At 42.2% G+C, this 70,203-nt stretch overlaps 4 protein-coding genes across 9 annotated transcripts in view; 2 read left to right on the forward strand and 2 right to left on the reverse strand.

Annotated features, from left to right (window-relative positions):
• Nucleotides 1–4,588: 4,588 nt before the first annotated feature.
• Nucleotides 4,589–8,080, reverse strand: FGF6 (fibroblast growth factor 6). The gene is made up of 3 exons (XM_064730676.1): nt 7,741–8,080; nt 6,736–6,839; nt 4,589–4,765 (listed from the first exon to the last, which is right to left on the reverse strand). The coding sequence occupies exons 1-3, from the start codon at nt 8,078–8,080 to the stop codon at nt 4,589–4,591; spliced, it is 621 nt and encodes a 206-aa protein (XP_064586746.1).
• Nucleotides 8,081–22,781: 14,701 nt separating this feature from the next.
• On the reverse strand, nt 22,782–42,639 carry FERRY3 (FERRY endosomal RAB5 effector complex subunit 3). Of its 5 annotated transcripts, none has more exons than XM_064700976.1 (14): nt 42,505–42,639; nt 41,153–41,347; nt 40,753–40,898; nt 39,450–39,631; nt 37,915–38,014; nt 37,714–37,835; nt 36,393–36,499; nt 34,648–34,845; nt 33,031–33,159; nt 31,916–31,984; nt 30,224–30,426; nt 25,310–25,367; nt 23,986–24,053; nt 22,782–23,040 (listed from the first exon to the last, which is right to left on the reverse strand). In XM_064700976.1, the coding sequence occupies exons 2-14, from the start codon at nt 41,328–41,330 to the stop codon at nt 22,948–22,950; spliced, it is 1,653 nt and encodes a 550-aa protein (XP_064557046.1). In that variant the 5' UTR covers nt 41,331–41,347; nt 42,505–42,639; the 3' UTR covers nt 22,782–22,947. The 5 variants fall into 5 exon arrangements, with proteins under 5 accessions (XP_064557046.1, XP_064557053.1, XP_064557067.1 ...); XM_064700983.1 differs by lacking the exon at nt 42,505–42,639 and adding an exon at nt 42,142–42,312; XM_064700997.1 differs by lacking the exons at nt 39,450–39,631; nt 40,753–40,898; nt 41,153–41,347; nt 42,505–42,639 and adding an exon at nt 38,514–38,773.
• Nucleotides 42,509–48,941, forward strand: RAD51AP1 (RAD51 associated protein 1). 2 transcript variants are annotated; one of them, XR_010438494.1, is made up of 9 exons: nt 42,553–42,684; nt 44,619–44,668; nt 44,912–45,038; nt 45,682–45,791; nt 46,116–46,190; nt 46,616–46,768; nt 47,410–47,556; nt 48,091–48,252; nt 48,416–48,940. XR_010438494.1 is itself a non-coding variant. In XM_064701016.1 (8 exons), the coding sequence occupies exons 1-8, from the start codon at nt 42,665–42,667 to the stop codon at nt 48,541–48,543; spliced, it is 810 nt and encodes a 269-aa protein (XP_064557086.1). In that variant the 5' UTR covers nt 42,509–42,664; the 3' UTR covers nt 48,544–48,941. The 2 variants fall into 2 exon arrangements, 1 of the variants encoding a protein (XP_064557086.1); XM_064701016.1 differs by lacking the exon at nt 48,091–48,252 and having other exon boundaries at nt 42,509–42,684; nt 48,416–48,941.
• A 12,603-nt stretch (nt 48,942–61,544) lies between these two features.
• Nucleotides 61,545–70,203, forward strand: part of DYRK4 (dual specificity tyrosine phosphorylation regulated kinase 4) — a 17,639-nt gene continuing 8,980 nt past the window's right edge. Inside the window, exons 1-6 of the mRNA XM_064701027.1 lie at nt 61,545–61,930; nt 65,611–65,694; nt 67,051–67,200; nt 68,301–68,436; nt 69,589–69,752; nt 70,115–70,203. The exon at nt 70,115–70,203 is cut by the window's right edge and continues 48 nt beyond it. Of these exons, the coding sequence (XP_064557097.1) occupies nt 61,907–61,930; nt 65,611–65,694; nt 67,051–67,200; nt 68,301–68,436; nt 69,589–69,752; nt 70,115–70,203 (647 nt within the window). The 5' untranslated portion in view covers nt 61,545–61,906. The remainder of the gene's footprint in view (nt 61,931–65,610; nt 65,695–67,050; nt 67,201–68,300; nt 68,437–69,588; nt 69,753–70,114) is intronic.

Here is a 70,203-nt window from a genome sequence, read left to right on the forward strand (position 1 = left end):
TGGATGCAGCCCTGCAGGGGGGGCTCAGCAGAGAGGGGCAGAGGGGCAGAATCCCCCCTGCCCTGCTGCCCACACTGGGGGCTCAGCCCAGCACAGGGGGGGGGCTCTGGATCCCAGCACTGGCACTGGCACTGCCCCTTGCTCTGAACGTGCTCTCAGCTGAAGCCACACAGTTCATGGACCTGAGCTTTGTGTACCTGCAGCTGAGCTTACCCTGTACATGTGAAATATCAGAAAGCCTTCTTTTTCCTTTCTTTTTCCCTTTCCCTTCATAGTACTGAATCTTTCAGATGATTTCTGCAGCCATTTGTGTTCATAAGACTTAGCTCCAGCAGGAGGGATACTTTCTTCAATGCACAGGACTAATGTGTCTTGTGTCAAGACCCTAAAGAAGATCCCAACCCCTCTTAGACTCTCAGCAAAGCATGGGCTGTTCTGGTGACCCTTTTGAGATATTTGCCTGTTTGATCCCCTTTGAGTTGCTATCCAGAGTTTCAACCAGAGCTTAATGAATCATGAAGCTGTTACAGGGGCTGTTGCAGGAGATGGGTAGATGGGATTCTTCCTGATACATCTTCCCCTAGCTTTGAAGTTGGTCCTGCACTTATCTAAGAGGTTGGATTCAAGCCTTCCAACAGTCCTTTCCCTTCTAAATGTCTCCATGAAAACAGAGATATTATTAAGTTTCAAATTACCTGTGAGGAAGCAGAAAATGAGGTAAACTTAGCAAAATGTTTCCTATTCTTCATAGGGGTGTGAGGCTTATCCAGCAGCTCTTGTCCCCAAAATTCCTGGGAGATTTTTTATCCCCCAAACTGAGAGCATAGAGTGGGAAGGGAGCATGGGAAATGCCCATGCCTCCCAGGACACCTGGGCACTTCCCAGGCAAGAAATCTGAATTACACAAAGATCTACAAAAATTTGAAGTGTACCAATGCATACTCTGGTCTTAGAAGTGAATAAAAACTAGATTTGGAGGAAGAGTTAACACAGCATTTCTGAATCAAGGAAAAACCAAGGGTTAAGAGGGATTTAGAGTCAAAACACTACCAAAAATGTATAAAATTTTATTTTATGAATACATTAAACTATTGTGCGCAGCACATACATATAAAAATAGAAGCAATTTCACAAACAATTGATTGGACAGTTTTATGTTTCTTGCAAATTTACAGTCTCAATTGTGAGTCCATATTGAGTCAGAACATGAGGTATATTTTAGTGAAAAAAAGCAATCTGAGAACTTTGGCACCATTTTACTGTGCAAAATAAAATCTTGGAATTGAAATAGTGAGGTATACAAATATTACTCTGCTTTTCCACTGTGTGTATGTCTGTGTCTCTGCATGTCTGGGAAAAATACATTTATTTAAGAACATGATTCAGTTCCAGCCAAATCTGCTTTCTAACAGGGTGAATTAAGTCTTAGAATGTTATGGGGTTTGCCTGAGGAAGGAGAAACTGTAAATATAGGCATTAACTCCACAGGAGAATCCCATGTGCAAAATGTGGGCATGCCAGGCTGGTGTGGAGCATTCACAGCAATGCTTTCAAAGCTCAGCCCATGGCATGACCCCTGTTAATGCACACTTGAGATATGTTTTGAAGTTCCTAATTTGGCCCTGATTTGGGAAATTCCTTTAGTTTCATGAGTTGTCTTTATATAGTCACATACCCTTCTTTGATTTCAGCTCTGATTTCCATGTTGATCTGGCTGGCATAGGGGTGTAATGAGGATAAAAACAGTGATGTAAAGAGTAACTCAGCAGAGTGACTGATGGGGCTCTCCAAATGCCCACCAAAATTGCATCCAAAAGGGTCTGCAGTTCCTAAGAACAGTCTCAGGCTGTGAATAACAGATTTATAGATACACAGAATGACTGAGGTTGGAGAACACCTCCAAGATCATCAAGTCCAATCTTTGACAAATCCCCACCTTGTCAACCAGACCAGAGCCACATCCAGTCATATCCTGGACACTTCCAGGGATGGTGACTCCACCTCTTCTCTGGGCAGCCTGTTCCAATGCCTGACCACCCCTTCAGTGAAGAAATTCAACCTGAACCCCCCCTGGCACAGCTTGAGGCCGTTTCCCTCTTGTCCTGACTCCTTGTGACCTGGTCTATGGGTTGTCCTCGCTTGACCAGTGTGTGCAAAATGGAGCCAGTTAGTCTGCTTCCCACCTTTTGTGCCAGCTCTCCCAATGCTTACCAGTCCTGGCAACAATCATTTTCTCTAGGCTGCCCTGGTTTAAGAGGGAACAGACTTCATCCTATCATAAGGATGCTGGATTAAACTGTGATCAGAAACAAATTTGTGTGCCAGCATTTGAACTCTGTTTCCTTCTACATCCCTGGACTCTTCCATACTTCTTCAAACTTCATTTCAAAGACAATTAGGAATATAACCCCAGGATACACGTTGCCAGCTAATGTTGCACAGCTCTCTGTACCTCTAGGGACTCTGATATCCTCCAAACTTTTCTTTGACCCACTCTCTCCCCACTCAAAACATCCTGATTTTTCACTTCAAATGCGCATTTCTCCAAAGCAAACTGCGGCACACGTTGTGGGTGAACAAAGTGTGTCATCTTGGCTTCTTTCTGAAATACTGCAAGACCAGAAAATAAAGAGCAATTCCTTTCAACTCCTTTCCTTCCAAAGCATCCTCCAAAGTATCCCATTCCTGTACTGTGAGCAGGATTCCACTCTTTTTTTCTCTTCATTTACATTGTAATCATCACTTACATTTTAATCAGATAAATCCAAGTATAAGTCACATTAGAGATGCTGGAAAACTGTATCTTGTTCACAAAACAATTGCATTCACAGTTTCTTGGGAATGGTGGTGGTGGGTACATCCTTGTGAGTATGTCCTTTGGGCCAAATCTTCTGTAGCTATAAACTGATAGTTTTCCTGGGCTGATTTACTCCAGCTGAGGATCTGGCCCTGACAGTGTCTCTCATGCATGTCAGAAGGCTCAAATTCATCACGAATAGACAGCCCCTGCAAATAGAATGGCATGTCAAGGCTGGACATAGCCCCCTTTTGGCTGGACGTGGGAGATAATCTTGCACTCAGATATTCACTTCTGCAGCAGCATGGTCCATCTATGCTGAAAATGCTCATGCTCTGACATTACATTGAGTCTAGTTTCAAATTTAGGAGCATGCCACCAATGCAGGAATCCCAAGGCTTCTGGTAACTGACATTTATAGCGACTATTGACTTAGGGCCTCTTAAAATGCTCTTTCAAAGGCACAGAGAATGCAGCTTCACTGGTGATCTGGAAAAGGGTTGTCAAAATAGCAAGGCAAGGTTATGTGTCATTTGTACAGCTTCTAGGAGAGCTTTGAAGGGTGCTTCATACAGCTTGCTGTGTTGTCTTTGAAACAGATGCTTTGCAAGTGACAGAAATTGGAATTATGGCACGAGTTCCTCTGTCCCAACATGGGAAGGTATGCTTGTGTAGCCTCCTTTCTCTGTCCTTCATACCTCAGGGAGGTATGATAGAGAAGAACCAAGTATACTTAAGACAGTGAAAATTCAACAGAATTTTCTAAAATAACCCTTTGCTGGAAGCTTCCATGAATTTCTTATCTTTTAAAAAATGCATCCCACACACCAGTTCTAGTTCTTAGAGATCAACAACATTCAGGCTAAATGAGATTCAGTGCCTTTAAATATTTCTTTTCTTTTATATAGAGGCACATGGGCATCAGGAGACTGGCATGACTGATTCATTAAAAGTATGTCCTTACATAGATGCACACTCATCCATCCCATGTCTATATTTATACAAATATTAATATTAAAGATGTACACATCTATACTGGAGGTAAGTCTAAACTAAGCTCACAAAATGCCATTCAGAATCCTCAGCTCCAAATCAGTTTTGCATTGGGAGTCATGTATGATTTATCCTGTGGCCCTTCCCATGGGAAATTGATTGTAGGTCTTCATTTTGCCAACCAGTCCATGTGAAGAGACCCTGGGGAATCCCTTCAGAGGCAGAGGGGCTCTGGGAACCGACAGTTTTCTTGTGTAGAAACACTTATGGAATTGGCACCTTAGTGATCAAAACAGGTTGAGGACTTTAGAGGACAGGACACAGTCTGTAGAGGGGAATGCAGGCAGATATTCAGATGGAGTGAACTGCCTGAAGCTCTGGTGAAGCAAAATCATCTGGTGATTTGGCCCATGATATGTAAACAGTTCAGTACAAGAGATTATTATCTGAGGTAAATAATATCTAGTAAATCACCTATGATTGATTAGATGGGTGTCCACAGCCATTCTGCATCTTCCAAAAACTTCCTTTGCACTCCAGCTTGCATTTTTCTCTGTACAGCACCAAAGGAGGCACACAGCCATGTAAAATTTGTACAGAGTAGGAGAGAAGCAGCATTGTATTACATATGCTATGTGATGAATCTAATACAAATATTTTTATCCAAATATACACATACATATAGAGATATCTTTTTTTTTTGCAATGACCAGTATAAATACTTTACCTGGGAGGTTATTCCCCATGTGCAAAATGAAACAGTTTGTCCTGGGATTTAATCTTCTGTTTTGCTGGTGCTCATATTCTTGGTAGGAAGTGGGTCACTGTCATGGCAGGAGAAACCTTGTTCCCTCTCTTCACCCTGCCGTGTTTGCTCAGGGCTATGTAAGCGCCGCGGTGAACCTTGGATTCGTATGCGTTGTAGTTATTGGGCAGCAAGGTTTCCTTGAACTTGCACTCATCTTGGAAAACAGCCTAAGGAATAACAAGGGGAGGGGTAGGGATTCAAATCAGGTACAATCAATTTTCCACCAAGGCCCAGGTCATTTTTCTCCCTCGCGTTTTTACACCAGGGCTCATTGCAGCGTGCGACAGGTGGTGCCGCAGCCACTGCGGCCAACAATAAATCTCCCTCCTCGGTGCTAATTTGGTGTCAGATGAACTCAGATGCCACCTGTCCAGATAATGGACTGTGTATTTCCTGTGGCAGATCGAGTTAATTCATTATAAATCATGGATTTCTTCGTTTTATTTGCAAGTAATAATTTCTGTCAGCATGACACCCTCTTGCCCAAACAACAGCTTTATTTAAGACCTCCCCTTTGCCAGAAGTTCCATCATTTATAAAAAATTATATGCTGGCTGTTGAAACCTTCAGAGCTTTTCCAAACAGCAATGTCCAGGGACAACTGCTTGCTTTAATAAGAGATTTGATTTGCAAGAAATACTTTCTTTCTTAAACCATTAGTGATATTTAACTATGCAGCTGGTTCTAATCTGGGAAAACAGTTTTAATATCCTCCATGTCAAAACATGAAAATCTAAGGAGGGAGTTATCTGGGAGAGGAGGTGCAAGAGGACAAGCAGGAGATAAATGCAGAGGAAATTGAAAGAGAAAGCAGAATAATTCTCTGACTTCAAATGTCTGGCACATGAGATGCCAACCAATGCAGTTCTATCTGGGCATCTGTGTGATAACACCATCCAAAGCCTGTAAGAGTTTGACTTAAGGCATTGTGCTGTGCAGGGAAAATGCACATCTCTTAAAGTTTTTGAAAGTGTATTTGAAAATAAAAAAAACTGTATTGAAAGTGGAGGGAAAAAAATCTAAGGGATTTCTGAAGCTGGACCCTGTGCTTTTTTAGAAAGACCCAGCTAAGGTAAAGCAGTTGGACTTGTGGCACTTTTCGGGTGCTTATGATCACTTGTGATTGAAGGAATATTCCTGAAGTGGGACCTTAAGGTGTTCTACTGTCATTATGAGTGTGAGAAGGAATCAGGTTAGTGATGGTCACAGGTCCCTCACAGCATTTGGCATTATTTTAAACCACTGCAATGCTTTGTTGAAATTACAGCTCTCCCAAAGGAAAGGACTCTGCTGTTCCTTGACAAAAGAGATTGCTACAATGAATGGCATCATTACTTTGAGATGAGCTGATTTTGCCTAGTGCCCAGGGCCAGCCTCTTTCAAATGCACCTCCTAAGAAGCACTTTTTCTGCTGGATATTGACACTGGAGATGTGTTGCTCACATCTCAGAGGTTAAACTGCATTTAGATAGCAAATCATCTAGATGAGGAGGATGGTGTTTCAGTACGATTTGCATACCATTGTTAATAGTTATTATTATTTTCTCACCCTTTGCAACTGATCTCACAAAACTGATCATTAAAATAACCCCAGCCACACATGTTGGCCTTGTAGGGTAGACTTCCTATTTATTCTTGATGGTGTGGCTGTTTTTGGTAGGAAGGAGCATGTGGTCATTACTTTACTAAGGGTAGCTTTTGGAAATAGCTATAATTGTGCCTCTCCTACACACAATGCAATGCAGGATGGAATCAATGGGGCTCCGCTTTGCTACCATGTGTTTGCAGCTCTGTGACCTTGGAAGAAGCCATCTAATTAATCTGTACTATTTGCAGAATACGTTCATTTTCCTAAGGTGTCCCCTGTACAGTCTTAAAGCTTTAAAATCCCAGCCCTGTAACAGCCATGCTGCTTTTTGCATTAAATAGCACTGATGACAGCAGGCTGGGCAGGCTCCCTCTAACAGGAGGGCTATTTTCTCTGCTTGTAATCAGAGATTTCCATAAGGAAAAGATTGAAACAAACAAAACCAAAACAAACTAAACCCAAACAAACAAAGCAAAACACTAAACTGAACCAAACCACTTCAAAACCTTTTTGTATAAACTGTGAAAAGCTACTTGCACTTGTACTTACCGTCCCATACAACCTGCCTTTGCTGTTCATTGCAATGAAGAGAGCACTTTTCACACCAAGCAGACTTACAACACCTCTTTCTACAGTGGATATTTCAAAGAGACCTGAAAAACATGAAGTTTAATCGGAGTGTTATCACAGAATCTAGAACTAATGGAAGGGGAATTCAGATATATATTTTTTTAAACCCTAACAAACTTGTAATATATTCTTTATAAGAATTAACTCCCTAATGCAGCAAAATAAATATGCACAGAGATCTTGTGTTTTTCTAAATGTCACAGGATTTGAAAATAATTATTCTAGAACTGTGGTTACATTCTGTATAAGCCTTTTGCTCTATCAAACTCTTTTGATCTGTCTACCTCTGGACCTTTTCAATAAGAAAATAATTTTAATGTAATATGCTATACTTACAAAAGGTTTTTTGCTGAGCCTTAAAGAAGTGTGGCTTGCATTTTGAAGTCCCACATGATATTGCTGCAAAAGATTTCAGCAACTGCCCTCTACAGGAAATTCAAATCCACATGACTAATGCTTTCCTTAATTCTTAGGGTAACAGAACAGCACCCACAAGAATGAACAAACCAGGACCAGCAAACCCCTTCCATGGGACACATTGAGTGTCCCAAAAATACTGGTCAGCTGGGATTCAAGAATCATGCTTTGGACTCAGCAAAAACCTCCCAGATTCAAAAGGCAAATGAGAAGGTGAGGAGCAAGAAAATGCAGCAGAGGGTCAGTTTTTGACCTGGTTTGTCTTTTCTCATCTGTGCAGCAAAGCAGGTAAAAATAAATTCTATCTAAATTCGTCTAAGCATTTTGTGCCACGTTTCAGCCCAAAGGGTTTTCATGTTTATTGATCCCAGGGACTTTAAAAGGCAACAGATGTAGCACAGATTAATAATATCAACTCACAACATTTGCACTCTGTGAAGGGTAATTACTAGAGTTCACAAGCAATTAAGTGACATCTATTCTATTTCATTTCTGGATGCAACTCACTGTATTGGTTTTCATTGTGAACTCCGCTTATCCTTCCGTCTGGGAGGATTTGAAGGTGAAACCCGATGCCCACGTTGCAGTAAAGCCTCCGCTGCCTCTTGATTCCTAGCAAATAGTCACTCTCCCAGTTCACATCTGCCTTCTCCCCTGACATCCCAGCCATGGACCTGGACAGCAGAGATTGCCATCCTCTCTCCAGCAATGTGCCATTAGTTCTGCTTACAGCTGGGTGTGTGGCGGCAATCCCGGCCAGCAGGCCCAGGAGAAGGAAGGCGGGCAGCGTCCGGTGAGCGCCGGCGTCGCAGGACATAGTGATGAGAGGTCTTTGTGCCGTGGCCATCCCGTTCACCTCCTGGGCACGTGGTCAGAATTAATGGCCCTAAAAATACCGCCCTTCTTGTTTTTCTCCCTTCAGCATGGTGGCAGAGGCTTATTTTTGGAAAGCAAATAGAGCTTGCTGACCTGAAACTAAAGCCCGACAGCAGTTGGGTTGGGAGCAGAGACAGGCCAGCAGGACTGCAACTGGTGGGGACCATGGTTTGTAGATCCTGCTTCCCGCTGGGCAGCCTCCGTTATATTTGATTGAGCCATCTTTATAGTGCAGGGGCTGTCCCTGCCCACATCATCACTCTGACATCAACAGCCTGCCCAAGGTGAGGCTGCCAGGGCTGTAACTCAAACCTGCGTCCTCCCGGCCTGCTGAGCTTGGAGTGCTGTCAGCCAAGACTGGAGGCAGGAGTGGGATTTCATTGGCTGTGGGAAGCAAAGGAGTCAAATTGGTCAGGGAATCAGAGGCCTCACAGGCAGCTTCCTTATTTAGAGAGGAAGGTGTAAAAACAGTTCTGGACCTCATCAGTGAGCAATGAGAGGTTTGCAGCCACTTCCTTGGTGGCACGATCGGCGGGTGCTTGTCGGGGCACCTCGATACTCGGGGACAATCGGCTTGAGGTGGCCACAGCTCTTTTTGTGCACCCCCTGCAAAGCCAAGGCACCTCTTAGTGAGCGACCCACGTGCTAACCTCTGTCTGTGCCTCTGCAGGGAGTGTTCCTGGCTGGCTAAAGGAGAGGTAAGCCATGCAGCAGGGACAGAAGCCCCAGCTCCTGCAGGTTTTATCCCAGTGGGAATTCTGCTGAGCAGGAAACACAGGCTGGAGCATTGATCTTGCAGCGACACATAGATGGGAACATTAGGTCTTCCTGTTTTTCACTGAGGTGACTTCCAGATGATCACATTTACTTCCAGGTGATCACATTTACCTGGGGAGGGTGTGTGCCTCCTGCAGGGGGGCAATAGTATTTGTAGGAGCAAGACAAGGATTTAAGTGATGTGTTAAAGATGAGGGAAAAGTGAGATGGCCACAGTTTACCAGTGTTTCACTGTCTCCTTTCCTCAAGCTCAAATACTCACTATTTTTATAATTAATGACCATCTTAATTTGCCTCTCCTGCTCAGACTGTGTTGTTTCCCCTCATTTTCCACTGTAGCTGTTTCAGCTCCTTTGGAGTTGGACAGATCAGACTTTTATCTTAATTAGTTTCACAGAAGTTATCAAGACATAAGACAGAGGGAAACGGTTTATACAGAGATTTATACAAATACTTTTGTCAATATGTCTGTCAGCTTCTCATAGCACAGGCCTTGCATCTTCTGTGTCATTTGAGAAGCCTGCTAATGAGGGGAGTACCAGGAAGCCTAATTAAACTGAGCACTCCCAGTGTGACAGTTTCACATTAAGCAGCAGAGGTGTAATACAAGGCCTGGGACACTGCAGACTCCCCAGCAGGAGCCCTGTGAGGTGAAGGGGAGCCCCTGGCAGCCTTGAGGCAGGAGATCAGCTAGAGTCAGTGATGTATGTGAATATTGATTGCTCTCAGGAGACAGGCTCAGCTATAAAATAATTGGGAACCATAAGGCTAGGCCCTGGCTTGTGCCAGGTGAGATTTCAAGGTCTCTGTGCCTTTGCTGAAGCTGAACTTGACTATCACAGAATCACAGAATAACCTGAGCTAGAATGGACCCACTAGGATCGTGCAAGTCTAATGCCTGGCTCTGCACAGGACACCCCAGCAATCCCACCCTGTGCCTGAGAGCCTTGTCCAAACACTCCCTGAACTCTGGCAGGCTTGGGGCAGTGGCCAAAGGAAGGATATCTTTTGCTGAGAAAGAATATCTTCAGATCCTTTTCTCTTCTGCTTTCTACTTTATCTGATGATTTTTTCATCTATATAAAGTGCATATATCATTTTTAGGAAGAAATAATACTAGTATTTTACACCCTCTTATCATAGCTGCAGTCTTCATGAGAGGCCAGCATCACTGGGAAACAAAGCCCAGGGTCCCTGTTCCAAGCATGGGGCACTGATTTTCCAGTTTTTCTTATGCTGCAGTCTGAAACCTGCCCATTCCCAATGCATGTGACTCCTGCCAACACTGCCTGGTCTCAGAGCCATCACTGCCTGTAAAAACATGCATTGTAGTATTTTCTTTCCTGTTTATTTCCTCCCCTAGAGAACTTTTCAAGTGTAATGGGTGCAGAGCTGGATTTCCATCCTCAGCTTTAATCACCTTTGCATCTTTATGTCTCATTCATCAGAGCAAAGATAAACCATGGGCTAATTGAACTCCTCTAACTTTTACTGGCACATCTGCCCCTGTGGATTCCCCCTAAGGTGTCCTGATGGCCCAAGTTAAAGGAACACTTTGTAGGATTCACCATGTCTCATCCCAGTACCCTTGATCCTAGAAGTAAAAACAAATAGTCGGACACAAAACAAACAAAGATAATTTCTGACATGTCTATGGGATGCATTGGTTTGTATTTTAGTCAGTCCAGCTGGAAAGTGGCTGCTGAGGGCTGTGGTGACCCAGGAGACAGCCTTGATCCAGCAGTTTCCTGCTGAGCAATCTGACAGCATTCTGTATGGAAAGGGTGCACAGATTACTTGCTTGCAAAAATTCCAGACTTTTCTTGCCTGGTCTGTAAACCAAACCAAAGAGCTAAAATTTGTGATTTCACTGGGACACCTGGTTCTCTTAAGACCCAGAGCCCTGGTGTCTGGCCCCAAGTGTGTGCAGCTGGGAGATGAAGTGCATTCTGCAGTCTTGTACTGCTCAGCAATTCTGCATCAGAGTTGAAATGAGTCTTGAACCATTCTCCAGCTGGATCTGTGGCCAGCAGGTTGCCAAGTTTCTGTGTATTAGCATTTGAACTGCCATGTAAAGTCTTGAGCTTCTGATTCAATCAGGCAAGCCTTGTTTGCTCTAAAAAATGTCTCATTCTGCTTAAATTTGTCCTCTTGGCCCATGAAGTGACTGTTTCCAGAAAACAGACTGTAACCTTCTGACTTTAGGTAGCATGTTGTCCCGGCTTCATGTGCCCAGTGAAATTTCGAAGGGAGACACCAATAGCATTTGCAGTAAAATAAACCCTGTGAACTCCAAAATAGTAAAAATTTACTTCAGCAATCAAACTCTGCTTACTTGAACTCTTAAGACCTGGGGTGACAGTGCTCACTGCCTAACTAAAGCAACAAGTTTTCATTGTCAGTATTTCAGCACAACATTAAAATAACCCCTCTTTGGAGCACAGCAGTTCAGATCCACTTTCAGATAGTCCAAGAAAAGTCCTGCAGCTGAGCAGTAACATGATACGGATGCAGAGCACGTCTTTCAAAAAATGTGTGATGACTTAGGGTCCTAAGTTCCATTTTCAAATCTGTTAAAATTCTCTCCCTATTTTAAGGCCTGGAAAGAGCAATCCCTCATTCAAGCACAGAAGGATGGACTAAAATTGTTCACCTTGCCTGTGAAGATCCAAGCTGATGGTGGACAGTGGAGAAGGGAGATTTCCAGGTGACAAATCTGCCTGCTGTGGCAGGGCAGGTGTTGCAGACTCTGGACAAGTTGCATAAAAGTCTGTAAGCCCAAGTATGACCATGGAGCCCCATCTGATCACCTTTAGGTTAATGGGGTTTGCTGACCAGCGTGGAGAGATTTGTAACGCACATACCAGGACTGTTATGAATTACATATTAATCACAATCTGAAAACAGCATAAAAAAATAACAGAGCAAGGGTTGCAGAGCTGTATTGACACCCAAGGACTCCACTCAACTGTAGAACTGGTAACACTGAATTGAGTGTTATTCCCTTGATGCCAACAACATCAGGGAACACTGATGTTGTTGGCTTAAAGGCTGATTTGGATAGAACCACAGAAGAGATGATTAATCAGCAGAAGAACTGAGCTCTGGTAGCAGGAGGATAACAGAAAGGGCTGTAGCACACTGTATTTGTTATTTCTCTTCCCACTACCCAACAGAGAGGCAGCTTTGCTGCCACACTGATCCCCAAAATGAATAAGCCGGATAACAGACAGCAACCTTGCCTAAGAGCCTTGGCAGCTGATGAGATCTTGGAGGCTGAAGTGAGCAAACTTCTGACCCAAAACTGTTCCCTCATTGCAGCTGCTGACTCCCAAAGCATGTAAAAGACTTTTTCAAACATGGTTTGTCATCACCAGTCACAAGGAAGCCAAGATATTAACAGGGAACCTCCACTTTGTCACACACACAGAGGTCCTGGTGAGGACACTCAGACACACCTGGGCAGGACAGTGTGCAAATTTAACAACTTAGAGTCATCTCAAATAATTATCTTCCCATTTCTCTGCAGGGAAATCTCTCACTGAAATTTCACATGCCAATTTCTTACAGGCAAGCCCAAATCACAAACCAGCTTCCTTCTGTTTTCTTTTTGGAGGGAAATGGGAAAAATTATCTACTCCCACAAGAAACTCTGGAGGATTTAGGACTAGGTGGATGCTAGCTTGCTTGGAAAAAGATCTTGGTTTATTCATGCTGAGCTCATTCTCTGCAGAGGGTATGTCAAGCACAGAGACAGTCAGATATGCCCATCTTTGTTCTCCTGAGCTGGCCAGGTGTCCCTCTCCATGTCCCACAGAAATGGGAATGACTGTGAGAAAAGAGAGCAGTGACTCCATGGCAGACCTGTGGCTTCCCACCTGGTGCTGTGCCCACCAGCCCACACTGCTTCTCTCATCACCTCTCAGCTGTTCCCCCTCCACAAGGACAGGCAGTCCAAGGGTAAAAGGCCGAGCTGAAGAAAACAGAAGTGACAGCCACCACCCCCACAGGGATCAGCCTGGAGTTATTTATTAGAAGAGATGAATGACAAGAGACATAGTTAATTTGGTTTGTTGCTTCGTGCACAGTTTGCTCATTGCAGCAGGAACAGGGACACTGCAGGAACAGGGATGATAAATGCCACATTTAAGTAACATTTTGAGTAGGAAAGCAAAAAAACCCCTTGGTTTTTATTGTTGTTGGTGATGAGATTCTGTCCAGTGGCCCAGCTGACCTCTGTGTGATTCCTGACCATAGAACTATTCATATTAAATTATTTAATGATCATAGAAGGTTAAAGGCAATTTCAGGTTATTATGTCTTCCTTGTGTTGTGCACCAATAGCTCAGTTGAGAACTTTCTCTTGCATGCCAATTCTTCATCCATTGGTCTGGATCCTCTCTAATATTTCAGAGGAGAATTCTGAAACCTTTTGTGTAGTCACCTGAACTTTTCCCTGGGTTTTTCAAGTGTTTGGGTTGGTTTTTTTGCCTGCATGAGAGGCAACACCTGAAGGTCTAAAGCTTATAATTCATCATTCAAGCAGTTGTGATTCATTGTTTAATTTCCACAGAAAGGATCCTGGTTTTGGCATCTCCTCCTTTCCTCTTCTGCCACCCTGCTCCCATTCCCTCTGCACTCTGCTCATTCTACCTGCACATTCCTGCAGAGAGCTGTTAGGGTTGCACACTGTTGGCATCTTCTGTGCTTGAAGAAGGGATGCATTTATGGCACAATGTTCTGAATTCTCCAAAGAAGGATGACAGAATTACATCCCTGATGATAGCCAGAACCTTATTCATAAGGCATCTTTCCAAGGCAAACAGAAGCTTTTTTCCCTTTGGTCAAAAATGCTCCAAACAGCTTAGCAGTCTCTTGATCCCTCAGAAGCTGCTGAGAACACCTTCAGCTTCTCCTTTGAACACCTTCAGCCTCTCCTTTGAAACCTTCAGCTTCTCCTTTGAACACCTTCAGCCTCTCCTTTGAGCACCTTCAGCATGCTTCCTGTGCATCCCTGGGGCTGTCTACTGGACTTCCTCCAATCTGTTGACTTCTCTCCTGTGCTAGGATGCCCTAAACTGACCATAGCACACCAGATGTGCCAGGGATGGGAAATAATCCCTTCCCTCACCTCTTGGCCACCTTTGGGCTAAACCAGCCCAGTCTGTGGCTGTCCTGCCTCACCACAACTATGGATTTGGGTTCAGCTCTCTGCACCACGATCCCCAGCCTCTTCTCAAAGCAAAGCTGCTCCCCAGTCAATCAGTGCCCAGCCTGGACTATTGCCAGGAATAATGTATTCCCAGGGTCAAGGCTCTGCATTTCTTAATGCCAGCCTGCACAAGAATCCTGTCAATCCATTGTTCCAGCTTTTCAGGGGCCAGCTGGATGCCAGCCCTACCCTCATTGTATATTCTTTTCCTACAATTTATTGTTGCCAACTGCAGACTTGCAGGTTAGGGAAAATAAACTAATCTGGGAGTAGTGATGGATTCTTCCTCAAATGCCTGCCACATTCATGCAGGATGTTTTTTCCACTCTCCAAATTATTGTTCATTGTGATTTGGTCCTATGTGGTCATCACACATAGAAAAATACAATATTAAAAAAATTAATTTGGTTTCTGCTAGCAAAGGCCTCATTCTTTAGCTTAATTTTTTTACATTCATGTTTTTCTGTGTGTGATTTTAGATGTTTTCCTCATAATCCATGACTACACAATACATTTGAATCCCCAAGGCACAGCCTACAGACAATGTGAGATGAGTAAATGCAGTTCTAATCTGGTTGATTACAGTGGTCATTCAATATTGTTTTTAAAGCTGCCAAGTCCTGTTTTCAGAAGGGAACTTGTCTCTCTGTGTCAAAATATCCTCTGCTTTCAGTGCATCAAGGAGACCTCAATATTGGTGCCATTTTTCCCACTGGAGTCTGGGATCTTCTGAAGAGCTGGCTGTGAGTAACTAGGACATCAGTATCCTCTCTACAAAAATCATGCAGGTTTGTGAGTTTCGCTGGTTCAAAGCTGTCTTTTTCTTTGCCTTGAAATGATAATTTCCAGTAGTCACTCTAAACAGTAGCAAATGTGAGTCCAAAGGAAACTTTTTGTGTTTAAGGCTGCAGCCACCTTGTCATTTCTTCGTCAGGAGCCACAGTGTGAGGTATTTGTTGTGATGGTTTTTAACATATGGAAGATCAAAATCAGATTCCTAAAATATTCTGAAAACCAGTTATAGCTTTAACAGTGACCGTGGTTAAATTTAAAGCCTAAGTAATTTGTTCTATTAAAAAGCCCAAGTCTTATTTTTATCAAGTGATGTTATGAGGGCATGTTCTAAATCAGCCAAAAGCTCTTGTAGCTACAAGAGCTTCACTTCTGCAATTTTTAACAGCCCAGTTAAGTTGGTGCAGCTCCTTGTGCATGTTGTTAGTACAGAATTCCTCCTCTGACACTGACCAGATCTTCAGAAGATGAAACATTTGAAGAAGACAGGCAAAGAAAATGCAAGAGCTGAATGACAATGTTGCATTTATTTTCCCCTGAGTCTCATTTGGACAGGGTCAGGTTGTGATGGGTGCACAGGACTGGGAAATAAACCCATACATTTCATGCATTCATGTAACTCTTCTGTCATCCCTCTCCAGGCTGTCCTGCACTTCTCCTTGTGCAAGGGCCCAGTTTAGGATGCTGCTGCTGCTGCTGTGCAGCAATTCCAAGCATCCTTCCAGCAGAATGTGTATTCCACACAGGATTAGAGAATGGTTTGTCTGATGCTCACTGGACAGGCGGTGTGGAGCAGGGTCAAGGCAAGCATGCAGCAGAGCTCTGAAATTTCCTTTTTGATCAAGCAAGGAGTGAACATATGTTGGCAGATGGAATGTGTGCTCAGCTTACTTTAGTGGAGTTTCAGCGCTGACCTTTTGCTGCATTCCTCCAGCAGCAGTAAAATGGTTCTGCTTAAGTAAACTGACATAGACCACGTGCAAACCCAGCTGTCTTCTCCAGCCCACCATTTCTCCTACTGTTACAAGAAGCCTGGATGCATGGGAATGTTGTAATTCAATGTGTAATAACCTCTCATGGAAATAATGTTGTGAAAATTAATGGTGCTCATGACACAATAATCTCCACCTTGAAGAGTCAGTTTAAGGACTGGCCACAGAAGTGCACATTAATAGTTCCTGGGTTGCTGTACTTTATATTAAAGTCTTCCTGACACAAACAGGAAGTTAAAGGCTCTTACACCACTCCAGCTTGGCTCATCCTTACTTCTCTTTGACTGCTTTATGTTTTCCATCCTTTGTTTCTCTAAGTGTCTGGCAGATCTGGCTCTCTATTTCTGCACAATAAAAATGAAGATGGGTTAGGCAGGAGTAGGTATCCAGCAGGCCAGTTATTAGTGGGCACAATGTTTCTCTAAAGAGATACTCGTGACAGCACCATGAGCAAAAAGAAGAAAATACAAAAAAGACTTGACTGCACCATGTATTATACAGAGCCTGCCCTTCCAAATTCTTGATGCCTTTTTCATGGAATCATAAAATCATTTGGGCTAGAAGTGACCTTTAAAGGCCACATAGCCCAACCCCCCTGCAATGAGCAGGGAGAGCTTCAACAGATCAGGTTGCTCAGAGCCCTGCTCAGCCTGACCTTGACTGTTCCAGAGATGGGGCATCCTCCACCTCTCTGGGCAACCTCTGATCACCTTGGTGTCCCTCCTCTGCACTGCCTCCAGCAGCTCCATGTCCTTCCTGTGCTGGGCCCCCAGAGCTGGGCCACTACTCCAGCTTGTCCAGGTCCCTCTGGATGGCACGTTGTCCTTCAGGTGTGTCACTGCACCCTCAGCTTGGTGCCATCTGCAAACTTGCTGAATATGCAATCAATCTCAATGTCCATGTCATAGATGAAGACATCAAGAATGACTCGGTCCCATTGCAGGCTCCTGGGGGACACCACTTCTCAGCCATCAGGAGGGGCTGACTCACCTGCTGGGTCTCACATCCAGGCAAAGGGGCTGACTGTCCTCATCCATAAATACCTACATGCTGTAAAATAATCATCAGGAGAAGAAAAATTAGAAAATGCTGTTGCCCTCTTGCAGCAAAAGATTTCCCACTGTAAGCCAAAGTAAGATATAAATGTGGTGAGTGCCATTTTGCATGTAGCAACATCAGTTGGCATAACTTGCTCATAATTGACGGACTGCTTGAAAGAAAGAACCACTTCCAGTGGGCAGGGAGAAGTGCCTAAAATGGCTAAAAACACATCCAAGATAACAACTGGTGGTCAGGCAGTGGTTTCCAAACAACTACTCAACAGAAGCACTCACATCCTCTTGTGTAGCTAGCTGGTCAAGCCTGGGGCCAAGCTCCTGCCAATGATCCGCTGCAATTTCCATCTTTTGACTGGTGAGCAGGGAGAGAGATTCATTTCTCAGAAAGGGAGCCTTGGCTGGCCTGTGCTGGTGGGATTTCCGCTGTGGGAATAGGCACGGAGCACGCTGATGACTTGGGTGCTGCACGCACCAGGAGGGGCGGAAGGAAGCAGCCCCTGACTGTGGGGTCAGGCTATTTCTGCTGGGATTTAAAACTGCTCCTTGGAACAGGGTTGAAACAGTCACTATAAATGACTTGCATGAAAGAGCACAGAGCATTTTGGAGGATTATAATTTATGCCAGGCAGAAGCTGTTATGGTTCAGTTTAAGGAGCTTAAAATAAGACTTTTGGGAGACAACCAAACCAGCTTCAACTCTGGTAACTGCTCAGTTCAAGATACTCCTAAATTGATATGTACAGGGTCTGTTCCTTCCTGGGGGCCAAGGGCTTTGAACTCCCGTTGAAAACACTGAATCTCAAAGATGCTCTGATGATATTTGGCATTGTTGAGAGTGAGCCAATGACCATTAGGAAAGAACTGATAGTGTCTTGGAGCATATGATTCTCTTAACCCTTCATCTAAACCTGAATTAATTTAATTTAAGGATTTCTCCCCCAAGGCTTTGTCTTTCATGGAAGGTACCTCTTGTAGGAATGTAGAGTTTTTCTCCATGGGATACTCCTTTCTGCAGATTTAAAATCAATCACCTTATTAAGCCAACTGGAATGAAACACATGTGTCTGGACCCTGATCATCATCCACGTGCTTCCTAAAGATGGAACAGAGAGAGGGAGAAATCAATCCATTTCTGCTGACCAAACAGAAAGGCAGAGATGAAGTCTTGTCTTGCCATCTCCCAGGCAACTTAAGAGTACTTTATATCACAAAGGCATAGCTGTATCCTCCTGTTTTCTTGGAAATGACACAGTGGCTATAACTCCATTCTCAGAGAAATATGTGTACAGTATGACACCGATTTCTAAGTTCCCAGACATATTGCTTCTCTAAAACTTCCCTATTTTTCCTTATTAGTTTTATCACTGTGAGTTAAGTCAAAACTCTTACTGGAACATGCAGTCCAAACCTGCCTCCTCTTTAGTCTTTGCATCTTTTAAATGTTTACAGATGGTTTTCATATTCCCCTTCAGTTGCCATTTAGCCAGTGTTGCCCTGTGTGTATCTCTTCAAACTTAGCACCCTGGGAAGGGCACACAAGGCCAAATCCTGCTCTCAGTTACATTTCTGTAATTTTGGAGTAACTCAGCAAACTTGACAGACATTGAATTGACACAAGCAACACACAGAGCAGAAGGCGAATGCCAAAATATAAAACAGGATGTCAATCAAAGCTAACATCACATCCTATAGGCCACAGACTGCACAAGGTTGGTGCCTTTTCTATCATGGCATTTTTTGCTGCATTCTCAGTGACTAGAGTGAAGATTTAGAAGTTGTTGTGAACTGCAACCGCCATGAGGGAGATGCCAGCACCCACCATGGCTCCTCTGGGAAGTGAGATACAGCACATCATTGTGTGCTGGTCCATGCAGAGTGCTTGAGTGACTTAACACTGATTTTATAAGAGGTTTTCTATGTTACATAGAATATTTGATACTAGATACTTCATATTTCTCTCTGTGTTAAAAACATGACACAAGAACCTTGTTTTGTTCAGTGACTTTTTTCCCTATGGGTACTGATAATTACTCCAGCAGAGAACATTTCTCCACCTTTTCTCAGCCCTTCATAGGGCTTGTTGAAAATACTGTTCTATGTCTGTTCTGAAAGTGGAGAAACTGGCCAATGAGACCAGAACTAAGCATCACAAACTGAAGTCCCCAGTCCATTTCCCAATTAAAAAAATATGTCACATTTTTTTAATTGGGAAAGTGCGTGCCCAGAGGAAGTACTTGCTCAAGCTGTCTCATCTTCTCCAAACTGCACTTGGCAGAGCTTGCAACACTGACTTCACATCCTCAGCTGACTCATTTCCATGGCTTTTCTCTTTTGCAGCCTTTATTATAAAGGGTGAATGTTGTTTTCCTCCCTTTGCAGGTTATTCTGACAGAAGTGGGAAAGGAAATAGAGAACTATGAACCACCATTCTTTACCCAGAATCTGGCCTAACCTCCAAGGAATAACCTTCAAAACAACTTGCTTCTAAATATTGGGGTAAGATTACACCTTAGTGTTTAATTGCTGTTATATCATAAAATCAAGCTCTTCAGCTTATGCAACTTGAAATAAAACTGTTTGTCCTTAAATATAATAATAACAACAACATATTCTTCTAATTCTGTGGTCCCATAGGACAACAGTCCTGTGGTTGCTACTGACCTCTATCACATCCAGTATATAGCATGAAGTAATAAATTTATTTTTATGCAGCACTGATGGTGTGTCCTGAGAGCTCCATGAGGCAAAGATACAAGAAGAGGAGAGGCATCTCTTTACTCAGCTGACCTGGTGTGAATACCAGGGGATAGCTCTGTATTTTTGGGTAGAGCACTGGCAAAAAAACCCCAGTAAATGAGGCATGAAAGACTAATGCTCAAAATACTACACAAGTATAAATTAAACTTTCCTCTAATGAGGGGAAAATGAGGTACAGATACAACAAACTGATCAATTTTTAAGCTCACAGAAATACCAGAATGGGGTTAGAATGTGCAGTCTCAATCCTCTCAGATGGAACTGGTTGTTCTTTAAAGCCCCTTTCAGCCCAAACCATTCCATGATAATTTCCACCCTTACATTATATCCCCTCTGCATAATCACCTTCTGTGGCTTCATTCACCTCTCATAAAACAGGAAAAATTATAAAACAACTCTTTCATCATTAAGATTTCACTGTCCAGAGTGAATTATTGCAGAAGAAAGGATCTCAGGTAGGACTCCCACCTGTCAGGGCAGTGCCACCTTCTAACAGTGACATTTCTGGCATTGCAGCAGGGGAGAAGCACCTGGCCAGGGCAAGGTCTGTGCATGTGTTTGCCTGCCTGCATTCTCCTCCTGTTTGTCAGCAGCTCCCACAGAAGCAAACAGACACAGGCCGCAGAGCTGGTGACAAGAGGCAAAGGGCACTAAGTGATATTCTTGACAAATCCAGACTCTTGGCATATTTTTGCCTTGCAATAACCTCAGTTCAGACTCTGTAAAGGGCACCTGCAGTTTACAGTGGTCACCATGAGCAAGTTAAAGAAGCTGAACAATGGCATTTGCTCCTCACCTCTCCCCATAGCAAGAATACTTTATTCAATTCAAGCCACGAGTATAATTTTACACAACATTTTCAAGGCATTCAATACTGCCACCCTTCCAAGGAATCTGCACTGCATATACAAATAGAAAACCCCATGCCTATTAAGTCATTTTCCTCTTAATCTTGAATAGCTTTTCATGACTGAAACAGAATTTCTAAGGTGGCTTTACACCATAAATTGCAGCCTGTATTCTACAGCTGCCAGGCACAGACCAAAGAGAAGGTACAGTTTAGGTCAGCCCATCTCTGTATTCTGCTTTTCTCCAAAGACAGCTGAAACTCTGCTGTTAGCACCACTTCCTTGAGAACAGGTATGAAAAATGGGAATATTAAATGCTCTGTCACAGATCCTCCAGACAAAGATTCTCTTTGGCAGGCTTATTCAGCATTTACAAGGGTCACACTTCAGCAAGCAGAATTAATAGTTTTCCCATACCATTCCTTCCATTTTGGCTTTCCAAAACCCCATCACTAGAGCTTGTTGGTTCATTTCAGTATCAAAGGCTAATTGGTTCTTCTGATGACAAGTTTAGATGCAATCCTCTGAAGACTGCAAACAAACATTTAAAAAGCAAAAAGCTGAGTTATTTTCCTAGACATTAGTGGCAGTTTCACCCAAGTGCTACTATATTAAATGGAGTCTTCATGCTTTGGCAAAAATACAAGGCATAATTTTTATCACCAAAAAATCTTGAAGTATATGCAAAATACTTGCTTAAGAACTGTTGCTGCTCCTTGTTGGTAGATTTACTGACTGAAGGAAAATATAAAACTAGTGTAAGTAGGTAATGGATTTTTTTCACACACAGACAAGCATTAGAACTTCTAAAAAGGAATAGCTGTGCCACCACACCTTTTCCAGACAGAATAGTGTTAGAGCACTTGCTTTTCTGGGACCAGAGTTTGATTTCAGTTTAAGGCCAGCAATGTAAAATGAGCTGTAACAGGATTAATCCAGCTCCTTCTGGAGGAATTTACATCCTTCTTTTCTAGAACACCAAATTAGGTCACGTTACTTGCATGATTCTTCTTTAGAAGCTGCTGGCAGAGGAAAAGAAAGTATTTGACAGTTCAGCAAGAGATGTTTGCTGGGTCACTTACATGGCTTCCTGCAGCATGCAAGACTTGATAAAAATACTGAGTCTGTTAGTTACACAGTGACTTTACAATCATCATGAGATGGTGAATATTCCTTTGGTTCTCTGTGAGAATTTTAAATTATGCAGCTTCCCCAAAACAGAGCTTTTCAATCTTTGCCTTTATTAAGCTAAATAACACTAAAAAAACAAACTGTGAAGACAGAAAATGATTTGGGTAGTAACTGGCTTCCAGATTCTCCAGTTTCTTGTGCAGAATTCCAGCAGTACATAGGAAGAAGTTTCTGATTCAAAGTCGGGTCTGCCAGGATCCCCATGATTCCCACAGAGCAGGACTGTGGATTTGGAAACCCCACTACCTGGAACCCTCACCCCTACAGCTGCTTTGCTGCGAGCCCAGTGGTTCTGACAATCCTGAGAATCCCAGTTCCTGACAGGACTTTCCCTGTGTCCATGGAAAAGCTGCTTCCAGCTCCTGGGTCCACAGCTGAGTTCCAAGATTGTCCATGATGGGGGAAAAGCAGCTCCCAGGGTCCCCCTTATCCCCCATCACTGGGATGCAGGGGTGTCTGGTTGGGGTTTTTTTTGATTGGATTCAAGTTTGTCCCAAGAAATTTCATACCTGCATCTTGAGCTGTCTCCCTGGCATTTTTGATTAGTCATAAAATGTTAATGAATAAGCAGCAAATTTTATCTGAATAACAGTGTCCAGAACACTTTAGTATTTTTATAAAGTTATTCATAAACTTCTCAATGTGAAATCTGGAAATAAAGCAAAAAGGAAGATCTAAACTTCAAAATTTCTAATTATTGTCACAAGTACACATTATTTTTTTTAATATATACTTGTGACAATAATGTATAATGACAAATGAGGCAGTAATACACTTTATTCCAGGGTCACTATGACAAATTCCATGAGTTATTCTGACGTGCTCCATATTCTTCCAAAAGTCACTAAGAAAATTCAGCAAATGTTTGTAGAAGGCAGAAGACCCCATTCCTAGCATAAGCTCTTATTGCTACTACCTATGTATGAGAATCACCTATATATTTCTGTAGATTTCTTACAAGTTATAATGAATGACTTTCAGATAAAGGTGAGGAATTCATCATCAATTCTGTGCTGAAACAAAACAAGAGGCCAAAATCAGCTGCTACCAGCCAAGAACAGACAACATTTATCTTTTATTACAACATAATTCTTGAAATTGCCACAAATGCCACTTTGGGGTCGTGAGTCCATAGGAAAGAGACGTCCAAGTCCAGAATCTCCTAAGTCTCTTCCTCTGCCAACAGGATACAGGTTAGTGCCTCACAGAAATCAGTGCTTGGAGGTCAGAGTCAGTGTGGAGGACACTCTGAAGATCTGTGGCAGCATGTTACTCAGCTGGTAAAACATTTCCTCTGAAATTGTCTGGGGAAAAAAAAAACAACACACAGGTAAGCTTTGTCTTTTTGTAGTTTGGAAGAATTAAGTCTCTCTCAACTTTGTTTCTTGGTATTTAAGAGAATTGCTGCTACTCAGAAGACAACAAAAATAATTTTCAAACTATGTTATAATCTGACTGAATTCAGTTAAAAGACTGACCTAAAAATACTGGCTGTATATTTATGTGACACCCACATAACCATTTCCAGGGTTTGATTACTTCTGCCAAACATAAGCAGGACAGTGCTGCTTGTTATCTACAGGACCCCTCTCTGCATTTCAAGACTAACTTCAAATTTGGAATTTATTTGTGGCTTCTTCCTTGCTCAGCAGCTTTTAATTTGTCAAGAAATACATGTCACTCATTTCCTAACATTAATTCTACTTTTACTGCTTTTTAGAACAAACCTCATGCTGGGCATCTTTGGATATCTTCCTGTTTCTGAAGATCAGCTAGAACTCCAAATTAAATAATTTCAGAATCTAAATCAGAACTAACTTCAAATACCTGGAGTAATTTTTTTTTTTTTGTGAAAGCATGACTGAACTTTCTGCATTGCAGCTTTCCATGCTGTTAGACAATATGACCAATAAACAACTCAAGTTATGTAACACAAGGCTAGACCACTGGAGTAATTAACAGAAAAATGTAATTAAGTAATTAACAGAAAAAAGTACCTTTTCCAAAGGTGATGCATTCACTACTTGTAAAGGTGAATTTCAGCATCCTCTCAGAAAATACTACTGGGTACTCAAAACTATAAACCCACCCTTACTCCTCTTTTATAGGGAAGGAAACAAAACCAGACAGATTAAATTAAACTCACTCAAAAGGGGCAGGCAAAAGCAAAAAAATTACAACTAGATCTGCTGACATGTGACTTCTTACCAGCAGGCTCCTAGGTTGGGTATGACTTTGGTTTCACCTACCTGTGGTACCAGGAATTGTACAGTCCGAGAAATTCCTCCATCCCACGAGGCCATTTCCATCATGAAACCTAAAAAAGCAGCATTGACAGAGTCTGGATAACCTGTGTAACACTCCCCAGCACTTACAGCATGAGCAGGCAGTGAGGGAGCTTTCAGACTCAAGTAGGGTGGGAACTGCCTTAATTAGGGATGTCCTCAACTACCTTTAAATCAGACCTGGGCAATCTGAATGAAACGTAGAAAAATCTAATGATGAATTCTGCAGAATAGCTACACTGAGGACAGAATTATCAGTCCTTCTGTGCAGCACAGTAATGCACAGCAGAAGTGAGGGTTTCTCCAAACAGTGTGCCAGGAGTTCTTTCCATGGCTTCTTTTCACTGAGAAACAGGGGTGACTTCATTGTGGCCTTGCAGTGCCTGAAGGGAGCCCACAGGAAAGATGGAGAGAGACTCTGGACAGGGGCCTGGAGTGACAGGACAAGGGGCAATGGCTTCACACTGACAGAGAGCAGGTTCAGACTGGATAAGAGGAAGAAATTCTTCCCTGTGAGGGTGCTGAGGCCCTGGCACAGGGTGCCCAGAGCAGCTGTGGGTGCCCCATCCCTGGCAGTGTCCAAGGCCAGGCTGGATGGGGCTCTGAGCAAGCTGGGATAGTGGGAGGTGTCTCTGCCCATGGCAGGAGGTTGAAATCTTTAAGGTGCCTTCCAACCCAAACAATTCTATGATTCTATGATGACTCTATAGGGAAAAAGCTCAGCACTAATTTATTGCTGAAGTAATGAACTACCAAAGGCCACAGGAATCCTCTTGTGGCAAATAAGGGCACTCAGAAAAATACTTGTTTAATAGAAGTGGATGATATAGATGATATATCCATTGTAAACTACTAAAGGTCAGTTACTACAGGAAGAGGTTCCTCAAGCAGGTGGTTGAAAGAAAGTGACTGGTTCAACTATTTAAGTGCAGCTCTAAAAATGCAGAAAGTAAAAACAACACTTGGAAAGACAGAAAACCATGCTGAGTCATGAGGACTATTTTCTCCTAATATCCAATCTAAACCTGATCTCTGTCAGTGTGAAGCCATTCCCCCTTGTCCTGTCACCCCAGGTCCTTGTCCAGAGTCTCTCTCCATCTTTCCTGTGGGCTCCCTTCAGGCACTGCAAGGGCACAGTGAGGGCACCCCAAAGCCTTCTCTTCTCCAGGCTGCACAATCCCAATTCCCTCAGCCTTTCCTCCCAGCAGAGCTGTTCCAGCCCTTTAATGAGTTCATGTCCCTGCTCTGGCCAGGCTCCCCAGACCCCACTGGGGCTCCACTCCCCTACCTTTGACACACTTGAACACGAGCTCTGCCCTCTTCAGGCACCATGGAATGGTCATCTCCTAAATGAAGAAATAAAAAGCCTCAATGCCCCACAAATCTTAACAGCACGAATGGCAGGGAAATTATTGAAACCAATACATTTTTTGCCCTAGAACATAATTTTGAAGAAGGATTTGGGACCTAGTTTTCAGAACATTCTAGGCAGGTGTACACACCTTACAGGTGACCATAAAAGCACTACCACTCTTTATTGCTAGGAGAGCCAGTGTCAGAACAATATTAAACATTTTTAAACTGAGGTGTTGAATAAAAATGTTGTCAAACCCACTGGAAACTGGGCTGTTCGATTCCCCTGTGGAGCTCCAGAAAAAGTCTAATGTTCAACTGATAATTGTCAGGTTCATGCTTCAGCAAATCAAAGGCAGGCTCCTGATCACATCTTAAAAGCACAATGATGACTTCTAAATTCTTGATTTTGTTTAATATTTCTTGGCATACCCACAACCTTCAGCAAAACCTTCTCTCTAATACTGGAACTGGAAGAAGCCCTTTCTCCTTTAGATGCATTTATGGTAAGAGTGAGAACAAACAAATCATCTGCATTTGATGAAGGAGTTTCAGATAGCAACAGCCAGCAAATCCTTACCTAAACTTAAATAGCAAAACATGACATGAAAAGCACAGTGGTTTAAGATATGGTACAAGCACTGGGCTAAATAATTTAAGATTTAAGTTCATGAAACATTTTTTGGCTGTATGCTAGAAAGCCAATTACACCATGATGATGTAATTCCATCAGAGACAGAATGACTCACTGCAAGCATTTCTCAGGAAGAAGAAAACAATATCTGTTTGTTTCTGCTGTACTCTTCAACATGAAGATGAGCACTTCCTACTCTGAATACAGGAATATATATATAGAAACTGACTTATCATTCCAAGTACCTTTTCAAACTTAAGCTTTACATATTTTTCTATTCACTAAAGCCAGTCTCTATTTTGCAATGCCAAACACACAGTGCAATCTGTTGTTATCAGAAAGCTTAATTTCAGGATTAAAGAAAGTTATTTGAGAGGCAAGGTTATCTAAGAATGGCCGGTGATAACATAACTGATAAACTGGATGTGTGGCTTCATTAAACAACTACTGAAAGCCAAAGTTCCTCCTCAGGTGGGAGGATCTCCTGCAATCCCCCAAAATACACTGTATGTTAAAACCTGGGTAAGTTTGAAATATCTTTTCATAAATCTTTCATTATATAATCACATGCTGCTTTTAGGGTATACACCACAGTAATCAGAACAGTGATGGACAAGTTTGGATTTGTACTTTTGCTGTGGTTGCCTTTTGACTTTTTTAATTTTTAAGCATTCTGGAAGCAACACTTAGTGTTTATTCTAACTCATCTGCTCATGTGTGCTCTCTGTCACAAGTAAGGTTTATAGCTGGTTTTGATCACTGCTTTGGCTTAGTAAAAAACATTCTCTCTCAGAGAGAGAGAAGAACATTCTCTCTCAGAAGCACCTTGAGCAATCAGTGATGGGAACTGAGCCTTAAACAGACTGATCAACACAGCAGGATATGACACCATTCCTTGAACTATTTGAGAGGAACAGAGATTAAGTTTTGTGGGCATCCAGGGAGATAACAGAATGTTGCTCCATGCAAGCCACAAGAACTGAAAATGACATAGCAGTGATTCAATTCTAATCCATCTTCATACACCAAAGTTCTCATGAATTCACCACATCACCATGAATTTTCTCTGCTGTGGAAATGAAGGATCAGCTAAGCAACAATGCAAAATACAAAGAAGGACATCAGAAAGCAAAAAAGCAAACAGCCAACCTCTTAGAGGGAGTTTTGGATAACAGCATTCAAGAAAGTTAAAAAAAAACCCACCTGGAACTTTGGGTGTTTTTCACTAGAAGAGACACTTCAACCCTTTTTAAGATGCAATCATTTTGTCAAATTAAGATTTCTTTCACTCATTTAGGAAAAAAAAAGGAGGGGAGGAGAGACCAGCTTCACTGGTCTTTCACATATTTTTCACAGTGAGAAAGATATGCTGCAATCCTTTTGCTTTTATTTTCATTTAATTTATTATAGGCTCACTACATAGGGCTGCTTAGGGCTGGGGTCTTTGCAGAACCATGTCGTAATCAAGTAAGTAAAACAGTAAAGTCCACATACATCATGTGGAAAAATATTTCAAACCAAACTTCAGTGGGTAATTTCAGTAAGAATTAGCAAGGTGTTTAACTTGGTGGATCTGTGCAAATCCTAAACACTGGATGAGTAGATGAAAATTTAAAGCCAGGAAACTCAGATGAGAAATTTGAGATCAATACACCCATCATAACCTCTCTATGGACATAAATCATGTTCATAAATATTTGTTACACAGCTTACACTTCTTTCATTTCTACTTTAAAAAAAAGTTGTCTTAATTTATGGTAATAGAGACAACTGCACTGAGATCACTGAAGAGTCACATTTTTGTCACTGCTGCTGTGTGGACAACAGCAATGTTGAAGCTACCAAGGGAGGGTGCCAGCTCTGGCATTTTTAGCTATGCCTTGCTGTTAGAGCCATTTCATTCCCCAGTTTATAGCAGATTCCAGTAATCAGTAACACCTCACTTGGCCTGAAATCAAACTTGCCTGCTTTTGCCTTTCTCAGGTATCAAATCCAGTTTCCTTCCTTCATTTAATTTAAGAGAAATCTGTTTTGGTTGTTCTTGCCATAAGAAAAACAAAGGAAAACAGAACTCTTGATTTTTTTTTTCATAGAAATAATGAAATCTAACAGCTTCTTTGAGATCAATACAGTCAAACTGACAGAGAGCAGGTTTAGATTGGAGGGTGATGAGGTCCTGGCACAGGTTCCAGGAAAGGCTGGATGGAGTTTGGAGCAACCTGGGAGAGTGAAAGATGTCCCTACCCATGGCAGGTGATGGGACAGGATGAGCTTAAGGTCTCTTCCAACCCAAAGCAGTCTGTGATCCTGTAATTACTTTTGTGAGGCTATAAACACCACTCATCCATCTACATTAGGAGAAAACCTTTGGAAACAGCACAGAGAACACTGCTAATGAATGCCTGTCCAAGGAAGCATGGAAACATCTCTGCAGCTGGGCTCCTGGTTAACCACCTCACAAAAATGTTCTTCTGTGGGTGGTAAATGCAGAGTCAGAACTGTGGCTGCCAAAGGCACCGAGTTCAGGGCAACTTTCAGAAATCTGTCATTACTCACTTTTCCCTCAACAAGGAGTTACAGATTTGTGTGCTTCAAAGCAGGTCAGCCAGCTGCCAAGCACTGTAATAAGCAAGCTGCTAATGCAAGTCATACAAAGCAGTTGTGCCTAAACACACACAGTTACCATCCAGCTCACCTTCTGCTTACTCTGCTAAGACTTAAAATCTTAATACAAAAGGTAAATCGTTTTACCAGGATCTTTTAAGAATCCAGCACTAGACAAGAAGTTAATTCTTCAGTTTCACACATCTCAAGGCATGTTGAACACTTGGTCGTGTGCTTTATTTGCAGTTTAAAATACAGATATGCAAACAGAAGCTAAAACTAGCCAGGTTTAAAGAAAACAAAAACCAGAAGAACATAATCAGGTGGCACCTTGATTAAGAAAAAGGTCGGTATATTTAATAAATTTCTGAAACACAGCACCTGGGTCCCCTGAGTGACCTAGGCTGCTGTCCTGCATATTGATTACTTGTATTTGTGCCCAAAGAAAGGTCTTAGTACATCTTAGGATGTATGGAAACATCCTTTAGAAGCTTCATTATTGTCTTTTTACCTTTTCATTATGATAGACCCTGATCCTGCAAAAAAGGACGACTTCTACTCTGTGTTCCAGTAAATTCTATTATAAAACCTGTCACTGTTAAAGGTAATCCACTGGCGAGCATTTATCTGAGTCAGCCACTTTCCACAAAGGAAAGGCAACATTGAGTCTAAAAGTGAAAAATCAAAGGGTTATTTAAAATAGAAACCTCTCCAACAGACTGTAATTATTACTGATATTCTTGCATGGATGACAGAATTATCTTCTTTTTCTCATTTCTTTAGGTTTACAGCTCTTCAGGATAGGAGGCATATGGCTGTACTCCCTGCCCATCACTTCTTTCCCTGCCTTCCCACCCCTTTTCTTCCCAGTGAGACAGGTGTGACAGAGAAAAGAGGCTGCCAATAGTTTTAAATTGCTGTGCACTGAGAAATCTTACAGCTGATTGAGAGACGAGCCCTACACCAGAGTCTCACTGCAGAAGAAAACACAAAACTCAGCACAGTAAGAACACAGAGCATCAGCAATATGCTGCCTCTTGCCCAGCCAGTATTTGAGGGGACTTAGAGAGGAAACAGGGACAGAAATTAGGCAGTAAAGGAGACAGGTCAAAGTGAAGGTGAAATTTGGTTGTTCCTGTGTAGGGCTGAGGTGGTAGAAGGTTTACAGAACTCTAAGCCAAGCTTTGCCAGTTCTGCTGCTCCCAAAAGTTAATTTTAATGTTTACAGATAATGATAATTAAAAGAGGGGATCTGGTATCTCTACTGCATCAGCAACTCTGAAGATAAGAGTTTCTAAGCAAGAGCTTCCAGTTGTGTAGTCCCATCTTCTATTAATACTTGTACCACTGCATGAGATGGATCTAGGAAGTGAATTGTCCAAAAGGAAGAGTGGGAATAAAAACTTTGAGTGATTCAGCTGGCTGAGATGTTTTTAATTGATTTTAATCTAGCTCCTTACTTTGGGTCACCATGTAGATACAAACACCATGTGGTGTGGCAGAGGTCTGTGAGTGAGTAAAACCACCCTATTTGGCCTATATCAGCATGAAACTCACCATCTGCAAAAATCCAAGGATATAAAACAAGCCCAAACATTTCCATTTACTTACTTCTGACATTTCATGCACCAGCAGGAGGGGAATGCTGATGGTGGTGATGTCGTGTGTGCAGCAGACCTTGAGGATGTTCCTGAGCCCCATGATGGCCGGGTCCCGGGCGGTCACGTTCACAGACCTGACGTTGTCATCCACACACAGGTGAAAGGCAACGTGGATTTCTGAGAGGTTTGAGTGCCTTGTGATGTAGAACTCTCCTGCACAATAAGGCAAAGCAGGAAGGGAAGAAATCATGGTAGTGATCTGTACTGAAATCCAATTGTTTGGAAGTGTAAGAAAGATAAAAGGCAAATACAAATATACAGCAGTATGAGGACATACACAGGAGATCTAAAATCCCTTGGACTGTCACTGTTTTACATCCATCCCACACTCTCTCCCCTGCTTTGATGGGTTCCAGTGGCATCATGGCCACATGGTGTAATGAACCATAACAGTGCCAGTACAGGATATGATCTCTATATAGCACAAAACAGAAAAACAAACCCAGAGGAGGTGCAATACTCAAAATACACAATGCAAGCACGGAATTGCAGACAGATGTGGGAGGCGGAAAGGCCAAAAAAGGATGGGTTCAAATAAAGGATGCACAGAGCCTGTGGAAAAAGATAGTGGGTTATGTAACAACTGAGATATGGCACTGGAACACAAGGGGATCAGTGACCATTAGAATTTAAAATAATTCAGAGTAGTGGGAAGATGAGTTACAGAGTTGCTTGAAAAAAGGAACCAAGACATCTTGTTGGGGACATTTTTAGATTTAGTATTCATTTATCAAAGGTGAGAGGCAGTGAAATCCAGGTCTCTCCATCGGTCCTTTGCACTGGAGATCTAAAGTCTACAGTACAGTCAAGGGAAAAGCAGGTGTGCAATGCCCCCACTGTTTCAGTCTACAAATAAACATCTTCCTTCAAACCTATTCCCACTGGCCACTGAAGTTAAGATCTTTTCTTTGAACTGGAACAGCTGCAGAATGGGCCTGTACTCCTTCTGGATGACTGCAAAGGAGGCAGGAATCCCCAGCAGTGACCATCTACGAGCAGTAACACACTCTACACTGCTACAAGACACCTGGATTTATCTGGTCCAAGTTGATTTACAGTACACTCCCTCTAAAAATATTTAAGAGGGCTTATTAAAATCAATTTTAATAAGCCCTCACTCAACCACAGGTTGTATGGACTTAACTCCTTCTCCAACTGCATATTCATCTTCAAATTCAACAGCAGCTTTCCTTACTAAACATCACAATATACACAGAAGATACTTCCCCTGAGAAAGGGATTTCTGAAAGTTAAAAAATCCACTCAAAACTGCTTTTCTGTACCACAGCAGTGATATATATATAGCCATTTTCACAAATAAAATTAGCTGATAGCATTGAAGTTTTATCTTTCCCACAAGATGCTCAGAGGGTTTTTTTTTCATCCTCAAATTCCAGAAGGAAATTTTAGGCAAAGAGAAGTGATTTGCCCCATGCCATGTGATGCAGTGGCAAAGCTGGGAATAGAAACCAGATGTCCTGACACCCAGTTCTCTGCCTCAGCCACAGGAACATCCTTCTCCTCTGATTGAGGTCAGCTTGGGTTCAGGTTAAAATTTATGTTCTGACTTTAGAGCTAAAAATGTGGATGTATAAAACACAATTTGCTTCAGGAAGATTGGGGTCAATGCCACACAACTCACCCGGCAAAATGTTCGACTGGTTGCGTTCGATATTCTTTAATTTATCTTCATTCCCACTGATTTTGTTTTCTGCATAAGAACACATGGAACAAATACTAATCATATCCTCTGTTAATTACACTTGGGCATGAAAAGGTTCATGTACTGATATCTGGCTTGAATTTTGACCATGAAGTCCTCAAAATGCAAGGGGGATGGGTAGAAGAGTTTTTGCTGTCTTCAACACATCCCAAACTGAATCCTACCTCAAATGCCTGCCTTTCTTACTTACCATCCCATGATATTTCTTCATTTGGACAACAGCAAACAGTATTCTCAGACATAACAAGAACCTTTGGAAGCTGCCCCCACAATCACATAGTATCTTGCTATCACTTTCTTTTAATTTCAACAAATTAAAACAAATTTGTTCCTAAGAGATTTACATAAATCAGCAGCATAAAACCAGCTTTCACCATTTCCCTTGAGATGCAGCAATATGCAGGTTCTCAAGGGAACTTGTTTTTCTGTGTACTCATATTTGTTCATGTTCTAGATGCATTTAGATCACATAAGTAGCTCTCTGGAGGGAAACCAAAGTTACATGATGTACAACTGCACTGCCTAAACACCATGTGGTCAGAGCATTTCCCAGCCACTTGCAAACACGAATGTAAGGAAAACCATTCCCAAAACTTTGGCCAGCATAAGAGAGCTAAATACACATTTAGTCTATTTCTTATTTGGTTTTCAGCATTTACTTTAAAGTAAGGGGGGGAAAAGTAATAAACTCCTTTTTCTGCAATTTTTAGAGATTTAAATGTAAATGGCAATAAAAACATAAAGACAGATAAAGTTTGTGCTGCTACAGGCAGTTCAGGAAAGCAGAATGGCCTGATGTACTTCCCATGCTGTTAAAATGTAACTTTTATATGTTGATTCATTTTAAAGGAGCAGCAAAGACAACACCCAAACACCACATTCTCTGTGAATTTCACAAAGCTTCTTGATGAACCCAAACATTCCATTTTACAGATGAAATAACTGCAGAAGAGTGGCATGGACTCTGCCCTGCCCACAAACATCCCTCTGACCACTGTTCTATTTCAAGGAGGGTAATTTTGGTTGTCACTGACCGTGGTGTCTTTTTGTCTTGCTGCTACGCTGTGCTCTGGCCTTAAGTACAACCTTCTGGACAATTTCAAGTTGTTCTTGGATTCCAGGAAAATGGAAATCCGTGCATTCTTGGCAAACGGTTGCGAAATCTAGGAAAAAAATAAGATTGAAATGCATGCCCTGAGGTTGTGCTCAGTAACCTTATGTAATTCTACTCTACTGATGAAGTAAATCCAGCTATAAAGGCAAACTCTCCAAAAGCAGATAAAGCCCTACTGGACTCCTCTTCCAAAATTTATTGACGATTTTATTTGACAGATTGTGACATGGTCTCAATACTTTCCCCTCTACTGTGGCTACAGGACCTAATTGGTGGCTACAAGATGTAATTTTGTGTTTAATGGCACTATTTAAATTTCTGTCTTCTCTCATAAAACCAGATACTCTCCTTTTGTTATTCATTTAACTATTCAAACAGTTAAAAAGTACCTGCAAAATAAGTACAAGTACAAAATAATACTGTAACAATTGAACTACTTGGAAACCATCAACACCAATCAACAAACACAATTGCAGTTTTTCTTGGTACACTTCCCTCTCCTTCTTGCTACAAGCCTGACTCCAACTATTTCCAGAAAATATCAAGCACCACTGTGCTTTTTTTTTATGGCATGCAAGAATAATGACAAGTAATAGTCAGAAAAAGGCATTCCAAGTGTATTTGTAGCAGCTGATGTCACAGTTGAAACAGCCACCATACACAGAGTACCACCATACAATTTCCAAAGGCTTTAAGCATCAGCCCATAGAGAGTAATACCAGATCACTTCAGAGGGCTTCAAGCATCCTTCCTTCCTGTTCTTCAGCCCAGCCTTCACACCCCTCACGTTCATGCACTGCCCCTGTGTGCCCTCTGTTCCCTTTGGTGATCAGCACACCTGGGCACTCCATGGCTCATTGCCTTCAGTGCTGTTCCCTGTCCTGCAGAACCCCTGTAACCCACTGGGGATGAGGCTCCTAACTTTGGTATTAAACTTCAAGACAGAAATGGGAGAGTCAACCAGGAATAAACAGAAGTTTCTTTGGTTAACCTTGATAGAAAACATCATCATAGTGCCTACTTGCTCAAAAGACACTCAATTCAATTTAATCAAATTAATCAAACTTTCCAGAAGTAGGGAAGTCATATTCCTACTGTTCATTTTTAACAGAATTCATGTATCAAAAGGACATGGTATTTTTATATATTTACCTATCACTTTAAAAGCTGGGCATATTTCTTTTTCATTTTTGCAAATAGGTTTCATTGTGATAATCTGGTATTAAAAGAGTCAAAAACTCCTATAATAAATTTGTCTAAATCAATATTGAGGGGTCCTCTTCAATATTGTTTGTTACTCAGACACAAAATGTAGGGAAGAGATGAGAGATAACAGCACAACACTATCCTCCATCCTCATCCATATCTCTTTTTGCATTTGTTACCCTTTTGCCATACCATATGCAAAACATGACTGCCCTCCACTGAATTTTAATTTTACAAAGAATATTTTTCTGTGAGAAAAGACAGCCAGATTTTATTCTAATTTATTATTTTATTCATTCTCCCTGACAATGCCTCCCATTAGAAGACTCACCTCTTTTGATTCCACTGTAGGAGCTGATCCTGTTGTCCACCAGTAACACCAGGCCACAGAGGGAGGTTGAGTAGAGGGACATGGCAGTCTGAAGCCTGTGCAGCTTCACCCCACTGCGCTGATTGCGCTTGTGTTTGCAGAAATCCAGCATATCAGCTCTCAGCAGCCTCAGGTTGTGCATGGTCTTCAGCTGAGCTCCTGCACAGAGCAAATGTGGCTCAATCCCAGTGGAAGACTAACTTAGTGCAATACAACATAAACTCAGGACTCAGATTGAAATAGAAGGGCACAAAGTGCTTCCCTAAAATCTGGAAGGGAGCTGTAACCAGTAACACCCAGAGGAAGTTCTCAGCCACTCATTCAGTTTGCAGTTTTACAGACAGATCAGCAATTCACAAAGCAGCAATAAAAATGCAGTGTTCTCACAAAGCGAGGCTTGCCCATGCCTGAAATGAGCCTTGTTCCCACTGCAGAATCACAGAATCATTAAGCTTGGAACAGACTTTCAAAATCAAGTCCAACCTGTGCCCAATCCCCACTCTGTCACCAGCTCACTGAGTACCATGTCCAGGCATTCCTTGGACACTTCCAGGGATGGGGACTCCAAACCTCCCTGGGCAGACCCTTCCAACCCTTTCTGTGAAGCAATTCCTCCTGAGGAGTACTGCAGGGCTAGGGATGAAATACTGATGGGTAGTGGTGTATCCTTCCCACCCTTCCCAGAACCACTCCACAAGCTCAGGAACTCCTGCTAGGCCTAAGCATTTGTGCTATGAGCTGGGTGCTGAAGGATCTCCTGGCTATGCCAGGAACTGCTGTGTGGCTGAAGTGGGAGCTGCTTGGAGGGGAAGAGATCATCAGTCAGCCCCTGACAGCCTGGAAACATCCCCAGCTGACCCATGGCCCAAGGGGAACAGCACCATTGCTGCTGGAGCTCTGGAATCTCCAGCAATTCAACCTGAGGATGAACATTTTCCAAATGACTCAAGGCAATCATCTCACAACCCTACGGACCATGGTCCTAAGGGACTTCCTTGGAGCTTTCCTGCACCACAGCAGGCTGCACCAGCATCTCCCTCTGACAGAGATGCCCCTCAGAGCTTGCAAATTCCTAAGTTTGTGATACTGGGAAGGATTGTTGCTGCCCATCTCTGCCTAAATCATTTTAGATTTGGTTATAATCCAGTTTTTCTCTCTGTGTTTTATCTACATAGTAATAGAGTGAACCTTGCCTTTGAACCTTTTTGCTCTTTTGCAAATTTGTATCAAACTTCCTCAGTCTGATGACTCTGCTGATGATTTTTTAAGTGACCTAAACCACTCCTGCACAACATAACATGGTGAAAACAGCTCAAGAAGACTCTACTGCACAAACAAAAATACAAATTGCAAGTATCTATTCTGCTGTCAACTGATCACAGGAAGTGAATTTCGTAAACACATTTTTCTACCACATGTAAGAAAAGTAAAATCATCATTTTTAGGCAATATACTTTGCTGTTGCTGTGCTTTTCCACATGAGTCACCCAACCAAAATGGGTAAAAATTTACTTCTAGAATATTTTCCATTAAGATTTCCACCTATTTCAGACATTGCTTGATACAGTTTATACTGTTCTCTTACACATGTAAAGAACAAACACAAAACAACTCCAAACTATGGATTATACACATTGAGAGTTAAATAGTGTAAATAATACTTGCTTTGGATACATTATTAATTTACTTGGGTTTACTCCACTTACCTAAATGAATAGTAAAGCTTTCTTCTAACAGCCTCTGCTCTTCATAGATTCTCCCATTTCCTTCCACAGATTCCCTCAGCTGGCTGGGCTGAACTTTAATTTCATCACTGAAATAATTAGAGAAGTACCAAAAAGTTAATCCTAATTTTTATTCAAGACCAACAACTTTGGGAAAGTTATCCCAAGTTTTCTCAGCTGGTCTGTGGAAACCAAGAGATCAAACCTATGAGCATGAGCTCCATTCATGAGGTTTCACCTTTGCCTTCCTGGCAGCAGGAAGAGGAAACTTCACTGTTAGATTTACATTATTTAGCCCATTTGTAAAGCATTCCAAGACTGAGAATTAAAAATAAGTCACAATACCTAGTTATAACATAGTAAGAATGTAGGAATAAAAGGAAAACAAAAAGAGTTCTCTTCAACCTATTTACAGCAGCCAAAACCTTATTTATCAAGTTATCAAATAAAGCATTTCTTTTCTTCTTCCCACACAAAACGGGAAATTAAAAACCACCTTCTCAAATGTTCCACAGTGTTCAAACTCCCAGAAACATTTCAGATATCAGTTTTAATGTTTTCCCTAAATTCAACTGTCTGGTAGTGAAACAACAAATACTGTTCCTAATACATGAAAGAACAGCATCCAATTTGTCGCTGCATTAGTGAGAAGTTTCTGTTTACAAAGTGCCTCACTTCCAAAGATCTCTTATAAACTTGCAAGCAATTCTACTGATTTCAACTGCCAAGCAGCAGTGTCCTAGTGATAAAGAATAAGGACCCCACCCAATTTACAAATTCTAATTTCCCTGCCATTTCCTTAAACAGAGGAAAGCTTCTCATTCAACTCTCTCCACAAGTGTTCACGCTAAAAAATTCCATTTTTTAGCTGTCCAGTGACATACATACAGAAAGAAAAAAGAGGGCTGTTAATTCAAACCATTGTTACCATTTTTTTAAAGCACCATTATTCTCCAGAACATGCTTAGGTGGTAACAGAAAGCTTTGTGAAACAGTGTTAAAGACAGATATAGGAGAGGAAGGCAAAACAGAAGGAAATTCCACTCATGTCAAGCTGTACTTTAGAGCATTACAACACTTTCTGGTACAGAGATGTTGTAACATCACACAATGAAGAAACTCCTGAAATTATACATATTTCTTTATGATGGTTTATTTGCCTTTGATTATCCTAAGCAAATTATTTATAGATATTATCATATCATAATAAATAGGACTATAGTACCCTACTTAGAAGATTATGTAAACAAATATACTTTGAACTATTTCAGCTGAAATTCAGCATCACAGAGGAATTAAATACCTGACTGAGCTGTTGTTGGGATTCTTTAGGTCTTGATGAAGCTTTATCACCCACTCCTGATATTCCTGCTTCTGGATAGCAGTAGTCTGTTTTAATTCATTGGTCCATTTGTTCTCCAAATCCTGACAGGAGAGCAGTGATAATTTGAGTGGTGTGGGTGTTCTTTTTAAGGTGATTATGTGCAGGGCATATTCTAGTTACCTGCTGAGACTCAAAATGCTGAGCTGCTAAGGAATTCACATCCTGGTCAGTCAGTGACTTCCCAAGCTCCTGCATCACCTTATCCATTTCAGCTCCTTGCCTGAAAGGGAAGCAAACACAGAATTCAAAAGACTGGCAGCAGAACACCTTTTGCTATGATAAAACCACAAACTTGGTTGTTTGTTACTGACAGAATGAACAGTCACAGATTTAGCAATGAAAATCCACAAAACAAACTGGCCTTAAGGGTCAGGTCAGTCAGCCCCTGTGTAAACAGAACATCATTTACCCTCATTTGGGACAGTCTCAGCTGCCACCAACACAGGGATGTGATAAATTCCAACAGAGTCAATTCACAGCCACAGTACACCTGAGCTCTACAACAATACTGCTCTTCTGTATGCATGCTTAAGAAGAGGCAATAGCAGCAATAAGATTTGCTAACACCATACTGGCAACATCGACCCTCAAACTAGAAATACATACAATTCAGTCCATTAGAAACCATAGCATGAAGTGATTTTGCACTGTCTAGGGTGAGCTTAAACACACACAGCTCAAGAGGAATATTGCTACTCAGAATGCTAAACCAGACCTACTGGAGTTACTTTGACACAAAAAGAAAAATCCACACTCGACGTGTTCCCTCTTGTGGACAAAGGAGTCACCTGCAGCTATGCAAGCTTATTCCAGAACTCTGGACTTAAATGTGTCACAGCATCCATCACAGTTGAGATGACCATGGCACTCAGAGTGCCACCATACCATTTCAGAAAGTTTCAACCCATACAGAGTAACATCACTAGAAAGCTACAGACATCTGCTCATCTTGGCTTTCAGCCCAGTTTTTCACACCCCTCACCTTACAGGAACTGCACCTGTGTGCCCTCTGTTCCCTTTGGTGGTCAGCACACCTGGGCACTCCATGCCTCATTGCCTTCTCACCTGCTTTTATCACCTGTAGCCCACTGGGATGAGGCTGGGTCACAGCCCCACTCCCAATTACCACAAACTGTGTGCCCACACAAACTCAATGCTTTCTGAAAATCAAAACTTATATACTCCTCAATCACTGAAAATAATAGAAGGCTACCAAAGTAATATAAGGTAGCTGACCCTAATGACATCATGGAATGGTTTGGGCTGGAAAGGACATGAATGCTCATTTCATTCCAACCCCTGCCATGGGCAGGGACACCTTCCGCCTGACCAGGTTGCTCAGAGCCCCATCCAACCTGGCCTTGGACACCTCTAGGGATGAGGCAGCCACAGCTTCTCTGGGCAACCTGTGCCAGGGCCTCACCACACCTTGAGTAAAGATTTTTTTCCTAATATCCAATCTAAATTTTCACTCTTTCAGTTTGAAGCCATTCCCCCTTGCTCTAAATACCCTTGTGCCAGCCAAGTGTTGTCTGACTTGAGGTTTACACAGACAAATACAAGCTATACATGTTGTCCTAAGAGTTTACACACCCAGTGGCATGTACCCCTACCTAATAAGAGAAAGGAGAACCTAAATAATAAAAAAGTAATACCTTTCACGTAGCTTTTTCAGCTCCACGTCCCTTTCACTTATTAATTCTGAAATGCTAACAAAATAATTGTGTTCCAGGTTTAATAGCATTTCAGAAGCTGGAGAATGGATCAGATCATGATAAACATCTGCAAAATCTTCATCCCAGCTGGTTTCTTCAGGTTTGGCATGTTCTAATGTTGTCTAAAGAAAAGGTAAGAGATTTTAAAGGATAAGATACCTCTTAGGACATATAAAGATCCCTCATAATGGTGGGGTAAAACCATGGGGGCCCACACACAGCCTGTACCATACATAAACTATCTTCCCTAATTTAAGCTTCCTGGCATTCTACTTTAGCTTTCAATTTTCTCCTCTCCCATTCTTTATCTTTCAAAGCAACTAAAGTCAGAATCATTAAGGCTTGGACTACAGTAAGGAATTACCAATTTTCACACAACACCAGCTTGGAAAGAACAGCAATATCCACAATAATATTTGCACCTGATGAATTTTAGATAAGGCCCAGAACACCAGCTGTGCAAACAAAAATGCTTTGCTAGTGAGGATGACTAACTGCTGATGTCACTAAGAATTCCATCAACAACCCTGATTCAAGAAAAGCTATTTTTATTGAACAAAGAACAGCCCAAGAATGCCAATTTTGCAAGCTTTTAATGAGATTTTTCACCTTTTTCTATATTTCATGAGAAGCAAATTCAATTCCTATAAACTTCTCTTTAAACACTGCAGGCTTGTCATTAATTTTTTCTTTTCACTAGGACTCCTCCAGTTCTTTTGCATTCCACTATTTTTAAGATCCCATGTGAAACTGGAGACATTATTCCAACTAAAGCCTCCTACATAATCCTTCCTAAATAATATGAACCCAAAAAATGAACTGAAAAGTCTCTCTCAACTATACACTTTCTCCTTCTAACCTTAATTAGTGTTACTGAGTTTTAGGATACGAGTGTCACTTCGTTACCTCTTGCTTTAATTCTAAGCCACTATGAGCCTTATGCCTATGTTTTGTTTGAGTATTAACTGTTGAATGAACAAACCTCCATTTTTTGCCTCTCTCCATTTTTTGCCTCTCCATTTTCTATCTTTCTACTCTATTAAATTTAAGAAAAACTTGACTAAGAACTTGTAGGATGAAGACTTGATGCTCACTTTCAGACAGAAAGAAAAAACTGCAAGAATTGCAGCGAATTTTAGTGTAACATTCCATCCTCACAACTGTGATTGCAACTGTGATTGTGTGTGTACACATACTCTCACAAAGCAAGCCTTGAATATTAACTTTCCAGCCTTAATCTTACCTCTTTATAAGCTTTAGCCCAGGTATCTGCCAGCTGGTTGATGTCTACTTTTCCCGATTTCACTGCTTCCAGAGCCACCTCAGCTTCTCTGTCATAATCTTTTATGGTTTCCTCTTCTACAAATTTACTAAGAGATTGCTTCAGGTCTATTAAACAAGAAGAAATGGTCCATCAACAGAACACATCAACAATCACCCAGGAAATCTGTAAGTATAGTTTTTCACCTGAAAACCTTTTCCTTGCTAGCACTGACAGTAATTTTCTCTGATGTCCTGCTGTTTAAAAACCAATTTTGTAAACACTGTTCCAGTAAAACACTGTTCTTTTGGTTTCTTAGAGCAAGCTGTAAGATGCTTGTGGACAAGGATACAGGACATTAATTTAAGAAATCAGTTCATACCATTTTCTATAAAGCATGGCAGATTGTGCAGAACCATCAGACGTCCATGCAAATGACTGATATTCTCTTGCACAGGGAATTTGAGAGGCACTGTAAGCACAAAATGTTCATTTCCAGCACTGAATTTGTACACATAGTCTCTTTCTCTAGTTATAGTCTTTCCTTTATTAGGTTTCATCCTCTTGAGTTTGTTTCCTGCAACAGAAATGGAAGAAACAAGAATTACATTTTTGTAAACTCATAAGTACAAAATGGTAATGAAAAGCCATGGTTTTGCTCATAATTAACAGCCAAAAATACTTAACTCCCCAAATTTTCACAGATACTGAGTTTTGACTTCCAAATACTTGCATCTTGAACTGAAGCATTAAATACCAGTTTCCAAAATATCAAATGCTTCTAAAATGTATTTGAGTGTGTCAATATATAAACTTGGGTAATTGCTCTTAAAAAATACAGTGTAAAATCTCCTGACTTGAAGCAGAAGCAGGCTAGATGGGACTCCTGATAAATAGAAAATGAACCAAAAAACCCTGACTTCTGTCATGGATGCCTCAAAAGCTGAAATCCTGCAGAGTGCACAGAGATTTTATTTCCTCCTTTCTGCAGGTGCAAGGCCGGGGAGTGGGGGAGCGGATGTTTGCAACGATTTTTAGAAAGAGCTTATTTTGTCTTTTTGTAACCTGCATTAAAAATAAGCCAAAAGAGATGCAAAGGGGGCTGTGTAGAGTGAAATACAGGCTGGGATAACTGTGCTGGTATTTTTACCCTCCACAGGGCTCCTCTGCTCATTCACACGCCTCCGTTTTTAACATCCCCTACAAAGCTGGACACATTGATTCAGCTGAACCCTCCCCAGCGCTAAAAACCACACCCCGAGGAAAAGAAAAAAACAATAAAAATAAAAACTTCTACAGCAGAAATTCACGGGTTTAGGATTCGGTGATTTGTTTTGGGTTTTTTTTGGCGGGGCTTTTCAGTGAACAAACCTATGTGTTAGACACAGACGAAACAAGTCCGTTTCAAAAACATCACAGGACAACCAGTATTGATGCGAGGCGGTGTTCCGGCCTGTCTGGGAGCGGATTCAAAGGGAAATCCTGGGAAACACAAAGCCGACCACGCTGTTTCTGCTGCTCCCCGGTGCAGTAAGGCAGCTGATAGAGAGGGAGTGTTCCAAAGAGGACCTGGAATTGCAGGCTCAAAGCCGGCAGGACACGGCCTGCGGGAGCCCCTCCGCGCCCTCCCCGCCGCGGGCACTCCCGGTGCCCGCATTCCCTCCGCTGCAAGCGGCAGCGCCCACGGGCACCGGGAGCCTCCCCCCGTGCCCGGTCCATCCCGTCCCGGCTCACCTGGCTCCGGGCGGGCAACCGCGGGTTAACCGGGCCGCGGGGAAGGGCGAGCCGGGATGTTCCGCCTCTCCGCTCCCGTCATCGCAGCTGCGCGTCCGCAGCGGCACTTTCGGCGCTGCGCCTGTGGCGAAGGCGCCAAGCGGCGCCGGCGGCGGCGGGGATGGCGCGGCCGGCCAGGAGGTGCGTGTGCCGGGCTGAGGGACCGGGGCTCGCCCGATCCCCTCGGGGTCTCTGCGGGATTCCAGGGTGGCCCCTTTCTCTTCCAGCGGAGCGGTCGGGATCAGTGGCACAGGGTCGTGTTGAAGGCCTGGCATTAGTGGTGTCCCCCTGGGTTCTCTCGTAGAATGGTTTGGGTTGGAAGGGACCTTAACAACCATCCAGTTCTACCCCCCTGCCATGGCAGGGACAGCCTCCACTATCCCAGGTTCCTCCAAACCTCATCCAGCTTGGCCTTGGACACTGCCAGGGATGGGGCAGCCACAGCTTCTATGGACAGCCTGTGCCAGGGCCTCACCAGCCCTCACAGGAAAAAATTTTTCCATGTACCCAATCTAAATCTCCTCTCTGTCAGTGTAAAGCCATTGCCCCTTGTCCTGTCACTCCAGGCCCTTGTCAAGAGTCTCTCTCCATCTTTCCTGTGGGCTCCCTTCAGGCACTGCAAGGCCACAGTGAGGTCACCCCAAAGCCTTCTCTTCTCCAGGCTGCACAATCCCAATTCCCTCAGCCTTTCCTCCCAGCAGAGCTGCTCCATCCTCTGATCCCCTTGGTGTCCCTGCTCTGGCCTGGCTCCAGCAGCTCCCTGTCCTTGCTGTGCTGGGCCCAGGGCTGGATGCAGCCCTGCAGGGGGGGTAGTACTGGGCTCAGAATTGTTTAAATTGCTCATCCATGATTTGGAAGAAGGGTTTGATGTCCCCTCAGCAGTTCACAGATGACACAAAGCTGAGAAGAGTGGCTGATACCCCAGAGTGCTGTGCAGGCCTTGAGAGGGACCTGGACAGGTTGCAGAGATGGGCAGAGAAGTGTCTAAAATTCAACAAAGGCAAGTGCAGGATTCTGCACCTGAGGAGAAACAGCTCCATGCACCAGCACAGGCTGGGGGTGACCTGCTGGCCAGCAGCTCTGCTGAGAAGGACCTGGGGGTCCTGGTGGACAACAGGCTGTCCATGAGCCAGGGACACAAGAAGGCCAATGGAATCCTGGGGTGCACTGGGAAGAGCAGTGCCGGCAGGTCAGGAGTGATCCTGCCCCTCTGCTCAGCCCTGGGAGGCACATCTGCAGTGCTGTGCCCAGTCCTGGGCTCCTCAGCCCAGCAGGGACAGGGAGCTCCTGGACTGGGGCCAGTGGAGGCTGCAGAGATGATTCAGGGCCTGGAGCATCTGTGGCAGGGAAAGGCTGAGGGAGCTGGGGCTGTCCAGCCCGGAGAGGAGCCCCAGCTGAGAGGGGCCCTCAGCCCTGGGTGTCCCTGTGTGCAGGGAGGGCTCCGAGCAGGGCCCAGGCTCTGCTCCAGGGCCCAGCAATGGCACCAGAGGAACGGGCAGGGACTGAGGCCAGGAGGTTCCACCTGGGCAGGAGGCAGAACTTCTGTCCTGGGCAGTGACTGAGGACTGAACAAATTGTCCAGAGTGTGTGTGGAGTCTTTTAAAAAAATCTACAAGCTATTGCTAATGAGCCATCATGTACAGTTGCATTGGTTGTAGATTTATCTCTGCTCTCTCTGCCCAGGGACAGGACCCAGGGAACAGCTGGAGCTTTGCCAGGGCAGGGTCAGGGTGGATATCAGGAAAAGGTTCTTCCCCCAGAGAGTGGTGGAACACTGCAACAGGAATGGTCATGGCCCCAAGGCTGCCAGAGCTCCAGGGGTGTTGGGACAATGCTCTCAGGGATGTGCAGGGTAGAATGGCTGGGGTGTCCTGAGCAGGGCCAGGAGCTGGACTGGATGATCCTTGTGATTCCTGTCCAACTCATGGATAATCCATGATTCTGTGATTCTGTCCACCTGAACATGTATTGCTTTTTTTTTCCTTGTCAAACAAGTTCTACCCAAAAGTGTTACCAAATCAAGTTGCTCAGTCAGAAAGGATTGATAGTGTTTTTTTTTTTTTTTTTGGCCACAGGAACAAGAAAGTTGTTGATTATTCTCAGTTTGGGGATTTGGAAGATGATGGTAAGTGAGATGTTCTTGTACATCAAGAATTTGAAATTGCCTCTTACATAAAAGCACATGTAAGAGAGAGTCTGTTGAATTTTCATTTTAAATACTTCTAAGGATAGTGCAGTTGTTGTGTTCTTTTAAAATAGGATTAATTTCCAGAAAAAGTTATCTTGATATATTTTCAGTGTGCAATGAAAATGATGAAATTTAAGAATATAGGAAAACTCATGAGAGCTTGTTGCTGTTTTCCAACAGATGAAGACTTTGCACCTTCAAGCAAAAAGTCCAGAACACAGCTCAAGGAATCAAAGAAGGAGAAAAAAGAGAAGTCAAAAAAGCCCAAAGAAGTGACTCCATCACAGACACAGACACTTAGTAAGAGGTAAGAAATGTGGTCAACTCTATGTAAAACTGGATTTTAATAAGAATATTTGGGTTTGGTTTCTTTTCCCCTAGAGTTTTAAACAGCTGACAACAAACAAGTAATACATGACTGTAATAAAAATTTTGAGCTGTATTAATGCACCTTCAGATAACTCTAAAAATTCTGAGTTTCTTAGGGACTCCTAAACCAGAGAAATATAAAGACAAATTTGATTTCTTCTAAAAGAACATATTTAAAGGAAGATACAAAGTCTGTGTCAATGAAGAAGAGAAATCTAATTTTTATTAGTAATGTTTAAATATTACATTTTGATGTGGCATTTCAAACAAAGGCAATCACTTTTTTTTTCTGTAGTAATGCCAGTTAATAGTTCATATATTTTTATATATGTATATATATGCACACATACACTGTTTTACAATCATAATGCTTTAAAGTATAGAGTGCTTTAAAAGTTAGTGTGTATTTTGTCTAAATAATTTCAAAATGTGATATTTGTAACAAAATATGCTATAAAAATGTATTGAAATATGAATCTCTTCACAAGTATCTGAATTTAAAGAGTTCACTGAGCAAGAAATAGTTCGATAACACTCATGTAATTGTTTTATTATTTAACATGTTGTCATTCTTTCCCTAGGTTATCCTTGGATGAGAAACTTTATAAAAGAGATTTGGAAGTTGCCTTAGCCTTATCTGTCAAAGAAAAATCTTCTGATCCCCAAGAAGTGCAAAATTCAGAAGAGCAAGGTTACTTTGTAGTTCCATGCAACACTCTTTATTTATATGCAGTGAATTTGAACATGGGAATTTATTTTACACTGAAATAGATTGAAAATTATATTTTATTTCATGATGTCATGATAAGAGAGAGTTTCTAGGTATTGTCTGTTTTTTTATGTTCTTGAGGTTTTTTTTCTGTGAGAGAAGTAACTCTTCTATAAGGTTTTCCTAATATATACTTGGATTAGAGACAGATAAAAACTTCAGCTATTTTAATTTCTTGCTCTTTTTACTTTTTATAATGTGTTTTTGTACAGTATTTTAAATTTTTTCCCCTGGATCTTAAAACAGGTAAGAATATTGAGTCAGAAAATGCACAGAGGAGACCTCCTTTTTCCAACTGCAGTGTAGACAGTGAACTTTTAGGTAAGTTGTTCTCACACTCTTTTCACAAAAAACATTTAAATACCTTATCTCTTCTTTGTTTCCATTGGTTTATTTTGTTGTTGTTGTTGATGTGGAAAAAAGGATCTTTATCTTAAATAAAAGTTGAAGGATGTGTCAATTCTTTCATTAAAAATTTGGCCCCAGTCTTAAAATGAGCAAACCTGTGGATTGGTGAATTTTTGGTCTTCATTTTATTTGCCTGATTACAGATAAATGTTGATAACTTTGACAATGAGAAAATAAAATGAGAAGTACATGAAAACAGGTGTCAGTGATATGTTTCTGAACAGTATAACTTCATATCACCAAAATTAATTTTGGGCACTCAGATAGCAAATCATTTTAGAGGAAGAAAATAAATTTACTGTGAATTTAAGCAGATTGAATCACTTTCTGTTTTGTAGGCCTCAATCGGGTTATGGATGAGGATGCACCTGAGGGTGATGGGAGGCAAAGGACAGCAGCAACCAAAGTTCCAGCACATCACAAGTCACTGGTGGTTGACAGTGATGACAGAGCCCATGATCCTGATGATTCTGACCCAGAGTCTGTACCCAGTAAGTTCTTCTCCACCAAAACCCTCTCCTTACATGTGCTTTGGATGTGATGCATTATGTTTAGTTTGGATTTTTAGTGAAATTCATGCTGCTTTGACTGCATTTTCCCTTGCCCTCCCCCTTACTGAAGCATCATCCCTCATACTCAAGACATCTCATTTGCACTTTCACACTAAATTTACTCACTGGAGCTTATTCACTCTCAGACCAGCAAAATGTCACTGCTTCTCTGCATTTGTATGTCAGGAGAAATTCCTTCTGCCCTCCTTGTCCAGGAAAGTTTAATCTCTTTAAAGAACTTCTGTTCATTTTTGCAGTTATTTTCTGGGGTTTTTGTCAAAACAGTGATTCTGGGTTGTATCAGGTGTTGGAGCTTTCACTGTTGGCTTTGTTTAAGCTTATTTTAAAAAGCAAGTAGCCTGCCTTCTTTCCTTGCTATGACTGTCATCTTTGGAAGAGCAAGCTGCATCCATGTCTGTGTCATTCCCTAACAGGCAAGGTGTCTGGGTAAATATTTACAAACTTCAAGATGAGACAGCTAGTACCATCCTCATTATTTCTGCTGTGCAGTGGTCTGTCATCTTAAGTGATGATTTCTCTGCTAAAGAGCATCTTTCTAAAGTCATTCTTTTCCATCCCAGCATCACCTATAGTTTCTCCTTCCTGGATAATGGAGCACAACTCTGAGCCAAGGCAGAAGGTGATGTCCAGTCCCTTGGAAGCAGCTGGGAGGCCTCTACATGCATCAAGTCCTGTCACAGACAAAAAGCCTAAATGGACACCACCAGGTATGGGTGAGGCTGCAGCTATAAGACATATACATGAGTTGACTTAAGCTTTTAGCAATCTCTCCCAAAAAAAAAAAAAAAAAAAGGCTATTCAGCTATTCCAGGAAAATGCCTGCCCTATGTATAAATTTTATAGAGATTTTCTTTAAAACAAAAAAGAGAGAAAGGAAGAGAAGCTATATCTATGTTTTACTTGCAGCATTATGCTTAACTGCTTTATCTGCATGGGATTTGCAAAATGTTTTCCAAACTGGGGATCAGACCTTAATCAAAAGATCCTTTCATGTCCATTTCTCTCTTATTTAGAGCTTTCTTTATTTCTGGCATGTGCTAAATTATTGTCTGTTCTAAACAAAGAATATTAAAAATAAATGCTGGAGTATTTTAGCTGCACTAATAAAGAAAATGCTTAAAAGCTTTATATTCTCAAGGTGTTTGAGAATACTGCTGCTGACTCCTGATTCTTTGATTTTTCTTCATATTTGCTCTTCTTTTCTGTACATGGTTCTTTCTGTTTGGCTCCTTTCTCTCAAATCCTTGTTTCCCCATTGGAGTTGTGTTCAGTGTCTCTCTGTGGAGTGCCTGAAAATGCCCAGGGCACTGGGAACAGTTTCCCATTGTTGCTGCAGTGTGTGGCTGGGTAATTAACCTGTGCACCATTCCTGCTGCACTGGCTCCCAGAGGGAGGAGTTCCTGGTGAGTGATTTCCACGTGTCCCTGTGGTTTGGACCTTTTTGCATCCTTTTCAGAATGCTTCTTTTGTCCTGCTAGGAAAACTATTAAAAGATAGCAGTCATATGATACTTTTTTCCTCCTTTAAACCTTTAATACCTTCTTTTTGTTTCAAAATCATCTCCAGCTCCCTCAGGAAGCAGTAATGCCTCGGTGAAATGTGTTCCTGTTAAGTCACCTACTCACTGCCTAAGACTTGGGCTCTCCAGACTGGCAAGAGTCAAACCTCTCCATCCCAGTGCTACCAGCAGTTAATGGTCAGTGACAAAGTGCCACACAGAGGAAAAGACTGTGGAAAGGGTTTTGCTGATAAGCAAAGGGTGGCAGCATCCTGGAATCATCCATTTTGGAGGACTCTTATTACAGATGTGTCTCATGTTAAGATGAGTTTTTATTCTGCAAATTGCTAGGCATCTTTTAAGTGCTACTGAATACTAATGTTGTTTAATCAGAGTGACATCTGGCCACCAGCTTTTTGATGTATTATATTCAGAGATGTTGGTTTGTGATAATTTTAATTTTAAGTACCTTAAGTCTTGGCATTAATGTAGTCTAGACAGCACTATGGCAGTATGATGATAGGGAAATGTTTTTTAGAATGTTGTATTTTTAAAAAAAACCTAAAATAAAATATTTTATAATGTGTAACTGTATTCCTTGAATGTATTAATTTTGAAGGTCACTTTAAATGTTGGTTGCAGTCTGGCAGATATTTTTGTCTGTGTATGCTCTTACTGGAAGTCAGCAGCATTAGTCAGGCTCAGACAATGAGGAATTTCCTTGGAGCTCCTGGGGCTTCATTGAGGATCATGATACCTTGCTAAGGTAGGGGTTTTATAAAGCAGTGAAGTCATTGCTACTGATTAATGAAACTGAGCTTTTACTAATCCACAGTGTCAGTAAATTGCTATCTAAGCCTAGGGATTACAATGGATGGCAGCAGATCCATTGCTCCATGTATTACTCGTGACTCAGGGAGTTGCATTAACAAAGGAATATAATAGAATCATGAAATGGCTGGAGTTGGAAAGAACCTTAAAGATCATCCAGTTCCAAACCCCACAGGGACACCTCCCACTATCCCACGTTCCTCAGAGCCTCATCCAGCCTGGCCTTGGACACTTCCAGGGATCCAGGGGCAGTCACAGCTTCTCTGGGCAACCTGTGCCAGAGCCTCACCACCTTTACAGAGAACAATTTTTTCTTAATACCTAACCTAAACCTATCCAGTGTCAGTGTAAAGCCATTGCCCCTTGTGCTGTCACTCCAGGCCCTTGTCCAGAGTCTCTCTCCATCTTTCCTGTGGGCTCCCTTCAGGCACTGCAAGGCCACAGTGAGGTCACCCCAAAGCCTTCTCTTCTCCAGGCTGCACAATCCCAATTCCCTCAGCCTTTCCTCCCAGCAGAGCTGCTCCATCCCTCTGATCCCCTTGGTGTCCCTGCTCTGGCCTGGCTCCAGCAGCTCCCTGTCCTTGCTGTGCTGGGCCCAGGGCTGGATGCAGCCCTGCAGGGGGGCTCAGCAGAGAGGGGCACAGGGGCAGAATCCCCCCTGCCCTGCTCCCTGGGGCTCTGGGTGCAGCCCAGCACAGGGGGGCTCTGCGTTGGGGCAGGGCCAGCTCTCACCCACAGCCCCCAGGTCCTTCTGCCAGGGCTGCTCCCTCTGCTCATCCCCTGCCTGGATTGATCCCCAGTACAGCACCAGCACTTGGTCCTGTTTAGCCCCATGAGGTTCCCACGGGCCCCTTCTGCAGTGTCCAGGTACCTGGGGACCACATCTCATCTTCAAGTGTAATCCATGCCTTTGTAAAGCCTTCTGTTAATGATTTCAGTGATTCCTTGCAGATTGGTTGTCTGCTCCTGATGCGTTATCAATCAGGTTATCGTAAGGCAACGATCACCGTTCCAGCTTTCATTATTTCTGAAGAAAACAGAATTTTGTTTTGATTCAGAACCTCTTAAGTGTGTGACTATTACCTTCTGTAATTCAAAAGATCCAAAACTTTCATTTCCCAGGTCTGTATTGGTTGTTCTCAGATAGTCTGTTAATATGAAAACCTGTATCTTTAAAGTTAAATATTAGAGATATATCTTAATCCTCATTCAGAGACATGGGATTTAATTAGGGAAACAAGTCTTTTCCCATTATTTTCCTTATAGAAACAAAATTGCCCAAATGCCATTTCTTGAGATCAAATGCATCAGGAATTCCATAAACTGCTCTTTAATTTTTAGCAGAGGGATTTGGTGTCATTTGCTCTGAGCAGATAAATTTATTCTGCCTTTCATGTCAAATCACTTTTGTTGGTCCAACTTTCGTTAACCCAACAGACTTGAAGCGTATCAGTGCAAACCACAAAGATGAAAACAGGATGTAACCACTTCTGGTGACCCTCTGAACAAAACCCTGCTCTTTGCATTTAAAACACTCTGTCCTGCTGCTTACAAAGAATTTCTGTTCTGTCTCCACTCAGGTGTGACATTATTCTCTTGAGAAGAAGCCAAAAAGCTGTGATGAAAAAAAGAACTTTTTTGGGTTGAGGCTGTTTCTGCTCTGCTGAATCTGCCTTCACACCCCCAATATTAATAACACTCGTGTACATTTAAATGAAGACTTGGACCATGAGTTTTTCCTGTACATTTGGGATATTAAAAAACTGAAATTTCTTTTTCTTGCCTTTTGTATTTTCTCCCATTGTTTGCTTTTTTTGAAATTGTTTTTGAATGTAACTCAGAATTTAAAGGTTAATTTTTTCCAACCTCAGCTGAATAAGAGCATGGAAGGACTTAACTGGCCTCGAGTGTAAAAGAATCTACATGGTCCTTAGTGTATTAAAGCTCTGTTTAATTCCCAGGTATCTCAATTCCTTCACCAAATTCTTTTTCATACTGACAGCCCTTGGAGACATTTACAATACTCCAATGTACAAAGAAATCACAAGAAATAGAACTGATTGAAACCCAGATGATATTTATCTGCTTGGTGATAGACCATCTTGTAGAGCCAAAGATGACAGATTCTCTTTCTGTTTTCCTCCTTGAACAGATGAGAGATTTGTTACACATTTTTTTACTTCCAGTAAATCTGTGTAAGTCTTTCTTTCATTTTATTATCCTTGCAGGATTCATTAAGCTGAAGATTCTAAAGGGTTATAATCAGGCAGTTCTTTCAGAAATACCTTGTGAACCCCATCCCAGCATAAAGGTTAGTAGATAGGTGCATATTTTTTAGAATGTTAAAAGTCTGTAACTATGTAGGAACTCAACATTAGAGGGCATAATAACATCAAGTTATCATTGCAATGCAGTGGAGCTATGTGGCTATCACTTGTATTTGCAGTGTTTGCATGTCAGAGGGTCAGATGACAAGTGAGCAAAATATCAAGAACAGAAAAACAAATTTAGGAATTTAATAAGCCTTAATCATCTTAAGTATTATCAACAACACAGCCTCACTCTGATACATTTTCACAGATCAGTGACTTATAATGCTAGTAGGTATTTCTTGCATTATTTAATTCAGTTATAAGCTTAACATACAGTTCTTCTCCAGATGTTTGTTATATTTTTTCTTGAGCATAAGTTAGCCCCTCCCTGGGTAAAAGTCGTGTTAATGCAATTTGTGAGTGGGGTTCACAGCTGCCTCTGAGTCTCTGTCATGATTTCATAAGGAACAGAGTTGCCTGTAAGTCAAAAATGTAAGAATGGGCAAATCTTACTCAGCCCTGGGAGGCACATCTGCAGTGCTGTGCCCAGTCCTGGGCTCCTCAGCACAGCAGGGACAGGGAGCTCCTGGACTGGGGCCAGTGGAGGCTGCAGAGATGATTCAGGGCCTGGAGCATCTGTGGCAGGGAAAGGCTGAGGGAGCTGGGGCTGTCCAGCCCGGAGAGGAGCCCCAGCTGAGAGGGGCCCTCAGCCCTGGGTGTCCCTGTGTGCAGGGAGGGCTCCGAGCAGGGCCCAGGCTCTGCTCCAGGGCCCAGCAATGGCACCAGAGGAACGGGCAGGGACTGAGGCCAGGAGGTTCCACCTGGGCAGGAGGCAGAACTTCTGTCCTGGGACAGAGGACTGAGCAGATTGAACAGAGAGGGTGTGGAGTCTTTGCCATTGAGAACATTCCAGAACCATCTGGACACAATCCTGTGCCCGGTGCTCTGGGATGGCCCTGCTGGAGCAGGGAGGTGGGACAAGATGACTCACTGGTCCCTTCCAGCCTCATGCTTTTTTCTGGGATTCCTTGATCTTCCCCAGCATATCTAAGTGAGGAAAAAGGATGCATTCAGGACAACAAAGTTAGGAGAGCTACAGAGACCCCAGAAGACAGAGGCATAAATGGAACTCTCCAGGAACTTAGAATGTTAAGGTGCTTCCCTGTATTGAAAATATGCAGCAATTGGCCAGTTTTCAGGAAGAATTTCTTCACAGAACAGGTGATTGGACATTGGAATGGGCAGCACAGGAAGGTGGTGGAGTCACTATCCCTCTGAGGGTGGTGAGGCACAGGTTGCCCAGAGAAGCTGTGGTTGCCCCATCCCTGGCAGTGTCCAGGGCCAGGCTGGATGAGGCTCTGAGCAAGCTGGGATAGTGGATGGGGTCCCTGTCCATGGCTGGGGAGTGGAACTGGATGGGCTTTAAGGACCCTTCCAACCCCAGCCATTCCATGATGCTATGATTCTTTGAGTATTATGATAAACCCGCTGTGTCTTCACACACATGGATACAGAGTTTTAATACACATCACCATCCTCACAGGAAAGAATTTCTTCATAATATGCAATCTAAACCTACTTTCTTTCAATTTTAAGCCTTTCCCCCATGTCTTGTCACTCCATGCCCCTGTAAATAATCTCTGATAACATCTAGAAGTCCTGCAGTAATTTTAGGTAGAACTCAATTCCCTTGTAAAAAATGTTCCCTTTGGCTGTGGAGATGTAACCATGAAACCACTGCCAGGTTTTGGGAAGGCAGCCCAGCTGTTTTGCTTGAGAGAAAGATCATTGACTGAAAATCTTTTAAGCTCATTTCCCTGCCACGTGGATGGGTTCTGGTGCTCCCACCCATTCCACCTGCACTTCCACCTGCACAAAGCCTGTTCTAGGAGGGCTGAATCTTGCCCATAAATCAAAGGCAGATGATTTATATTTACCCAGAGTTGGCAGCAGTTAGGCTACCTGCAGAGGAACTGCAAATGTGGAGAGCTGCCAAAGATCCTGGAAACATTCAAACCAGCAAGAGAGATATGTAGCACTGAATAGTTTGGAAGTGATCATTTTAAGAAGAATCATGGCCAGTTGGAGATGTGTTTTCCATCTCTGATTTGGGTGGGGGGTTGTGTATGGAATAAAGTCTGATTCTCCTCATCCATCACCTTTGTGCTCTGTACCTTCACTTGCCCCAGTGAGGTTGCAGTAATAAGTGATAATGGAGAACACATTCCCTACTGAGCTACATCCCCTTTGGAGCTTGTCTGAGATCAGCTCCTCCTTCTCCTTTCCTCATTTGCTTTGATTCATCTTTCTTGCCAAAGAAATTTGGAGGCAGATTTTTCCAGCTGCTCCCAAAAGAGTGGGAAAGCGTGTTATTGAAGTTGAAGGGAAGCATTCTGTCCTCCACACATCACAGCCTGTTCCTAAGTGGGAACACTGCCTAACTTCCAAATTTTCATCCATATCATTCCTGAAACATGTTACCCAGCACATACTGCCAGCAGCTCCTCTGTACACTCTTCATTTCTTCTGTGCAAAGGAAAAAAATGGATTTATGAGCAAATTCTGCATTTGTTAACATGTGATACGATTTATTACTGTCCTGATGATGACATTAGTTTGCACTCTGTGGCTGAACATGCAGGGAGGTCTTACAAAGGGTGTAAAGTGAGTGGTGTTGTTCAAAAAGTGAGACAAGGCTGGGGTAGCACTCCTCAAAACATGGCTGGTGTGGTGAGAGTGACATTGCAATATCACTGTCACAGAATTGTTTAGATTTGAAGCCGCTGCTTGAGATCCTCTACTTTAATTCTAATTATTCTTTGTGCAGTAATGTGTATGAAACAGTTCTTCTTTGAAATCTCCTTAATATGCTGAGAATTTATAATGCACATTAGCAGAGCACTATTAAAATATTCTCTACAAATAATAGGAAAGCTCTTTCAATAAATACATATTTCTCCTGAAACACCACTGGGGGATGATTTCTGACAAATTCCTCCTCCCCAAAAAGAAAGCGAGGCAAAAGATATACTTGAAATCTACTGTTTAATTAAGGACAGCAATACACATGTGCCGGGCATGGACTTTTTGGCCCATTTATCATCAATGTTTTGAGATTACTGTAATAAAATTCAGTGCATGTAGATACTGAGATAGATACCTAAAGAGTGAGTCCTGTGAGGAGCGACTGGGGGTGTTCAACCTGGAGAAAAGGAGGCCAAGCACATTGTTCAAGACATATCTGAGTACACAGCATGTGAAATGCAGGCAGCAGCCTGAATCCCAGGGGTTTCCAGTGCTCTCCACTGCCTGGGGGTGGGAAGAAGCAGTGAGCCACTGCACCTGGCATGCACCTGCATTTCTGATATGCCCAAGTGCCTGCAGCACTCCTGAAAACTGGCTTTTGGCCTGTGCAGCTAAATGCAGCATCTTGCAAGAGCTAAAAGTAGATTACACCAGAAGGCTGTCCAGCCTCCATAAACAAGATCCCTGGGATTCTTGTTTAGAATCCCAGATGGACAGAGCCATCCAAAACACTCAGAGCTGGTCTGGAGGAAAATATTGGCACAGGGATGTCCTGTGAAGCTGCATCCTGCCTTACAATTCTGTTCAAAAACCTATGGATAGTACTATCCTTGCTTTTTTTTCAGTAGGAGCCATGTAATTGCAGTTGTGATGACTGAGGTTATAAGTGAAATGAGGTTTGGAGAGAGAAGTGATTTCTTTCATGAGCCAAATTCAAAATGTTGGGAAGACACAGACTTACTTTTTTTTTTTAGTTGTTGTTATTGTTTGTGCTGTTTGGTTGATTTTTTCTTTTTTCTGGTAACAATTAGGCAGTTCACTTACACAGCCAAAGTTCATTCCCATATTTATCCCCTTGTTCTGATTACATTTGTCATATGCCTTTTTTATTAAATGGTTCACTGGCACTTACATGTCAATAGAAAGCTTTCCTCTGGTTTTCCTCCTGTGAGGAAAGGCTGAGGGAATTGGGATTGTGCAGCCTGGAGAGGAGAAGGCTTTGGGGTGACCTCATTGTGGCCTTGCAGGCCCTGAAGGGAGCCCACAGGAAAGATGGAGAGAGACTCTGGACAAGGGCCTGGAGTGACAGGACAAGGGGGAATGGCTTCACACTGACAGAGAGCAGTTTTAGATTGGATATTGGGAAAAAATTGTTTCCTGTGATGGTGCTGAGGTTGCCCATAGAAGCTGTGGCTGCCCCATCCCTGGCAGTGTCCAAGGCCAGGTTGGATGGGGCTCTGAGCAACCTGGGATAGTGGGAGGTGTTCCTGTCCATGGCAGGGGGTTAGAACTGGATAATCTTTAAGGTCCCTTCCAACCCAGGCCAATCTATGATGCCATGATTTAAGGATCTCTTTTATTATTTTTAAATTCCAAACCCACTGTGGCTTTATTGTTTTAAGGCTGGCATTGCTCCTCTGCTTTTAAAAGATTTTTCTTTCACTTTAATAAAATTTGTGTCGCATTTTTTCTGCATTTTTTAAAAAATATGAATTGTTTTATTATTCTCACAAAAAAGTAAAGAAAATAAGGAATTGAGACTAAGCATTAGATATTTCCCCATGGAGTCTGCCAGGAATACTTGAATAAAAGACCACTGAGGTCCATTCCTTTAATATTCCAGTCTGAGGCTGCTCCAGCTGCAGGCGTTTTGCTGATGGAATATCTAAGGGGTCCATAGAGGATTGGGCTGTAAACAGAGACAGGACTACATAGAAACTCTCATTCCAAGATTGTCCAGAGTTCTGAATGCTAAGGGGGAGCTGTGCGTGTGGTGCTCAGGGGCACTGCTGGGATTCTCAATAACACTGGGAATTACCTTGGATTTACCCTCATTAGGCAGTTCATGTTCAGAGCAGGTGAGATAAAGCTGCAGCTCTGTCTTTGAAAAAGAATTAAAAAAACAGAAGGAAGGAAAGCAAAGCAAATGAGGCACCCCAAGGGATGGGTTTGCAGTGCTGCTGAGCCTAATTGACAAACATGTTGTGCTGGTGTAAAGTCCTCAAAGATTTCATAGAGCATCAGCTTCCCAGTTCAGCTCAGTTTGGTTTGTGTCATTGCTGGGGAACATGGTAAAACAACCTGGGACTTGATTCCAGCCAGCTCACCCTAAAAATCATCAGTCAGCCCAAGCTTTTATTCACAGAGGGGCACAGGTTGGATCAGTGTCAGGTTTAACTCACAAAGAGAACAATTTAATGGAAACTGATTTAAAACACAGAGCTTTGTCATTATGGGAAAAGCAAGAAAGGAGCAGTGAGAGCTGCTGTGATTTCAGCTTCTTCAGTAACTCTTGTTTACAAGTGAGAAGAAATAAAAGAGTCCAGCCTAAGGTAATCACGGTTGGCATTTTTTTTATTGTTTGATGTACAACTGTTTGTATTAGGTTGTGACATACCTGTTGTGAGGAACTGAAAATAAACAGAAAGAAGATAGTTCAGTCTGTTGTACCATCTGCCATCAATTCCGTATGATATTTTTATTGCATTAACTATTATTTAAATTTCTTTGGAGAAGTAGAATTAAGATGTGTGATTCTTGAGACTGTCCTGTGCAGAGCTTCAGTGATCCTTGTGGGTCTCTTCCAGCTCAAGATACTCTATGAATCTTTGGTTTTTTGATGGCAATTTTTAATGAAAGCAGTATCATTAATATTGCTGCAAAGATAAGAAATTAACATTTTTAAATTGCAGGGGGATCTTACAAGTTTCTGCATAAATAGTAAGCAAATAATTAATTTATAGAATCTCAGATTACCTAGGGTTCTGCAAAAGATTTCAGATTGACCTTTAGGTTTAAGTAAAAGGCTTTGTGGTATCTTAAAAGTATATGTATATTGCAGACAGCTGGTCTATTTTTTATTTTAGAGGGAAAAAAATTGCTCTATAGAAATACTTACAGTAAGTTGAATTACTCTGAAATCAAAAGTCCTACATTATTTTTTCAAAGTGTTTCTAAGTTTAAAACTGACACATGATGCTTTTGTTTAAAGTGAATTTCTAGAGAAAAATTGCTGTGAGAGGTCACTCATTGCTGAGGTACTGATTTCATACAGTGTAACCCCTCTGAAGTGATGAGGTTGGGAAATGATTTCCCTGGTTTTCCTCCTCAGAGGGCATTATTTAGGAAACATATCTGAATACACAGGTGAATGTGTGATGTCAGTAGGATGTGGGGAGGTATTTAGTAACTGTAATTATGAACTACACAGGTTCTGAGAGGCCTTGGTTCTCCTGGATTGGCCTCCAGCTTCCACTTGAGGCAGGACAGGGATAAAACAGGCGCTCCCCACATTTCACCTGGAAATGGGTAGAAACAGATGGAGCTCTTTCTTGAAGGAAAGTTCTTGCAAAGCTTTCAGAGCTTGACAAGCAAGCTAAAAATCCTTTTCCATCATGGTCATGATCTTACCAGGCCCAGCATCGCTGGCAGAGCCAGTGAGGGGATTGTCCCACTCTGCTCTGGGCTGGGTTGGCCTCATGTTGAATATTGTGTGTGGTTTTGAGTGCCACAATATAAGAAAGCTCTAAAGCTGTCAGAGAACATCCAAAGGAGGAACACGAAGATGGTAAAGGGCCTGAAGAGAAAGCCACTTAAGGAGCAGCTGGGGGCACTTGGTCTGTTCATCTGGAGAAGAGCAGACTGAGGTCAGAGCTCACAGCAGTTCTGCAGCTTCCTCACAAGAGGAAGAGGAGGGCCAGGCCCTGATCTCTGCTCTGTGTGACCAGGAACAGGACCTGGGGAATGGCTGGAGCTGGGTCAGGGGAGGGTCAGGGTGAGTATCAGGGAAAGGTTCTTCCCCCAGAGGGTGCTGGGGCACTGAACAGGCTTCCCAGGGATGGTCATGGCCCCAAGGCTGCCAGGGCTCCAGGAGGGCTTGGATACCACTCACAGGGATGCACAGGCTGGGATTGTTGGGGTGTCTGTGCAGGGCCAGGGGTTGGACTGATGATCCTTGTGGGTCCATTCCAACACAGGATATTCTATGATCCTATGATAAGTTTGCCTATCAAATTTTGGGGTTTTTTTTCCTGCCTATGACTTATATTTCAACAAGCTTACCTAGACCTACATTTCATCTGTGCACCCCACTCAATTTAAATCAGTTTATCTGGTTCGTGTCCAATTCCTGCTTCTCATGTGATTCCTCTTCAGTTTGTGAGTCCAGGAATAACCATATTTTCTGTTCTTGGAATAGTCCTGAGAACAGATTGATGCATTAGAGAAATCAGTTGGAGCACTGATTTCTGGGCTGTCATTTCTTTGCCCAGTCTGTTTTCTAGAAATGATGATGTCGCTGGGGTCCTTTTGGCTTTATACAGTCAGAGAGCTGTTTGGAAAATCCCCATGTCCCCAAATTCTATTTGAATTCAGTCAAGGACACTTACTCAGATGTTAGGAATTATCTCAAAAGGTTCTGGCAATTACATCCTTAGCAACACAGCGCCTTAATTCCCTCCTATGTAAAATTGCATTCATGATTCTTACCCAGCTTTTGCGCACATTTAGAACAAACAGTGTTGTATTTTTTTCTTGATTGCTAGAAGAAAGAGCAGATCTTAAGTGTGATAGGAATTGTTAATAAACTTTAAAGAGCCAATTTACTAGCAGCTAACTTAAATGTTAGAATCTTGATGTTATCATATTCCATGCTTTTGCACTCTTCTGTGGAAGAAACATTCTAAAAGAGCCAGACCTCATGACTGGCTTTTCTATTTCTATCAGCCTTGGACTGATGGGTTCATCTGGTGGGTTCTTTGCCCAAGTAAATGTATGCAAAACCTTAAATCACCCATTCCCTTTGCACTGATCTTGCAAAAGGCAAAAAGCATGCTTCCTATGCTTTATTAGAACAAATAGAGCAGAAGTGGTTTAAGAAGTTTTCTGTCAACACCACTCACTTTGGGAATTTGGTATTTATCTTCCCTGGCTCAGCCTGCAGTGGCAGCAATGGATGTTCCCTGTGGCACTGCTCAAACCTGGATTGGTGCCACAGCACAGCTCTGAGACAGCTCAGTTCATTGCTCCTCTGTGCTTTTTGCCCTCACTCAGATCAGGAAGACTGAAGTGCAGGAGTAGCAGAGTAAGTGCTATAAAGAGTAGAATTAATCTAATCTAATTCTGGGGATGTAAAAGTTTGGGATATCTAGTCTACGTTACTGGAACAGGCTCCTTCTCAGGAAAAGCCAATAACAAGACAGGAATGCTTCCACAGGGAAATTTGTTTACCTTGAATGTTTAGCTAAGATGGAATGAATCCTTTTCCTACTCCATAATGCAGGGGGTTTTCTTTGCAGGGAAAGCTCTTTAATTTCCTTTACCCCTAATACTATTCTACTTCACAGAGATGTTGGCAAATGTAGAAATTTGTTAAAGATATTGTCTGTATGATGATCATGGGCAGTGATCACATCCATAAGGAATTTATGTACAATTGCACTTAGCTCCTTTAATTAAACGTCTTTGTGAAGTGGGTAATGAAAAAAAAAAATTAGTTACAAAGATAAATCTTTCCTTCAAACTTAAAAAAATCTACTTTAAATTTATAGCTGAAACATTTTATGTACTCCTTTTTACTTCATTGTAGCATGACTGAAACTTAGTAAGAATCCTAGTGAGTTTCTCTTGCTTTGAGACTATTGTTGAGAAATGGAGGGGAAAACTGTATTCAATGCCTTATGTCATCAAAAATTAGTTGGCCCTCCTCAGAATATATAAAAGAATGATCCTGAATGTTGTTTTTATTCCTGCATGACTTATCACAGCAAATTTGAATATGGTTACAAGAATGTAATAAAATGAAGAGGAGAGAAAACATTGCAAAAAGGAAATAAGGAAAATAAAACAGAGGATGTTCTTCTAAATGAGGGATGGCTAAAACATGGGCAGATCTGTATTGCACTCCTTTCTATGGAGGCTATCCTGGGACTGCTAATGGAGAGAGACTGTTGACAAGGACCTGGAGTGACAGGACAGGGGGAAATGGATTCCCACTGAGGGTTTAGATGGGATTTTGGCAAGAAATCCTTTGCTATGAAGATGGTGAGGCCCTGGCACAGGTTGCTCAGAGAAGCTGTGGGTGCCCCATCCCTGGCCGTGTCCAAGGCCAGGCTGGATGGGGCTCTGAGCAAGCTGGGATAGTGGAAGGTGTCCCTGCCCATAGCAGGAGGGTGGAACTGGATGGGCTTTAAGGTCCCTTCCAACCCCAGCCATTCTAGAAGATCTGCATGGCCCCCTCCTGGCATGACAGCCTGAGTGGTTATTTGTTGAGAAAAGAAGTTTCTCTTGCACATGACGTTTATAATACCAGGGAGGATTTGTTGCTTAGAGGGTTGCCAAGCTTGGATGAATGGAAAAGTGGGAGTGATGGAAGTGGGAGCAATGTGTCTTTTGGGAGGGTGCAGCCCAGCAATTACATCAGGAGAGGCTTTGCAGAGACCACCATGGGTGCAGAGGAACAACTGTTTGTCCTTTGGCCATTCCAGCAGCATCTGTAAAAGCAGCAGTGGGTGAGCGTGTATTTTTCTCCTAGAAAACCCTGGTTTCTGAGTGAAAGTAGAACTATTCTGCATTGTTGACAGATTTCAGACCATCAGGGAACATGTCATTCTTTGGCTGTATGAAGGAGGAGACCACACTGTATTTTTGCTTTAGATATTCCCCTAAGACAGCTGGGGAAATAGGGACGCCTCCATCAGTGCCCCATCATACATGCACAGCATCCAAAGGAGAAAGAGGAAAGACAGGAGGGCAGCTAAGTTCTGTCTCATTATCCACACCAAAATAATCCACACACTCATTATCCCACAGTGCAGAGCAGCTCTGCACTAATGCCCTCAAGAACCTCAGACCAAGGTGCCACACTGACACACAATGCCCAGTGAGAAACCAACCCTTAAGGAATTAATTAATTTTCATTTTCCAGTCTGTCAGTCTTGTTGAAGAGATTTTGCTCAGTGTATAGCAAGGTCGCTGTGACAAATTCTGACAAAATCCAAGTTTAAGTGTTTTTTGGTTTCGCAAGCACATGAGCTCAGTGAGAAAGAACAGACTGAGATGACAAGGAGAACAGCCAATCCTGTTATATTTGTCTTTCTTATTACTGACTTGCCATGATAAATATGGAAAATTATATTTGGCTAGAAGGAGGCTGAGAAAGGGAACAGATGGCCACCAAAAGAATACTAGAGCAGCTAATAGTCACTGGCATATTTCCGGGAGAAAAATTTAAATCTGAAGCCAAGCAGAAGCATTATCCATTTTTTTCTGCTCAGGGCACTGTGCATGGAACTGCTCCTGCTATGCTCTGACTAGATGAAGGTGGGCTTCCTGAAATGCCTTCCCTGAATGGAATAAACAGCTCCTGTCCTGCACCTAACAGCTCTCGCAGTAATGCTGACAGAAATAGTTGACAAGGTGGGGAAAATGTTTGTGTTCCTACTGTGTTTTGAGTGAGAGAGTGTATTTGCTATGGCTTTTTAATGTATTGCATGGTTTAGCACCTGTGTTGTATTGTCTCCATGTATTGTACAGGCTTCATTCAGTTTTGAGAACAGGGGGAAGAGATTGCCTATGTGAATGAAGGGGTCTTTTTTTCATGTAGTTGTGTATTTAAAAAATTCCTAAATTTTAATGCATTTCTGATGTCTATGGTTAACATGGTAGTGAAAAAATACTCTGATATTTTGAGAATTATGGAAGTGTGTCATGATGCTTGATTTTACAGAATGCTGTAAAGCTAAAACTTTGTGACTGTGGGCTAGGTGGTGGATGAGGACCTTGTTCTGTTTCTTTGGTGGTAACTGGAATGAGCAAGGTGGTCCAGGATTTGCAGGGCTGGAATAGCAGGAGATGATAGTCTGGGATTGCAGCATTGGAGCTGTAGGACAAGGCTGAGTGCCACAGGAGCAGGGAAACCAGGGGTGAAATGGAGTGGAATAGTAACAGGTGCTGCAGCTTTTCTTTGGAGTGCATCTGCCAGAATGAGCCCAGCCACAACAGCTCAGCTGCAGAGCCCATAGGGCAACTCCAGGATTTTGCTAGAGCAGTTCTGCTGGGTCATTTGGATCAAGACCATCAAATAAAACCACTGTGTGGACTGTCCAATAAATCCACCTGCTCCCCATTCAGCCACCAGCAGGACTGCTGTAGGCACAGATCAGTTTTTCCACAAATAGATTTTTATATTATTTACCCATTTGGGGTAATTTTATGAAGGTCGGTCACTTACTCATTTTATTGAATAAATTGCCGAAAGAGCTATAAAGCCTTAATAAGTAGGTTTTGAGAAAGGGGGGCAAAGAGGATCACAGATTTCCATGGTTTAAAATAAGGCTTGGACTGATTTTGCTTTTACACTGTAAAAAGAGAAATGTTCACCTCAAAATCTTGGTAATCTTTCCCCACTGAATGGAAATTAAATTGATTCCAAATCCAAATTCTGGCAGCACATCTTGGAGCCCACTCACATTCTTCCTTAGCTCTTGCTTAGTTTCAAATATATTTTTTAAATTTTTCATGCTCTGTTGTTAGTAAATCTACTTTAAAAAAATGTAAGAATTTAGACATAGCTGCCTAGCTTTTTAAAATAATTGCTAAGAAATAAAATGCCCTTTTGGAGTGAAGACTCTGCAGTCGGCACACGTATGTGAAGTCTTTGTTTCTTCGGTTTTCAGTGATAGCTTTTTCTCTATAAAATCCTGTCTTTGTATTGACTTGTATCTAGAAAAGCGTGAAGCAGTTAAGAAACTACCTTGAAATGAAATGTAATATTTTCATCAGCTCCAGAAACTGAAAATCATAGCTTGCTGGGAATGAAGTATGGATGAAGTGTGAGGAAAAAGTATAACATGTGCTAAAATTAATAATCTTACTAAGAGCTGGGCTGATATAATTAGTAGAGTTTTGAGTGTGTATCCCAGACTCACCTTCATAATAAATATGATTGTCCCTTGAAATGCAAGATATGGAGATTGCATAAGATTGTCTGTACATTGTCTGGGAAAATACTGTGGCACTGAGTTTTCCATGGAATCATGATCTAAAGAAAATCATACAAGGATGTTTGGTGCTCTGGCAAACTGTGTCATGCTCTAGGACACTCCTGTTTAGGATGCAGTAGTCTAGTGACCTTCTTCTGTGGCATTTGCTGTGTTGGCACTGGTAATAATTTGGATATTCAGCATGTCATCTCTTATCCCTGGCTGGCTGATCTCCAGTTCCAAAGATGGGAATTACCATGTCCAGGTTTTAGTCCTTATCCCTTTCCTGCCATTCTCCTGTGCTTCACAGCCACCCTTCATCTCACGCCAGAGCTGTTCTCAGTTTGTTCTAGATCTGATTTGCCCTTGCAAAAGGGTTTGTTTATTCATTTGTGAACAGGAAGAGCACACACAGAGCACAGTTATCTCAAGAGCAGTTTTCAGCTGGTCTGCTCAGTTTGAGTGGTGTCTTCCTGGCTGATGGTGAGACAGCTGAACCTTTCAAAAGGCAGAATTTCCTCCATGTGGTCAGGTAGATCTGTACACAGAGATTTAGCTCCATATTTAGTTTGGAAAAGTCTTTTAGAGTCTCTAATCTAAGTGCATATGCAAGGGTGGATATGCTACAGGCTCTGGAGTCAGTCAAGAGGAGGCCATCAAGATCATCAGAAGGGTGCAGCAGCTCTGCTGGGAGGAAAGGCTGAGGGAATTGGGATTGTGCAGCCTGGAGAAGAGAAGGCTTTGGGGTGCCCTCACTGTGGCCTTGCAGTGCCTGAAGGGAGCCCACAGGAAAGATGGTGAGAGACTCTTGGCAAGGGCCTGGAGTGACAGGACAAGGGGGAATGGCTTCACACTGACAGAGAGCAGGTTTAGATTGGATATTTTCCCATGGGAAAGGAGAAAGAAATGGGAGGAAGAAATTGTTCCCTGTGAGGGTGGTGAGACCTGGCACAGGTTGTCCAAGAGAAGCTGTGGATTCCTGGAGCCTGGGGCTCTGAGCAGCCTGGTCTGGTGGAAGGTGTCCCTGCCCATGGCAGGGGTTGGAACTGATTGGTTTTTAAAGTCCCTTCCAACCCAAACCAGTCTGTGCTTCTGTTCAGGGCCGAATGTGCCAGAGCCATTGTTGGGGTGTGTTCACTTTGATCTCCCTGCTTGCAGCAGTGCTAATGTGCCCTGCATATATCAATGTCACAGTGTGTGTGTGTGGATCAATTTGCATGCAAGCATCCCTCACTCACTACAGCTTTTTTATATAAATATATATATACTTATGTTTATCTATGTCCATATATGGATATCTGCAGTGTATTAGCACAGGTGCAGCATCTAATCTGAGTTGTCCCTGCCTTTTCCAGGCTCAGACAGACTCTTTCAGGAGCCTTTATGACCAAACCCAGTGGGGTTCACTCCAGCCTATAGAGCAGAGCTCCAATCTGCTTTAACCATGGAGTTTTCTTGATATAAATTATCCTAAAGATTTCTTCATTTCATTGCAGTTTGTTATTGGGCAAAAGTGTACAATGCTGCTTAGCATGTTTATTGAAAAACTGCTGAAAGCACCTGCAAACTCTAAAATGGTGAGCTGCTTAGCACTTTCCCCATGGGGTTTTTTTGTATTTATTGCTAATACTCTCTGCCCATTGTAGCCAATGGGGCTTTTCTATATTTCAGTAAACTCAAACCCTGATTTTATTTTTTATTTTTGCAAAATCAGCTGAATCAGTTTAATGCTGCTTTTAGCAATGTATGGGCTCACAATCTACCTCATGAGGCAATTTAAAGTTGTTCTTCCAAGCAGACTCACCACCAGCTTCCAAGTACATATTTAGGGATTACAGAGGCCCCTTTCCCTTGGCTGAGCACAGGGGCACACCAAGCATCTGAGAGGCATAATAACAAAATAAACTGTCTCTGCCCCAGCCCACAAAACAGCTGCTCAATTGAGAAAGGCATTGCCAGAGTGTAACATGTTTTCAGCAGCTTTTGTGGCCCTCTCTCACACCTTCTGTAGGCACAGGCATTGCCACAAGGGAGGGGAATACAGAAATCAGGCAGGGGTTCCATAATTTTTTCTTCCAAAATAATTTTTATTAAAGCCTCGCTTTATGTTTGCAGTCTTCCCATGTGGATGCTTTTTCTCAGTCTCAGCTGACTGTTCAAGAGAGGGATCATCTGGGCTCTAACAGAGTCTTTCATCAGGTATGTACTCTTCAGCTGACTTCAAAAATACCTGAATGCTTGTTTTTTAAGTGATCTCTTGTAATAAATTAATATGGGCAGAGGCAAGTCTTCTATTCCTTGTCCTCTTCCATTTTCTCTGTGGCTGTATGACTGTCCCAGATGCCTGCAAGTATTTTGGTTTTGCTGTGTTCAGTAGCATTTGAGGAATTTCTTCTACCACATCACTTTTGTTTCTTGAAGCTTTTGGGAAAAGTCCACTGGAATGCCAGTTCTAAGTTTTTAAAGGCTATTCCATTATTTATTGGAATAAAAAATGTACTCATTAAAGTTGATTGGCTTCAGAGCATTGCTCTTTGCTTTTTAAGAAAATATCAAACCTCACCTTTGTTGTCAAAAGCTTGCCAAATATGTTTCTATGCTTCTCCGAGGAGAAAAATTTCACAGGTTTATGTGGGCTGTAGCTTTTGCTCTCTAGACCTTATTCTGCATTTCATTGTGCACAGTTGATCTATTTCAGATCTATTTCAAATAATTGTTTTATTACTTACCAAAGAAATAGTCTACCTGAAAGAGTTTTCTTTGCTGCTAAGAGTTTGACTTCTCTGACTTGAGATATTCAAGACATTGATAAGACATACAAGATATTCATAAAGCTGTGCCCTTTAATGACTGGCTGCAATTAAAAAATTATAAAGAAGTATTTTGCAAATAATAAATGGAAGAAGTCAGGAAGGACTAGTAATCCTGGATTATTTAAATGAGCATTAGCATTTATTTTTAGGCAAAGTTTGCTGAGAGCTTGCTTTTTCCTCACCAGTAAGGAGTGCAACAAAGGGGCCCAGTCAAATGGAGCTCCATAGGAAATGAGGGGGAAGGAAATATAGAGAATCCAGTGCAGGGAAGACTTCCCACTGTCTCCACCCCTGGTGTTTGGCAGCAGTCCAGTCCCAATTTCTCTTCTGCCACTGGGAATAGTTAATGGTATTTTCTGCCATTGACACTTCATGCCTACTTATTACCCTGTGTGGGCTTTCTTTTCCCCACTCACGGGAGTCCTGCTGCCTGGAATGGCTGCTGGGCTTCCAGACCCAGCCACCCTTTGCAGCTGAAGCAGTCACTGCTCTGATGCTGGATGGAAGTGTTCTTGTGAGGAGTCTCATTCCCTAAATTGTGCTGGGATTGCCTGGAAACGTCATGCTGCCTGTTAGTACAGCTGGAGCTGCCTTAGCATCTGCTCATTTCCCCTTTGCCTTTAGGTGTCAGAAGTGAACCACACACATTTTCCAAGGAGTTGCATCCCTCTGCTGTTCATAGGCGTAGCACAGAACTGCTTGCTAGGTCGTTAAGTGACATTTCCTTGTGCTTTCTATTTAGAGAGTTAGTCGTGGTGTCCTTTCCCTCCCACATCTGGAAGGTCAAGTCAAGCATGGTCTGGCTGCAGATGCTGCAAACCCTCCCGCCTTTGAGAGCAGCCTGCCCCAAATAGCAAATAAGAGCTTGCAGAGTGTCCTCCCCTCTTTTCAGGTGAGTTATAAAGCTCCTGGACATCTCTTTTGCCTGGTGAACCAGCCTCTCTCCAAGTGCCACTGAGAGAGTGTCAGTGGCAAAGTATCACAAGTGTATGGGGGAAGAGAGAAAAAGGGTCAGAATTAGAGACAAGTCTGGAAAAGTGCTTCATTTTGAAAAGAAGCCCTTTTTACTTGCACACATCCTTAATTCAAACCCCACAAGCACCAAGATGCTTTTATTGAAGTGGTACCAGTCAGGACTTCTTGCAAGGATGTGGTGGACCAAGCTTGCCCACTTGTTAGTCCATACCCCATCCCCTGGGTCCTCCTTGTCTTGGCAACCATGTGCTGGTTTTGGAACATGGCTTTGGTACCCTTCTGAAACTGAGCTGGTTTTTGTCTCCATCCAGCCCCACTTCTATGAGGACTTTCTCAAAGGATGAGAAATAAGAATATATAAGGAATAAGAAATAATAATACTCTTCCATTTAGTTTGGAAGAGTCCTCTGAAGGGCATCTGGCCCAACCTCTCACTAAAGCAGAGCAGACTTGGAGCAGGCTGCTCCCATTATGCTCCATTTATCCAGTTCATCTTCCACTCACTGGGCTCCAGTGTCACAGGCCCTGCTCAAGGCAAAGTCCATGATGCTCACTGCTTTTCTCCCACTGGCCAAGCCCATCACTCCATAACAGAAGACAACCAAGTCATTCAGACACCATTTGTTGGCATATCCATACTGGTTATTCCAAATCAACTTCCTGCCTTTCACTTGGTTTGGCATGGTTTCCAAGAGGGATTGTTCCACAGCCCTCCAAGGCTGACCAGCATTGGTATACATAGCATTTCTAGAGAGTCCATATACTGAAAGGATCTGGAAGATGAACTTCCTTCTCTCATTTATAGAGCTTTATCTTTCCATGGTCCAACAGCCTTTAATGCTTTTGATAGAATTTGCAGTCTGAATAAGCAGGGTGTCCTAGTGCTCAAGCTTGCTTGTTCTATCTCAGCACAAAATTGACATAGAGATTACTCAACTAATCCAAAATAAATATACTGCAGCTTTGTTTCTGTGAATATAGCAGTTTTTAATTTTAAATTTTTTTTCTGCTTGGCAGGAAAATGGAATTCAAGGCAATTTTCCTCAATTTAACCTTCCAGACAGTCTTCCTGAGAGTGATACCAGAGTCCATACAAAACCATCTGAACTGGAGAGCACCAACATCGGTGTCAAACTGCCTATGACAGCTTCAGGTAGAATATCCCTGGATAAACTGAAAGGATTGAAGTGACAGGCTGCCTGCACAGATGAGGAGTGTGTACAGTCAGGACACTCAGGGACCAGAGGTGCCATGTTAAATGGCTGCTGAAATATTTAACAATTTAGAGCACAGCAATATGGATGGGACTCAGTGATTTCTGATTATCCAGCTTGGGGAAGTACCCGGTAGGGGAATGATTTGACTAACACAAATACAGAAGAAAAACATGCAGTATCAAAAAGAATGTGTATTTATCTAAGACTTAGGTGGGGTAGGTGAGAGCAATATTCCATTACAGGGATAAAACCCTTTCCCACTTCCTTGTGGCTGTGTCCCATTTTATTGATGTGGGCTAAATTGCATCTTGGGAGTTCTGAGATCTAGAAAGTTTCTGACAGAGTTAATCTATTTCTAGAAGGAGTCTAGGAAAAAAAAGTAGTGGCCTTTTGCTTTGAAATGATTTAGCATCCCTGCATTGCTGGATGAAGATCTGCCACTGTTTAACAAAACACCCACACATGCATGCAACACATAGATTTATAATGCTCCTGTCTGAATATATATCCACATTTAAATGATGGGAGTGGAGGTGTTAGGGCAGCTGAAATTTTATGCAGGAAGAATCAGAACTAGGAGAAAAGCAGATTTGGACTCCATTTAATTCCTAACCTCAAGCATCTGACTGATGATTTTTATCAGAAAAACAAGTACTTGAAAGCTTTGGTTAACTAGACATTACTGACATTTTATAAATATAGCAATCAAACCAATAAAAATGTAACTTTTCATATAAGTTATGGAGCCTGAGGGACCAGACAGACAGCAGATAGGATTTTCATAAAATCTATGTACATAAATTCCCTCACAATTAAATAATTTTAACCTAAACTGTCTTAAAGTCTTGCTGACAGATGATGAGTGCTTTATTGAACTTAATACTGCAAGCCAGAAAAAAAAAAAAAAAATTGTATGAAATTGTAGAAAAAGAGAAATCTTAGTTGGAAGTGAACTCTAACAGCTTTCCTAAGCATCCTGCTCAAAGTGGTGGGCCCTACTGTGAAATGTTCCATTGTAAAAGCACTTTGCCATCAGGTTTCTGACATTTTATTGATTTGTGGTTTTACGTTCTTGTTTTCTGATTTAGAAGCCTTGAAAAATTTTAGAAACCAGTTAACAGTCTATGAGCAAAAAGAAATTTTCAATTATACAGAGCTCTGGTTTCTTGGCCTGGAAGCTAAAAAGATTGAAGGTTTGCCTGAAACCCAGAATAATAATTGTTATGATGATGAGCATGGTTCCTACTTAAAGGTAAGTGGAAAAATTATGGTATTTGTTTTGAGCTCAGTAAGTTTGTAGTGATTTTATGCCAGCTCTTAAGTGTTGTCTGTGAGATAAATGTTGTTTCTAGAAGATAAATGTTCACATAGTGAAAAAATGCCTTTTAAACCTGAAGAGAGAATTCACTTTGCATGTCATGCAGGGTTGATGCAAGGTAGCTGGGCTATGGAAGCATCACTTGGGATTTTCCTTGTTATCATTATTTGATGTAGCCTTCACCTGCAGCTAGCCCACCATCTGTCATGGAGAGCAGACTCAAACACACAGGAGCTTCTGGGAAGCCTGATCTTTGTTGTACTCCTTGAATCTGAGCCCTTTGTGTTCTTTTGAAGGTTTTACATGACCACATTGCCTACCGCTACGAAGTCTTGGAGGTCATTGGGAAAGGGTCGTTTGGGCAGGTGGCCAAATGCCTGGATCA

Source organism: Zonotrichia leucophrys, chromosome 1A, assembly GCF_028769735.1.
Source record: "Zonotrichia leucophrys gambelii isolate GWCS_2022_RI chromosome 1A, RI_Zleu_2.0, whole genome shotgun sequence".
NCBI lineage: Eukaryota > Metazoa > Chordata > Aves > Passeriformes > Passerellidae > Zonotrichia > Zonotrichia leucophrys.

What these genes read in the sequence shown, in the direction of transcription:
- RAD51AP1 (XM_064701016.1), top strand. Translation starts at nt 42,665, where the DNA reads ATGGCGCGGCCGGCCAGGAG. An exon ending in ATGGCGCGGCCGGCCAGGAG is followed by an intron (nt 42,685 to 44,618) that starts GTGCGTGTGCCG and finishes TTTTGGCCACAG; the next exon opens with GAACAAGAAAGTTGTTGATT. An exon ending in TGGGGATTTGGAAGATGATG is followed by an intron (nt 44,669 to 44,911) that starts GTAAGTGAGATG and finishes GTTTTCCAACAG; the next exon opens with ATGAAGACTTTGCACCTTCA.
- FERRY3 (XM_064700976.1), bottom strand. Translation starts at nt 41,330, where the DNA reads ATGAAACCTAATAAAGGAAAGACTATAACTAGAGAAAGAGACTATGTG. An exon ending in GCCATGCTTTATAGAAAATG is followed by an intron (nt 40,899 to 41,152) that starts GTATGAACTGAT and finishes CTTGTTTAATAG; the next exon opens with ACCTGAAGCAATCTCTTAGT. An exon ending in TGGTGCATGAAATGTCAGAA is followed by an intron (nt 25,368 to 30,223) that starts GTAAGTAAATGG and finishes TTCTTCATTTAG; the next exon opens with GAGATGACCATTCCATGGTG.
- FGF6 (XM_064730676.1), bottom strand. Translation starts at nt 8,080, where the DNA reads ATGGCCACGGCACAAAGACCTCTCATCACTATGTCCTGCGACGCCGGC. An exon ending in TCACAATGAAAACCAATACA is followed by an intron (nt 6,840 to 7,740) that starts GTGAGTTGCATC and finishes CATGTTTTTCAG; the next exon opens with GTCTCTTTGAAATATCCACT. An exon ending in AAGGCAGGTTGTATGGGACG is followed by an intron (nt 4,766 to 6,735) that starts GTAAGTACAAGT and finishes GTTATTCCTTAG; the next exon opens with GCTGTTTTCCAAGATGAGTG.